The 71,507-nt window shown below is 44.9% G+C and overlaps 1 protein-coding gene across 1 annotated transcript; it reads left to right on the top strand.

Annotated features, from left to right (window-relative positions):
- Window positions 1–15,245: 15,245 nt before the first annotated feature.
- Window positions 15,246–45,826, top strand: LOC139163468 (BPI fold-containing family B member 3-like). The gene is made up of 19 exons (XM_070744266.1): window positions 15,246–15,249; window positions 16,780–16,896; window positions 17,437–17,593; window positions 20,597–20,718; window positions 21,049–21,157; window positions 23,778–23,885; window positions 24,946–25,104; window positions 25,445–25,508; window positions 26,136–26,199; window positions 32,457–32,548; window positions 32,669–32,848; window positions 37,969–38,019; window positions 38,221–38,241; window positions 38,351–38,497; window positions 40,997–41,064; window positions 41,719–41,761; window positions 42,037–42,100; window positions 43,438–43,514; window positions 45,642–45,826. Exons 1-19 carry the CDS (start codon window positions 15,246–15,248, stop codon window positions 45,663–45,665), a joined length of 1,671 nt encoding a protein of 556 aa, XP_070600367.1. The 3' UTR covers window positions 45,666–45,826.
- Window positions 45,827–71,507: the final 25,681 nt, after the last annotated feature.

Here is a 71,507-nt window from a genome sequence, read left to right as displayed (position 1 = left end):
GTACTAATAAGTGATGGGCAAACCAAACCTGCACAATTCGGGTCCATACCAAATTTTGCGGTGTTCGGTATGCCGAACACGAACCCAATTTTTTTTGAAACTTCAGGCAAAGTTCGGAGCTTTGATGTCACCGGCAGGTTGCTAAGGACGCCAAGGTGATCACTTCTTGGATTCCATGGAATCCAGGAAGTGATCACCTTGGCGTCCTTAGCAACCTGCCGGTATACGTGATGTCAAAGCTCCCCCCCCCCCCGGAATCTCTTGGTGGGATTCCCCGTTCGGGTTCAGGTTCGGGTTCGGTTCGGGTTCGGCCAAATTTTGCGTAAAGTTCATCTGAAGTTGCCGAACCCAAACACCGTTGGGTTCGCCCATCACTAGTATTAATTAAACTAGTCATGCCCAGTTCCTGCAATTGTTCTTTGTATGTTTCAGCCTTTCTATGTTTTTTTATTTTTTTAAATTTTATTTATTAGATTTGTATGCCGCCTCTCTCCGAAAACTCGGGGTGGCTCACAGCAAGTCTACGGAGAGGGGCGGAATACAAATCTAATTAATAATAATAATAATAATAATAATAATAATAATAATAATAATAATAATAATAACAACAACAACAGAAACAATAAACAATGTACAAATCCAATATTTAAAAACACAATTTAAAAAACCCTGATAATAAAATAATCACACAACCCAATCAGACCATACATGAACTAAAATAGTTAGGGGAGATGTCAATTTCTCCATGCCTGCCGGCAAAGGTGAGTTTTCAACAACTTGCGAAAGGCAAGGAGGGTGGGGGCAGTTCTGATCTCCCGGGGGGAGTTGGTCCCAGAGGGTCGGGGCTCTTCCCCTGGGCCCCATCAGACGACATTGCTTAGTCGACGGGACCCAGAGAAGGCCCACACTGTGGCACTTAATTGGCTGCTGGGATTTGTGTGGCAGAAGATGGTCCTGGAGGTATTCTGGGTTTTTACATCGTGGCGACCAAAACTGGGCCCTCTATTGCCTCACCAGTGCAATATAGAGCAGTCCTATCCCATCATGTGATGCCTTCTTAAATTTAACCCAAATGTTCTTCAAAGAGCCTTAGTGCAAAAGATCCACAGACCTTTGCCTTTATGGATGGCCACCTACTTGCCGATCTTGACCAATCCCGCTAGAAGTGGAATTTCTGCAAGGATCATCTGCGGCAGGAGGTCCTGGAGAATCCTATCCACTTTCAGTTGACGGTCCACAGCTAGAAGATAATCAGTCCACCCATGAGAACACGTTTCTGATTCTCCATCCTTAAAGCAGGGCCTTCTCCTCACTTTCCACACGTAGTAAATCCCCAGGGCAAAGGTGAACTATCTTTGGGGTTGAAGGTCATATCTGGCATAGCTTTACAAGACAGGGTAGTCCCCTGGGGAAGATAGCTAGAAGATAGGAACGATTGAGCCACCACTTTGGAGGGGATAAAGTGCAGTACTGTAGGCTACTTAGGCTGACAGCTAGCTGTAGTTCAGCAGATCAAATCTCACCATCAGCTCAAAGTTGATTCAGCCTCTCGTCCTTCCCAGGTGGGTCAAATGAAGACTCAGATTGTTGGGGGCAAGAGGCGGATTCTCTAAGAGAGGGCTGTAAAAGCACTAGGAAGTGGTATATAAGTCTAAATGTTATTGCTAATTCTTTCTTTCTTTCTTTCTTTCTTTCTTTCTTTCTTTCTTTCTTTCTTTCTTTCTTAAGAGCTCATTATTTTGCTCAGTCACTTCCTTTTCACTTTTGTCTGAGAGAGGGGGAGTTGTGTATAAGCTTCCTGCTTATTATCTTCTTGTATAAGCTTCATGCTTATTATCTATATTGTATTTTAGCTTCGGGCTTATTATCTATATTGTGTTTTGCTTTGTGCTAATCTTGTAATTGCTCAGTGCGTATTATTCTGTATTTGCTTTGTGCTTATTCTGGATTGTTTATATTTTGTTTATATGTAAATAATATTTATTTAACTAAGTCTGTGTCTTGGCTTTATCGCACATCCACGCTCTGTTAAAATTCTCTGCTCGGTGTTATCGAATGTTTCATAGCCTAGCTATACCGAGACAAGCCAACAGTAGCACTTGATAATGATATAACACAAAAAAATCTTTAAAAAAAATTAATTTAAACATATTTTAGATCTGTATTTCTGGTTCCTGTGGGAGGTGGAATATAGCTCCACCGGACTATGGCTTAACATCAAAGAAAAATATAGGAACCCCCCGTTGAGTCAGCAAACCTGCTTTAGAGTTCTAGAGAGGCGAAGTGTCCCCGTTTCTAGAAATCCTCGATTCGGCGGTGTTCGTGGTGGTGGTGAGCTGTTTGGCCACGAAAAAGCCTGGAGTCGGGTTGGCGGAGACACGGAGGAATGGCGGCTGCCATTTGCAACTGAGCCGCACTGCCGGGAGTGAGTCGGGTGAGTCAGAGAAGGGAAGAGCGGAGGACCATGACAGCCAGGGAGAGGGAGAGGGAGCCAACCAAGAAACAACTGGCTTGGACGATCCAGACTTCGGGGGAAGTCTTTTTTGGAGGAGGTCTCCTGAAGCTGATAGTCCCCTGGAGGGGTCTCGAGTGTACAAGGAAGGACAGCTGACAGGAGGAGAGAGCGTGCACCGAGAGGAGAGGAGAGAGGGGAGAGAGAGGGGCAACATCTGAAATTGTCCTGTCCCCACTGCATGGACCCGAGACGCCAAGGAGCTGTATGGTGGGAGCACCCGGCGCCGGAGGGACTATGGAGGAATGAACTAGTGGGAGGAAGGAGAGGAAAGAAAGAGGAAGGAGGAAAGAGGAACTGAGACTGAGACAGTGCCTGAAGTTCGCCCTACTTAGACCACATGGAATTTCTACTAAGATCTCATAAGACTGCAGAGGGCCTTGAGACCTGGAAGCATTGTAAGAGCAGAGGAGTGGAAGTGACTGAGAACCCAGAGAAAGACCTGAGAGTGCCAGCCAGTGGCAGTGGCTGGCACCAAAAACTTGAAAAAACAAACAAAAAACCTGAAGAACAATATGCTAGGACTTCTCCCTGAACATCTTTCCCCTGAACAATCCCCCCCCCCAAAACTCACCTTTAAGAACTGGTGTCAGTATTGCTGACTTGATGGATAATTGATTTTTAATTATTTCCTATATTTTTTAGCACTTTAGAACTTTGCACTTTACCAACTTTAATTAATAACTAAGGTCTGATTTTATATTATTAATTATTAATCTATGAACTTTTTCTATTCTCTATTTTATACCTATTTATTGTGATATATCTTATTAGTGTTTTAATTATTACTAATTTAATTCATTTTTAATATTACTGGGGGGTCTCGTAATTAATAGATGATTGGGGTAGATATAATATTGTGCATGGGATGAATGATTGGTATGAGTGCGATGGTTGGGGTGGGTGGGATTATGGTATGAATGAGATAAATGGAAACAGTATGAATGATAGATTTGGCCCACCTGACGCCGAAGAGGCGGGAGGGGAAGGGGCACTAATCTCTGGGGTGACAGAGGGTCAGAATATCCCGGTGTTGCTGGGGAGAGGCAGATATGGCGGGGGCCACGGAGTTAGCCGTTCCAGGGGAACGAGGGATCATTCCTTAATAACAATCCCTTGTTCTGGCTCCGTGAGCCCAACCTTGGGTATTGGTGATGAGTGTAATTCTGGCCCTGGGCTCAGGTTGCTGCTGCTCCATGCCAGGTCAGTGGTAAATAAAGCTCTCCTCATCCAGGATTTAATCCTGGATGAGGAGGCCGACCTGGCATGTATTACTGAAACCTGGCTGGGCCCAGAGGGAGGAGTTCCTCTCTCTGAAGTTTGCCCAGCCGGGTTTCAGATATGGCATCAAACTCGACCCCAGGGAAGGGGGGGAGGAGTGGCTATTATAGCCAGGGAGAGACTTTGCCTACGTAGACTCATTGCTCCAGAGATTGCGGGTTGCGAGTATCTCTTGATGAAGTTGGACTTAGGGGTTCAGATGGGCTTGTTTCTCACGTACCTGCCTCCCAGCTGCATGTCAAAAGCCCTGCCTGTGCTACTCGCGGAGGAAGCCGGGTTGGCGGTGGAGTTCCCCGGACTTATTGTCTTGGGGGACTTCAACCTGCCATCACTCGGCAAAGCCTCTGGACTAGCACAGGAGTTTATGGCCACCATGACAGCCATGGACCTGACTCAAGTAATACAGGGTCCGACTCACGAGGGAGGACACGCGCCCGACATGGTATTCCTCTCTGAGCAATTGAGTAATGGTCTGAGACTAAGGAGCTTAGAAGTATTGCCTTTGTCATGGTCAGACCATTTTCTACTACGGCTTGACTTCCTGGCTCCAATCCTTCCCCGCAGGGAGGCGGAACCAATTAAGATGTTCCGCCCCAGACGCCTGATGGACCCAGAGGGCTTTCAGACGGCACTTGGGGTTATTCCAGATACACTCGTCCACAGTTCGGCGGAGTCTCTTGCGGAGGCCTGGAACAAGGCTGCAGCGGAGGCTCTTCATTGGATTGCGCCTTTGCAACCTCTCCGTGGTGCTAGACCCTGTAGAGCTCCATGGTTCAACGAGGAGCTCCGGGAGTTGAAACGCCAGAAGAGATGTCTAGAGAAGCGATGGAGGAAGAGTAAGTCTGAATCCGATCGAACACTTGTAAGAGCTTTTATTAAGACTTACAAAGTGGTGCTCAAGGCGGCAAGATGTGCGTATCATGCCGCCTTGATTGCATCAGCGGAATCCCGGCCGGCCGCTCTGTTAAGGGTGACCCGCTCCCTTCTCAACCAGAGGGGAGCTAGGGAGCCCTTACAGAGTAGTGCCGAGGATTTTAACACATTTTTCGCTGATAAAATTGCTCAGATCCGGGCGGACCTCAACTCCAATTGGAAAACAGAATCGACTGACAACGAGTCAGTCGAGGTGACTGGGGCCCGTACTTGTCCACCTGTCTGGGAAGAGTTTGATCTGGTGACACCTGATGAAGTGGACAAGGCCATTGGAGCTGTGAGTTCCGCCACCTGTTTACTGGATCCGTGTCCCTCCTGGCTGGTTTCGGCCAGCAAGAAGGTGACAAGGATCTGGGTCCAGGAGATTGTTAACACTTCCTTGGGGAGGGGATCCTTTCCAACACCCTATAAAGAGGCGCTCGTGCGCCCCCTCCTCAAGAAGCCTTCCCTGGACCCAGCTGTACTTAATAACTATCGTCCAGTCTCCAACCTTCCCTTTATGGGGAAGGTTGTTGAGAAGGTGGTGGCACTCCAGCTCCAACGGTCCTTGGAAGAAATTGATTATCTAGATCCCCAGCAGTCGGGTTTCAGGCCCGGTTACAGCACGGAAACTACTTTGGTCGCGTTGATGGATGATCTCTGGCGGGCCCGGGACAGGGGTTTATCCTCTGTCCTGGTGCTTCTTGACCTCTCAGCGGCTTTCGATACCATCGACCATGGTATCCTTCTGCACCGGCTGGAGGGGTTGGGAGTGGGAGGCACAGCTATCCAGTGGTTCTCCTCCTACCTCTCCGGTCGGTCGCAGTCGGTGTTAGTGGGGGGTCAGAGGTCGACTCCGAGGTCTCTCCCTTGTGGGGTGCCTCAGGGGTTGGTCCTCTGCCCCCTGCTATTTAATATCTACATGAAACCGCTGGGTGAGATCATCCAAGGGCATGGGGTGAGGTATCATCCAAGGGCATGGGGTGAGGTATCATCCAAGGGCATGGGGTGAGGTATCATCCAAGGGCATGGGGTGAGGTATCATCCAAGGGCATGGGGTGAGGTATCATACAAGGGCATGGGGTGAGGTATCAAAATAATACTATAGAGGGATATAGCATTGCTTCCAGCTGTACGGATTCAGTTCCAGTGATCTTAGAAGCCGATGTCTTAGAAGAACTTGAACGATTAAAGATAAATAAGGCAATGGGTCCAGATAGCATCCATCCCAGAGTTCTTAAAGAACTCAGATCTGTCATTACTACCCCCTTGACTGATTTGTTTAACCAATCCTTGTTAACAGGAGAAGTTCCTGAGGATTGGAGAATGGCCAGTGTTGTGCCTATTCACAAGAAGGGCAGTAGAGAAGAAGCTGGTAACTACAGGCCAGTTAGCTTGACATCAGTTGTAGTTAAAATGATGGAGACTCTACTCAAAAAGAGGATAAATCAGCACCTAAAAAACAATAACTTATTAGACCCAAATCAGCATGGCTTTACTGAAGGCAAATCATGTCAGAATAATCTCATTGATTTCTTTGACTATGTCACAAAGGTGTTGGATGAAGGTGGTGCTGTGGATATTGCCTACCTGGACTTCAGCAAAGCCTTTGATACGGTTCCACATAAAGAGCTGATAGATAAATTAGTGAAGATTGGACTTAATCCCTGGATAGTTCAATGGATTTGCAGCTGGCTGAAGCGTAGACATCAGAGAGTTATTGTTAATGGCGAGTATTCTGAGCAGAGTCAGGTTACAAGCGGTGTGCCACAAGGGTCTGTTCTGGGTCCTATTCTTTTTAATATATTTGTGAGTGACATAGGGGAAGGTTTGGTAGGGAAGGTTTGCCTATTTGCCGATGACTCTAAAGTGTGCAATAGGGTTGATATTCCTGGAGGCGTCTGTAATATGGTAAATGATTTAGCTTTACTAGATAAATGGTCTAAGCAATGGAAACTGCAGTTTAATGTTTCCAAATGTAAAATAATGCACTTGGGGAAAAGGAATCCTCAATCTGAGTATTGTATTGGCAGTTCTGTGTTGGCAAATACTTCAAAAGAAAAGGATTTAGGGGTAGTGATTTCTGACAGTCTCAAAATGGGTGAACAGTGCAGTCAGGCGGTAGGGAAAGCAAGTAGGATGCTTGGCTGCATAGCTAGAGGTATAACAAGCAGGAAGAAGGAGATTATGATCCCACTATATAGAATGCTGGTGAGACCACATTTGGAATACTGTGTTCAGTTCTGGAGACCTCACCTACAAAAAGATATTGACAAAATTGAACGGGTCCAAAGACGGGCTACAAGAATGGTGGAAGGTCTTAAGCATAAAACGTATCAGGAAAGACTTAATGAACTCAATCTGTATAGTCTGGAGGACAGAAGGAAAAGGGGGGACATGATCGAAACATTTAAATATATTAAAGGGTTAAATAAGGTCCAGGAGGGAAGTGTTTTTAATAGGAAAGTGAACACAAGAACAAGGAGACACAATCTGAAGTTAGTTGGGGGAAAGATCAAAAGCAACATGAGAAAATATTATTTTACTGAAAGAGTAGTAGATCCTTGGAACAAACTTCCAGCAGACGTGGTAGATAAATCCACAGTAACTGAATTTAAACATGCCTGGGATAAACATATATCCATCCTAAGATAAAATACAGAAAATAGTATAAGGGCAGACTAGATGGACCATGAGGTCTTTTTCTGCCGTCAGACTTCTATGTTTCTATGTTTCTATGTTTCTATCATCAGTACGCTGATGATACCCAACTTTACATCTCCACCCCATGTCCAGTCAACAAAGCAGTGGAAGTGATGTGCCGGTGTCTGGAGGCTGTTGGGCCCTGGATGGGTGTCAACAGACTCAAGCTCAACCTGGATAAGACGGAGTGGCTGTGGGTTTTGCCTCCCAAGGACAATTCCATCTGTCCTTCCATTACCCTGGGGGGGGAATTATTGACCCCCTCGGAGAGGGTCCGCAACTTGGGCGTCCTCCTCGATCCACAGCTCACATTAGAGAACCATCTTTCAGCTGTGGCGAGGGGGGCGTTTGCCCAGGTTTGCCTGGTGCACCAGTTACGGCCCTATCTGGACCGGGACTCACTGCTCACAGTCAGTCATACCCTCATCACCTCGAGGTTCGACTACTGTAACGCTCTCTACATGGGGCTACCTTTGAAAAGTGTTTGGAAACTCCAGATCGTGCAGAATGCAGCTGCGAGAGCAGTCATGGGCTTACCTAGGTATGCCCATGTTTCACCAACACTCCGCAGTCTGCATTGGTTGCCAATCAATTTCCGGTCACAATTCAAAGTGTTGGTTATGACCTTTAAAGCCCTTCATGGCATTGGACCAGAATATCTCCGAGACCGCCTTCTGCCGCACGAATCCCAGTGACAGATTAGGTCCCACAGAGTGGGCCTTCTCCGGGTCCCGTCAACTAAACAATGTCGGTTGGCAGGCCCCAGGGGAAGAGCCTTCTCTGTGGCGGCCCCGGCCCTCTGGAACCAACTCCCCCCAGAGATTAGAACTGCCCCTACTCTCCTTGCCTTTCGTAAGCTCCTTAAAACCCACCTTTGTCGTCAGGCATGGGGGAACTGAGACATCTCCCCCGGGCACATACAATTTATGAATGGTATGTTTGTATGTATGTTTGTTTAGTAAATGGGGTTTTTAAATATTTTAAACTACAATTTATATTTGTGATGAATTGTTTTATTCTGTTGTGAGCCGCCCCGAGTCTGCGGAGAGGGGTGGCATACAAATCTAAATAATAAATAAATAAATAAAATAAATATTTTATAACATACTGTATGTAGCTTTTTTCTAGTCTTTTAGCTGTAACTCATTTTATTTAAAATCTATTCAGTTATTATGCATTATAAGATAATTAGTTATTGGAACAATCAGTTTAACAGATATATAAGATTAAATTAAGATGTGTTTTCAATGAGCAGTGACTAAGGTATAGGTTAATGTAATGTTTTAATATTGGATGGAGAAAAGGCATATAAAAGGTTTAAGAATGATTTGTTTAACCAATCCCTGTTAACAGGAGATGTTCCTGAGGATTGGAGAATGGCCAGTGTTGTGCCTATCCACAAGAAGGGCCGTAGAGAAGAAGCTGGTAACTACAGGCCAGTTAGCTTGACATCAGTTGTAGTTAAAATGATGGAGACTCTACTCAAAAAGAGGATAAATCAGCACCTAAAAAACAATAACTTATTGGACCCAAATCAGCATGGCTTTACTGAAGGTAAATCATGTCAGACTAATCTCATTGATTTCTTTGACTATGTCACAAAGGTGTTGGATGAAGGTGGTGCCGTGGATATTGCCTATCTGGACTTCAGCAAAGCCTTTGATACGGTTCCACATAAAGAGCTGATAGATAAATTAGTGAAGATTGGACTTAATCCCTGGATAGTTCAGTGGATTTCAAGCTGGCTGAAGCATAGACATCAGAGAGTTATTGTTAATGGCGAGTATTCTGAGCAGAGACAGGTTACAAGCGGTGTGCCACAAGGGTCTGTTCTGGGTCCTATTTTTTTTAATATGTTTGTGAGTGACATAGGGGAAGGTTTGGTAGGGAAGGTTTGCCTATTTGCCGATGACTCTAAAGTGTGCAATAGGGTTGATATTCCTGGAGGGGTCTGTAATATGGTAAATGATTTAGCTTTACGAGATAAATGGTCAAATCAATGGAAACTGCAGTTTAATGTTTCCAAATGTAAAATAATGCACTTGGGAAAAAGGAATCCTCAATCTGAGTATTGCATTGGCAGTTCTGTGTTAGCAAAAACTTCAGAAGAGAAGGATTTAGGGATAGTGATTTCTGATTTCTATCTCAAAATGGGTGAGCAGTGTGGTCGGGCGGTAGGAAAAGCAAGTAGGATGCTTGGCTGCATACCTAGAGGTATAACAAGCAGGAAGAGGGAGATTGTGATCCCCTTATATAGAGCGCTGGTGAGACCACATTTGGAATACTGTGTTCAGTTCTGGAGACCTCACCTACAAAAGATATTGACAAAATTGAACGGGTCCAAAGACGGGCTACAAGAATGGTGGAAGGTCTTAAGCATAAAACGTATCAGGAAAGACTTAATGAACTCAATCTGTATAGTCTGGATGACAGAAGGAAAAGGGGGGACATGATCGAAACATTTAAATATGTTAAAGGGTTCAATAAGATCCAGGAGGGAAGTGTTTTTAATAGGAAAGTGAACACAAGAACAAGGGGACACAATCTGAGGTTAGTTGGGGGAAAGATCAAAAGCAACATGAGAAAATATTATTTCACTGAAAGAGTAGTAGATCTTTGGAACCAACTTCCAGCAGACCCAGTTGGTCAATCCACAGTAACTGAATTGAAACATGCCTTGGATAAACATATATGCATTGTAAGATAAAATACAGGAAATAGTATAAGGGCAGACTAGATGGACCATGAGGTCTTTTTCTGCCGTCAGACTTCTATGTTTCTATGTTTCTATGAATATATAAGATATTATAAGTTTGAAGAGTCCTCTAGAGGAAAAAAATGTCAGGAGAGCCTCCACTGAATGACTACAAAAAAGTTTTAAAAAAGAAAAAAAATCTGTATATGTTTGATAATAAGCATTGAAGTTGTGTTGAAATAACATATCATTTTTATTCTATGTTGGAGAAAATAAAAATTTTATCCAGGATAATATGAACCTTGTTACCATCCAAGCAAAGATTATTGTATATAGTGGGGTATAATACCCCTAATTATGTGCTTCATGTTGTCATTTTTGTGTGTTGTTATTTTTATGCTTGTCTAATAATTAAAAAAAACCCCACAATATGTCCATTTGGGAAAAAATGGCTGGGAATCCAATTCCTTACCTCTTTCATATTCAGCAAAACTAAACATGGAGATGATGCCCGGTTTCTTTCCTTCTGAAATGTTGACCAGGGTCCCGAAAAGGACAAGGCCCAGAATCTTCCACATGGTCCCGTGTCCACGCCTGTCGTGGAAAAGAAGAATCATTCCTCCAAACACTATTTTTCTACAGTTCATATACAGCGGTGAGGATCTGATTCAGCAGTGAGTTGGTCCCGGTTTGGCCCAGTTCGGTGAACCTGTAGCGGCAGTGATTGGAGGCTCTGCACATACGAACTGGTAGCGACTGGATTTACACCCCACGACTGATGCTATTTGTTAGGAAGTGGAAGGGTTGGTTGCCAGACCCCTACAAGGCGACCTGGATTGAAAGAACGAGCTTGTGGGGGGAATATTTGGAGCCCAGGGTTGAACTGTGGGTTTCGGGGTCTCTTCTGAGCTTGGTGGCTTTCTGGAAATGTTTTTATGATCCAACTAGTGTCACTGATAGGAAGAACCACTTGTGTACAAACAGGGAGGAAACGTCACACTCCCTTCTAGCATTGATGATGTCCCCAGTTGGGTAATGAAACATCATCAAGAAAACAAGCTCAGAGAGCACTAAAGCCCTACATGGCCTCAGACCAGAATATCTACAGGACAAACTTCTGCCGCACGAATCCCAGCGACCAGTTAGGTCCCACAAAATCGGCCTTCTCCAGGTCCCATCAACTAGACAATGCCGGTTGGTGGGACCTAGGGGAAGAGCCTTCTCTGTGGGACCCCCGGCCCTCTGGAATCAGCTCCGCTCGGGGATCAGTATTGCCCCCACCCTCCTTGCCTTTCGCAAGAACCTTAAGACTCACTTATGTCTCCAGGCTTGGGGCCACTAGATTTTTGCCCCCTGGCCGAAGAATACACTGAGAGAAAATGATTGAATGATAATGACTGGGTTTTTTAGGGTTTTTAGTTTTAGATTATCTATTCAACTAATTCTACCCAAAATGTTATGCATTGTTTTATTGTATGTTGTGAGCCACCCTGAGTCCTCAGAGAGGGATGGCATAAAAGTCCAATAAATAAAATAAATAATAAAAATAAAGACTCAACAAGTCCTCCTCCTCCTTCTCCTTCCTTCCTTCCTTCCTTCCCTGACATTTCCCTGTAACTTGCAATCTAGTTAAGGCAGCAGTCATAGATGGCATCATACCAAACGGCTCAGCCATGGAGAAATATCAGTAGCTGAGGAAGCAAGTTGTTGCTACAGTTATGCTCATTTTTACTTGACTCTACCAGGCAGTGCGATCCTTTTTTTAAACATGATTTTCCCCTGACTTTTAAATATTTTAATACAGTTTCAGGTTTTTCCTCCTCCTCCTGCTCCATCTCCACCTCTCCCTCCTCTCCAGGAATCCCACACCCTCATAGCACCAATGATATTCCATAGTTGGGTCATGAAATGTCTGCAAGAAATCCACCAAGCTCAGAGCACCAAGGAACCCACAGGTCTCCTCCTCCTCTCTGCAAACCACACTCCCTCATAGCACTTACCCATTTTGAGACTGTCAGAAATCACTACCCCTAAATCCTTCTCTTCTGAAGTTTTTGCTAACACAGAACTGCCAATACAATACTCAGATTGAGGATTCCTTTTCCCCAAGTGCATTATTTTACATTTGGAAACATTAAACTGCAGTTTCCATTGCTTTGACCATTTATCTAGTAAAGCTAAATCATTTACCATATTACAGACGCCTCCAGGAATATCACACTTTATTGCACACTTTAGAGTCATTGGCAAATAGGCAAACCTTCCCTACCAAACCTTCCCCTATGTCACTCACAAACATATTAAAAAGAACATGGACCCAAGTTGGCTGATGAAACATCTGCAAGAAATCAACCAAGTCCAGAAAGCACCAAGCACACACAAACATACATGCACATACACAATTAAAACCTCAAAACAGCCCTGCATACTCACACATTGAGGATTTGGATGGCAATATTTGCAAACAAAATACAAAATAGGAGGAGGAGGAGGAGGAGCAAGAGCAGGAGCAGGAGCAGGAGCAGGAGCAGGAGATGAATGGGAAATGGAAGATGGAGACAAGAGAAGGAGGAGGAGGAGGAGGAGAGGGGAAAACATTAAGGGGAAAAGAGAAGGAAAAAGAAAAGGCAAGGAGGGAAGGAGGTGAAAAAAGGATAGGTGAAAGAGGAAAAGGAGAAAGAGGAGAGAAAGGCAATGGATGAAGGAGGAAGGGATTTTATTTCCTTGACTTCCTAAGAATTTAATTCTCACACAGCTGCATGCTGGCTTAGCTTTCCTGAAGTTAAGGAACGTCCTAATTTGGGGAAACGTATTGCGGACCTTCAGTCCAGCCCATCAGGATTTTAAAACCTCCCAGACGTGGACAATTGTCCTGAGAAATACCTGGAGCCCCTGTCGTCTAATGAACTTGATGGACCTTCCAAAGTTGAGAGCTGCCTCCTTGTCTGTCTCAGCTGCCTGGAGTTGGCCTTCTTTATACCCTCAACCTCTCTTCAAGAATGAGGAAAACCTACGCATATCTCTGGTCTCCCCTGGAGTTTATGAACTATGGAGGGAGGGAGGCAGGGGGTGAAATCACTGCAGAAGATAACCGAGGAATGAACCTTTTCTTGACTAACCATTTCTTCCCTCAACTCTTCAAGTCAATCCTAAAGAGGGTTATCCAAGGTTTATCAAACATTGTGAACTTGGGTTATCTAGACAATCCCATCCTGCCCGCATTACCTGTGCTTCAACATCTTAAGTCTCAGAATAACAGAGCTGGAAGTGACCTTGGAAGTCTTGTAGTCCATCTCTCCTGATAATGCCTGACTTACGTACAACTTGCTTGGATCCAGCAACATATATGGAGTATTGCATCCAGTTCTGGTCACCCCACTTCAAAAGAGACATTGAAACTCTGGAGAAGGTGCAGAAAAGAGCAACCAAAATGATTAGGGGACTTGAAACCAAGACTTACAAAGAGAGATTGCTGGAACTGGGCATGGATAGCCTAGAGAAAAGAAGGGCTAGGGGGGACATGATAGCTGTATACAGGTATATGAGGGGTTGCCACAGAGAGGAGGGGGACACACTGTTTTCCAGGGCACCAGAGGGCTGGACGAGGAATAACGGTTGGAAACTGACCAAGGAAAGATTCAACCTGGAGATAAGAAAGAATTTCCTGACAGTGAGAGCGATCAACCAGTGGAACAGCCTGCCAGCGGAGGTTGTGGACTCCCCAACTTTGGACATTTTCAAGAGGAGATTGGACTGCCATTTGGCTGGGGTGCTTTAGGATTTCTGCTCAGGCATGGGGGTTGGACTTGATGACCTGCACGGTCCCTTTCAACTCTAACAATAAATAAAAATAAATAAAAATAAATATGCCGTCCTTGGTGCTTTCTGAGCTTGGTTGTCTTCTTGCAGACCATTCAGGACCCAACTAGATTCTTCCCATCCTTCTAGAACTGATGATGTTCCTCATTTGAACCTCTGCAAAAAAACTAGGTGCAGAGAATACCAAGGACCTCACACTCCTCCTCCTCCCTCTTCCCCACAACCCCCATTCCTTTCTAGCAATAATATTGCTCCATAGTTGGTCATGGAAAGTCAGCAAGAAGATAACCAGTCTCAGAGAGTACTAGGACAAGAAGTAATGGGTGGAAACTAAAGAAGAAGAGAAGCAACTTGGAACTAGAATAGAATAGAATAGGGAATGGAATGGAATGGAATAGAATAGGATACAGAATATAATAAATTTATTTTCACTTTGAATGTAGACTAATTGGCATAAATTAAAAATGAAATTTCAATGCATGCACCACCTCCAATTTTACACTCCATAAATGTGACAAGTGAAATAAATCAATAAATCAATGCAAAATTATGCATATGTACCCACATAGGTTATACAACACAGAGAAACAGTCTATTTATACAGTCATTTGTGGTGAGAAAAACAAATCTTGTTAGTTTACCAGACGGAGGGCCGAGGGAACAAAGCTAAAATCTGGTAGTGCTGCTAATTATGGGATCGAATCAAGGTCATATGACAAGTTTTGTATATATATAAAAAGAACCAAGCTCAGAGAGCACCAAGGACCCCTAAATCAACTTTGCCTGTCTATTTACAACATTTCCAAGCGAAGACACGTCCTTTATTTATGCTTCTGTCAATTACACCTTTGGTGGAGTTGCTCCATCTAGTTATGGAACCAGTTTAAGAAAACAAAAAAACCAGAAAGCTCTTTTATGAGTACTGAGAAGTGAACCAATTTATGCAAGGATTTTAACATGCATGCTTGCATTTTTAGCGTTCCACAAAATCCACAACTGCCAGGCGAATACTGGCACTGAGCTTTTGTGAATGTCGTAAAGGAACCCAAACTCTGCATCCTGCACACTCCTGCCCCTGTTCTTGAGTAAGGCCTTTTCCAAAACAGACCGAACCAGATTCCTGCCCTGCTGGAGACTGAGATCTGTGTGTTAGAGAAGAAGGTTGAATGAGATAGTGACTCTGTTGGAGACTTGTTGGATGAAACTGACAATCCTGTTTAGTGAAGCTACAGCCTATAGGGGCTGAAAACACCAGAATGTAAGTCATTAGCAAAAACTTCAGCAGAGAAGGATTTAGGGGAAGTGATTTCTGACAGTCTCAAAATGGGTGAGCAGTGTGGTCGGGCGGTAGGAAAAGCAAGTAGGATGCTTGGCTGCATAGCTAGAGGTATAACAAGCAGGAAGAGGGAGATTGTGATCCCCTTATATAGAGTGCTGGTGAGACCTTTAATGGGGGTGGAAAGGAGCCTTGAATCAATGAAGCATTGGTTACTGCCTGGATCCAGTCTCGTGTCAACTCCCTGCTGGCTGACACCAGCCAGGAGGGACCTCTGTCCAATAAACAGGTTGTTCTGCCGGGCTCCCTGGTAGGAGCCTCCTGAAAATTCAAGGGTACAAATTTCAGACACACACATTTGAAAATTCAAAACAATGTTCTTTATCACAAAAGTCAAAATAAACTAAGCACTCTTTTTGTATTGCAAAGAACACTCTTCCCAAAACAACTGGGTAGTCTGTACAATTTCCCTTAAGCAGTCATTAAGTACTGAGCTAGCAGCTGTGAAGAAACTTCACACCCCTTCTTCTTCCAATGAAGTGAGACACACACACACACGTTGCTCTGCTTTGGTTTCAAAGGCGTGAAAAATCAACAAACAAAGTCCAGAAAACAGCAACACAGGATTCCTGAAGAACTGCGATCAGAGACTCTTTCACAACGGCCAAACCCACATACTGCTATTTATAGCAGCAGCCCTAATTACTGGAGCCCCAACCAACCACAGGTGGCCTCATTTTCTCTTGTAATAATCCTTCAGTTGTTGTCTCCTATGCATCACTCTCCGCATGCGTGGATGTGTCATTAATTCTTGTTCAGAATCCAAGAATGATACAGATGATTGATCTCCTCCTGGGCTGTCTGCCACACTCCCCTCTTCCCTGTCACTCATGCTTCCTTGGTCAGAGGAGGCTTCATCGGCAGATTCCATCAGGAGCAAAACAGGCCTGCGGCATGTGGATGTCTCCCCCACATCCACCTGCACATTCCTTGGGGAAGGAGCTGGGCCAGAGCTAACCACAACACAGGTGGTGGAGCTCACAGCTCCCATGGCCTTGTCCACTTCATCAGGTGTCGCCAGATCAAATTTGTCCCATACAGTCGGACTAAGATTGCCCTAGTCACCTCTGTCAATACTGCCCAGTTAGAGTCCAGGTCTGTCCAAATCTGAGCGACTTTATCTGCAAGAAACTGATTAAACTCCCCAGCTCCACCCTGTAGGGGCTCTCCCACTCCCTCCTGTATCTAGAAGGGAGCAAGTCACCCTAAACAGGGTGGCTCGGCGACATTCCATGGATGCAATCAAGGCGGAAAGATGCGAACATTTTGTCGCCACTAGATAAGTCTTAATAAAAGATCTTAACAGTGTCTGGTCAGATCTAGATTTACTGCCCTCCAGTGCTGCTCCAGACGTCTCTTCTGGCATTTCATCCCCTGGAGCTCCTGGGTGAACCAAGGAGCCTTCCTGGGTATACTGCCACAGAGAGGTCACAAAGGCGCAATCTAGTCCAGAGCCCCAGCTGAGGGCTTATTCCAGGCTGTTACCAGGAACTCTGCTGAATTGTGTTCATGACAATTCAGAAACAATATCAGTGCTAGAAGTGAATGGGGGTTGTGTGGAAGAGAAGGAGGAGGAGGAAAAGGAGGAGAAGGTGAAGGTGAAGGAGAAGGAGGAGAAGAAAGATTGTGAGATCCTTGGTACTTTCTGCACCTGGTTGTTTTCTTTTAGAGGTTCAAATAGCCTAGATGGATAGCCTAGAGAAAAGGAGGGCCAGAGCGGACATGATAGCAGTCTACAAGTATACGAGGGAATGTCACAGAGAGGAGGGGATCACTTTATTCTTCAGGACACCAGAGGGCCGGACGAGGAACGGTTGGAAGCTGACCAAGGAGAGATTCAACCTGGAAAAAAGGAAGAACTTCCTGACGGTCAGAGTGATCAACCAATGGAACAACCTACCAGCGGACGTTGTGAACTCCAACACTCTGGACATTTTTAAGAGAAGATTGAACTGCCACTTGACTGCTGTGCTATAGGGTTCCTGCTTGGGCAGGGGGTTGAACTTCATGGTCCCTTTCAACTCTAGCAATAAATAAATAAATAAACAAACAAACAAACAAACAAACAAACAAGGAATTCCATCAATGCTAGAAGGGAGGGAGGTTTGACAGGAGAAGGAGGAGGAGGAGGAAGATAACTTTCCTTGGTGCTCTCTGCGCCTGGTTGTTTTCTTGCAGAGGTTCAAATGAGGAGCATCATCAGTTCTAGAAGTATGGGTAGAATCTCATTGGGTTATGAAAGGTTTGCAAGAAGACAATCAAGCTCAGAAAGCACCAAGGACGCCATCTATGTTGCTCAATCCAAATATCTTGTAGGTAAGTCAGGCATTATCAGGTGAGATGGACTGGAAGTCCTCCAAGGTCACTTCCAACTCAACTATTCCAAGACTTAACATGTTGAAGCACAGGTAATGCGGGCAGGATGGGGTTGTCTAGAAAACCCAAGTTCACAATGTTTGATAAACCTTGGATAGCCCTCTTTAGGACTGACTTCAAGAGTTGAGGGAAGAAATGGTTAGTCAAGAAAAGGCTCATTCCTCGGTTATCTTCTGCAGTGATTTCACCCCCTGCCTCCCTCCATAGTTCATAAACTCCAGGGGAGAACAGAGATATGCGTAGGTTTTCCTCATTCTTGGAGAGAGGTTGAGCGTATATAGAAGACCAACTCCAGGAGGCTGAAGAGAGCAGGAGAGGGACAAGGAGGCGGCTCTCAACCTAGGAAGTTCCACCAAGACAGAATTAGACAGGGGCTCCAGGTATTTCTCAGGACAATTGTCCACCTCTGAGAGGTTTTAAACTCCAGATGGGCTGGACCAGGGGTGGGCTACCATTCCTGGCCTAGGGAGTGCGCCCCTGCTTCACCCCTGTGTGCGAGCGTGCACACGTGGGATTTAGCTTCTGCGCATGCGCAGAAGCGAAAAGAAGCCAGAAGTGGGCAAAAAGGTAAGTGCCCACCGCCATTTGCCCCATCACTACCCTATTGCTGCCGTTTGCCCCACACGGTGGCTTCCCCCCACCGCCCGCTTGCTCACCTCTTGCTCTCGGGGCAAAAGGCAGCAGTGCGGGTGGTAGAGGGGAGCTGGAGCGAGAGGTGAGCAAAGGGTTAATGGCGGTGAAGGGCAGCAGCATGGGAGGTGGGGGGGAGCCAGCATGAGCGCAGGCAGTGGGGGGGGGGGAGCTGGCACAAGAGGCAAGCGAGGGGCTCGTGGTGGGGGAAGGCAGGTGGTAGTTCTGGGGAAGCGCCGGTTCCATGTGCACGCGCATGCACGCTCAGCGGTGCCACCGGAGCTAGGCTATGCACTACATTACTGCCACCGTTTAGGGTTGGGCCCACCACTGGGCTGGACTTGAGTTCAGGAATGTATTTCCCCAAATTAAGAATTTCCTTAACTTCAGGAAAGCTAGGCCTGCATGATGTTGTGTGAGAATTACGTTTCTAGAAAGTCAAGGAAAGAAAGTCCCCTCCTCCTTCAGCTATCACCTTTCCTTCCCCTCCTTCTCCTCCTTCTCTTTCTACTTTTCCTCTTTCTCCTATCCTTTTTATCTCCTTCTCTTCTTCTGCTTTGCCTTTTCTTCCTCCTTTTCTTTCCCCCTTCTTTCTCCCCTCTCCCTCCTCCTCCTTCCTTCTTCCTCTTTCTCCTCCTTCTGTCTCCATCTTCCTTCCTTCTTCCTCCCCCTCCCTCTCCTTCTCCTCCTCTTGTCTCCATCTTCCTTTTTTCATCCTTCTCCTTCTGTCTCCATCTTCTTTCCTCCTCCTCCTCCTCCCTCCTCCCTATTCCTTCTTCTCATGCTATGAACATCATGATATGAGAGAGTGGGGTTCCTGGAGAGGAGGAAGAGGATGATGATGATGCCTGCTGAGTCCTTAGTGCTCTCTGAGCTTGTTTTCTTGCCGACGCTTAATTACCCAACTGAGGACAACATCAATGCTAGAAGGGAGTGTGAAGTTTCCTCTCTGTTGGTGCACAAGTGGTTCTTCCTACCAGTGACACTAGTTGGGTTATAAAAACATTTCCAGAAAGCCACCAAGCTCAGAAGAGACCCCGAACCCCACAGTTCAACCCTGGGTCAGTAAGGGGCGAATACAAGTGCAGTAGCGTGCCTTCCATCCCCTGTCCTATTGCTCTCCTGTATCTCCTATGCCTTTCTTCTATTTTTTCATTGATATGTTCTATTACTATATCTTATTTTCTATTCTTTCTTAGATATATTTTACTATGAGTATCTCCTCTATAACCTTCATCATGTATTTTACTATGTGTGTGTATATATATATATACCCACCAAAACCCTCTTTGTGTATTGGATTAACTAACTAACTAACTGACTGACTGACTGACTGACTGACTGACTGACTGACTAAATAAACAAACAAACAAACAAACAGTCTCAAAATGGGTGAGCAGTGTGGTCGGGCAGTAGGAAAAGCAAGTAGGATGCTTGGCTGCATAGCTAGAGGTATAACAAGCAGGAAGAGGGAGATTGTGATCCCCTTATATAGAGCGCTGGTGAGACCACATTTGGAATAATACTGTGTCCAGTTCTGGAGACCTCACCTACAAAAAGATATTGACAAAATTGAACGGGTCCAAAGACGGGCTACAAGAATGGTGGAAGGTCTTGAGCATAAAACGTATCAGGAAAGACTTCATGAACTCAATCTGTAGAGTCTGGAGGACAGAAGGAAAAGGGGGGACATGATCGAAACATTTAAATATGTTAAAGGGTTAAATAAGGTTCAGGGGGAAGTGTTTTTAATAGGAAACTGAACACAAGAACAAGGGGACACAATCTGAAGTTAGTTGGGGGAAAGATCAAAAGCAACGTGAGGAAATATTATTTCACTGAAAGAGTAGTAGATGCTTGGAACAAACTTCCAGCAGACGTGGTTGGAAAATCCACAGTAACCGAATTTAAACCTGTCTGGGATAAACATATATCCATCCTAAGATAAAACACAGGAAATAGTATAAGGGCAGACTAGATGGGACCATGAGGTCTTTTTCTGCCGTCAGTCTTCTATGTTTCTATGATAAATAAATAAATGATAAATAAATAAATAAATAAATATCCCCCCCACAGACTCATTCTTCCAATTGAGGTCGCCTTGTAGGGTTCTGGCAACCAACCCTTCAACTTCCTAACAAATAGGATCAGTTGTGGGTTGTAAATGCCGTTGCTACCAGTTCGTATGTGCAGAGCCTCCCATCACTGCCGCTACAGTTTCACTGAACTGGGCAGTACCGCTAGCAACCCACCGCTGAATAGGATCCTCATTCTTGCATATGAACTGTAGGAAAATGGTGTTTGGAGGAATGATTCTTCTTTTCCACGACAGGTGTGGACACGTTACCATGTGGAAGATTCTGGGCCTTGTCCTTTTTGGGACCCTGGTCAACATTTCAGAAGGAAAGAAACCGGGCATCATCTCCATGTTGAATTTTCCCAAATACCAAACAGGTAAGGAATTGGATTCTCAGCCATTTTCCTCCTTAAAAAAAAATTAGACAAGCATAACAATACAACACACAACAATGACAACACGAAGCACACAGGGGTATTCTATCCCCCTATTTACAAAAAGCTTTCGTTGGATGGTATCCAGGTTCATATTATTCATACTTAAGTATATTTACATTTCTAATGTCAACGCCCCAAATGACCCTCAACCCCAAAGATAGTTCACCTTTGCCCTGGGGATTTACTACGTGTGGAAAGTGAGGAGAAGGCCCTGCTTTAAGGATGGAGAATCAGAAACGTCTTCTCATGGATGGACTGATTGTCTTCTAGTTGTGGACCGTCAACTGAAAGTGGATGGGATTCTCCATAGACTCTTGAAGAAGACAGCCCTTGCAGATATTCCATTTCCAGGAGCACTGGGGTTGTTGAAGATCAACAAGTAGGTGGTTATCAAGAAGGGAAAAGACTGGAGATATTTTACATGAAGTCTCTTTGAGGAACGTTTGGGTTAAACGTAGGAAGGCATCCCAGGATGAGTTAGAAGAGCTGGGGTGGCGCAACAGGTAGAATGCTGTACTGTAGGCCACTGAAGCTGACTGTAGATTTGTAGGTCAGCGGTTCAAATCTCGCCACCAGCTCAAGGTTGACTCAGCCTTCCATACTTCTGAGGTGGGTCAAAGGAGGACCTGGATTGTGGGGGCAATATGCTGGCTCTGTTAAAAAGTGCTATTGCTAACACGTTGTAAGCCGCCCTGACTCTAAGGAGAAGGGCGGCATAAAAATCAGTCAATCAATCAATCAATCAATCAATCAATCAATCAATCAATCAATCAATCAATCAATCAATCAAACAAGACTGCTCTATATCGCACTAGTGAGACCACACCTGGGCCCAGTTTTGGTCACCATGACGTAAAAATGATGTTGAGACTCCAGAAAGAGTGCAGAGAAGAGCAACCAATGCACATGGACCTCACTGAAACCTACGACATTAAAAAACAGCACAATGGACAAACTGGAAGTTCAGAAAACACACTCCCTGCTTACCGTTGTGCTGTTTTTTGCACCGCAGGGCCTCCGGGTAGCTTCCCTGAAGCCTCCAGAGGGCAAAAGGGCCTCCCCCCAGGCTGGAAATCAGCTGGAGCTGACATAGGGCAAAGTCTCACATGCCCTTCAATATGGCTCCATGTGCCACCTGTGGCATACGTGCCATAGGGTTGCCATCATTGGATATAGGGGGGACCTCCAAGCTCCCTTCCAACTCTTGTTAGTCTGTTAAATAGGAAGAAGATCAGAGATGGTCTCTGAAAATGAGCAAGAGACTCTAGTTATGGGGAAGGTTGTTGAGAAGGTGGTGGCGCTCCAACTCCAGCGGTCCTTGGAAGAAGCCGATTATCTAGGCCCTCAGCAGTCTGGATTCAGGCCCGGCTACAGCACGGAAACTGCTTTGGTCGCGTTGATGGATGATCTCTGGCGGGGCCGGGACAGGGGTTTATCCTCTGTCCTGGTGCTTCTTGACCTCTCAGCGGCTTTCGATACCATCGACAATGGTATCCTTCTGCGCCGGCTGGAGGGGTTGGGAGTGGGAGGCACTGTTCTTCAGTGGTTCTACCTCTCCGGTCGGTCGCAGTCGGTGTTAGTGGGGGATCAGAGGTCAACCTCTAGGTTACTCCCTTGTGGGGTGCCTCAGGGGTCGGTCCTCTCCCCCCTGCTATTTAATATCTACATGAAACCACTGGGTGAGATCATCCAAGGGCATGGGGTGAGGTATCATCAATATGCAGATGATACCCAGCTTTACATCTCCACCCCTTGTCCAGTCAGCGAAGCAGTGGAAGTGATGTGCCGCTGCCTGGAGGCTCTTGGGGTCTGGATGGGTGTCAACAGACTCAAACTCAACCCTGATAAGATGGAGTGGCTATGGGTCTTGCCTCCCAAGGACAATTCCATCTGTCCATCCATTAACACCCTCAGAGAGGGTCCACAACTTGGGTGTCCTCCTCAATCCACAGCACACATTAGAGAAATGTCTTTCAGCTGTGGCGCGGGGGGCGTTTGCCCAGGTTCGCTTGGTGCACCAGTTGCAGCCCTATTTGGACCGGGAGTCACTGCTCACAGTCACTCATGCCCTCATCACCTCGAGGCTCGACTACTGTAACGCTCTCTACATGGGGCTACCTTTGAAAAGTGTTCGGAAACTTCAGATCGTGCAGAATGCAGCTGCGAGAGCAATCATGGGCTTTCCTAAATACGCCCATGTCACACCATCACTCCGCAGTCTGCATTGGTTGCCGATCAATTTCCGGTCACAATTCAAAGTGTTGGTTATGACCTATAAAGCCCTTCATGGCACCGGACCAGAATATCTCAGGGACCGCCTTCTGACGCACGAATCCCAGCGACCAGTTAGGTCCCACAGAGTTGGCCTTCTCCGGGTCCCGTCAACTAAACAATGTTGTCCTGTCAACTAAACAATGTTGTTTGGCGGGACCCAGGGGAAGAGCCTTCTCTGTGGCGGCCCCCGACCCTTTGGAACCAACTCTCCCCAGATATCAGAGTTACCCCCACCTTCCTAGCCTTTTGTAAGCTCCTTAAAACCCACCTCTGTTGTCAGGCATGGGGGAATTGATACTTTCCCTCCCCCTAGGCTTATAAAATTCATGCATGGTATGTCTGTATGTATGATTGGTTTCTAAATTGGGGTTTTAAATTAACTTAAATATTAGATTTGTTTACATTGTATTATTATTGCTGTGAGCGACCCCGAGTCTGTGGAGAGGGGCGGCATACAAATCTGATTAATAAATAAATAAATAAAATATGTGGAGAACATGAGGGACTGGATATGGACTCTCACAGCACCAGGGAATCTATGCTTCATTGAATGGGAGTGAGCCAGAGGTTATGGTCAATGTATCAGCCAAGCCCCAATGGGCTTGAGGCTCGGCCGTGTACAAACGGTGTCGGCTTAATCTCCTAGAGACGTAGATCTTCCTTCGTTTCATTCTCAGACCAACATTCACAGTTCAATCTCCCCGACTGTCATCTTCTCTCTTCAGGCTTAATGTTGCGGATGTGGAGATCACACCACACAAGTTGATCTATGTGCCAGGACTCCGAGGAGCGGAAGTGATTAGCGGGATCCGCGTGAGCATTGGTGGCTCTCTGTGAGTACAACGTCCACGTCAGAGGTGGGTTCTGACCGGTGTGCCCTGGTACGGTAGTGGCCTGCCAATTGTGCAAGTTGCACACGACAGCTCTGGTGCTGTCTTTCCTGCTCTGTGCATGGCACCATTTTGAAAAACTAATTTTCAGTACTTTTTTTTGTTTCTGCACATTCCTCCCCTCCCCTCCCCTCCCCTCCCCTCCCCTCCCCTCCCCTCCCCTCCCCTCCCCTCCCCTCCCCTCCCCTCCCCTCCCCTCCCCTCCCCTCCCCTCCCTCCCCTCCCCTCCCCTCCCCTCCCCTCCCCTCCCCTCCCCTCCCCTCCCCTCCCCTCCCCTCCCCTCCCCTCCCCTCCCCTCCCCTCCCCTCCCCTCCCCTCCCCTCCCCTCCCCTCTCCTCCGTTCCCCTCCCCTCCGTTCCCCTCCCCTCCGTTCCCCTCCCCTCCGTTCCCCTCCCCTCCGTTCCCCTCCCCTCCGTTCCCCTCCGTTCCCCTCCGTTCCCCTCCGTTCCCCTCCGTTCCCCTCCGTTCCCCTCCGTTCCCCTCCGTTCCCCTCCGTTCCCCTCCGTTCCCCTCCCCTCCCCTCCCCTCCCCTCCCCTCCCCTCCCTCCCCTCCCCCTCCCCTCCCCTCCCCTCCCCTCCCCTCCCCTCCCCTCCCCTCCCCTCCCCTCCCCTCTCCTCCGTTCCCCTCCCCTCCGTTCCCCTCCCCTCCCCTCCTTTCCCCTCCCCTCCGTTCCCCTCCCCTCCGTTCCCCTCCCCTCCGTTCCCCTCCCCTCCGTTCCCCTCCGTTCCCCTTCGTTCCCCTCCGTTCCCCTCCGTTCCCCTCCGTTCCCCTCCGTTCCCCTCCGTTCCCCTCCGTTCCCCTCCCCTCCCCTCCCCTCCCCTCCCCTCCCCTCCCCTCCGTTCCCATCCGTTCCCTCTCCCCTCCCCTCCGTTCCCTTCCCCTCCCCTCCCCTCCGTTCCCCTCCCCTCCGTTCCCTTCCCCTCCCCTCCATTCCCCTCCCCTCCGTTCCCCTCCCCTCCGTTCCCCTCCCCTCCCCTCCCTCCTTCTTTCTTTCTTTCTTAGGTTGGGAGGAATCACCTCTGGGATCAAAATCACCATAGAATTTCAATCCAGGATCAAATTTGAAATTGTAGATTATAATGCTAACACAGGACATGTCAGTCTGACCTTCCGGGAATGTAATATTTTGTTTGGAGATGTTAGCATCGAAATTCTCAGTCTGTGAGTATGCAGGACTCTTTTGAGGTTTTAATTGGAGTGGAGGTGCTGGAGGGGGTCCTTGGTGCTTTCTGGACTCATTTGTTATTTTTAAAGACATTTCATGACCCAGTTAGGGAACATCTTCAGTGTTAGAAGGGAGTGGGGTTTGCATAAAGGTGGAGGAGGAAGAAGAGGAATAGGAGGAGGAGTGGGGTTCTTGTGCTCTCTGAGCTTGGTTGTTGTCTTGCAGATGTTCATTACCCAATTAGGTAACATCACCAGTGATACGTCCGTTCAACAATAGCTCAACTCTGGGCAACAAATATTCTCTTCAATATGTACTTTTTCATTTATTTTGCAGGAACCTTACACCCACAGCCCTTACCTCCATCAAGAACTCAATAATGGGTAACATCAACCGACAGGTAAGGCCTTCCTCCTACAACCAAGAGTACAGGAAGCTCAACAAGATGAAAAAATCAATATGGTTTAGGAATGGTCATCATGGTTTGGCTTAATTGCCATCATGGGGTTGGACTAGGAGACCTCCAACTCTATTGTTCTGTTAAATGGGAAGAAGATCAGAGAGGGTGTCTGAAGATGGCCAAGAGGCAAGTTATTAGGAGAACACAAAGAGTTGGATATTTTCATGTGGGCTGCTGTGAATTTCATTTGAAATATCAGAGTCCGGCTTGTGTTGCTTTGGCCCAGTCTACCCAATGTGAAGAGGAAGCATGTCAGCAGTTTGGGGAGTGGTGTGAACCTGGCCACACCCACCCAGTTGGCCATGCCCACCCAGTTGGCCACACCCACCCAGTCAGTAATGCCCACCAGCCCCCATGATATCAACCACCCCTGATTTGGTCCTCAAAGAAATTCAGTTTGACACCCCTGATGTTGATCATTTAAGACCATTGATATAGGGAACACTGAGTGGACAATGATCCTTCTGGCTCTTGGCTTCCTCATTGATATGGTCACATTCAGGCTGAGTCAAGGATGAGACTATGTCCCTCAAACCGAATGATTCTTCAACTGTCTTTACCCTGCAGATTTGTAAGTTCCTGACTGATTCCATAAATGGGGTGAGTGATAGGTTCTTGGACACAATGAATGGTAAGCTTCCATGTCCTGTCACCTTGTTGATGTTCTCATTGAGATCCATCAAAGTATAATACAGTGGTACCTCAAGATACGAACTTAATTAGTTCCAGGAGAAGGTTCGTAAGGTGAAAAGTTCATAAGACGAAACAACGTTTCCCATAGGAATCAATGTAAAAGCAAATAATGCGTGCAAATCCTTCAGGAAAATCCCAAACTTTAGAAGGGAGGTGAACAGAGGGCAGGGAGGAGCAGCTAAAGGGGGCGGGTGGAAGAAGCAAGGCTAGGCTAAAGGGTGAGTGGGAAGGAAGGAAGGCAAGGGGGCGCCCTCCCTTTTCTTTCTTCAAAAGACACCCTTTCAGTGCCTGTGGCTGTTCTCTGCAAAGTCTTTCCTCCTCCAAGCCGCCCCTCCATTTTCTTTCTTCAAAAGACACTCTTTGCTGTTCTCTGCAAAGTCTTTCCTCCTCCAAGCCGCCCATTCCCTTTTCTTTCTTCAAAAGACACCCTTTCAGTGCCTGTGGCTGTTCTCTGCAAAGTCTTTCCTCCTCCAAGCCGCCCCTCCATTTTCTTTCTTCAAAAGACACCCTTTCAGTGCCTGTGGCTGTTCTCTGCAAAGTCTTTCCTCCTCCAAGCCGCCCCTCCCTTTTCTTTCTTCAAAAGACACCCTTTCAGTGCCTGTGGCTGTTCTCTGCAAAGTCTTTCCTCCTCCAAGCCGCCCGTCCATTTTCTTTCTTCAAAAGACACCCTTTCAGTGCCTGTGGCTGTTCTCTGCAAAGTCTTTCCTCCTCCAAGCCGCCCCTCCATTTTCTTTCTTCAAAAGACACCCTTTCAGTGCCTGTGGCTGTTCTCTGCAAAGTCTTTCCTCCTCCAAGCCGCCCCTCCATTTTCTTTCTTCAAAAGACACCCTTTCAGTGCCTGTGGCTGTTCTTTGCAAAGTCTTTCCTCCTCCAAGCCGCCCCTCCCTTTTCTTTCTTCAAAAGACACCCTTTCAGTGCCTGTGGCTGTTCTCTGCAAAGTCTTTCCTCCTCCAAGCCGCCCCTCCATTTTCTTTCTTCAAAAGACACCCTTTCAGTGCCTGTGGCTGTTCTCTGCAAAGTCTTTCCTCCTCCAAGCCGCCCCTCCATTTTCTTTCTTCAAAAGACACCCTTTGCTGTTGTCTGCAAAGTCTTTCCTCCTCCAAGCCGCCCGTCCATTTTATTTCTTCAAAAGACACTCTTTGCTGTTCTCTGCAAAGTCTTTCCTCCTCCAAGCCGCCCCTCCATTTTCTTTCTTCAAAAGACACTCTTTGCTGTTCTCTGCAAAGTCTTTCCTCCTCCAAGCCGCCCCTCCATTTTCTTTCTTCAAAAGACACTCTTTGCTGTTCTCTGCAAAGTCTTTCCTCCTCCAAGCCGCCCGTCCATTTTCTTTCTTCAAAAGACACCCTTTCAGTGCCTGTGGCTGTTCTCTGCAAAGTCTTTCCTCCTCCAAGCCGCCCCTCCATTTTCTTTCTTCAAAAGACACCCTTTCAGTGCCTGTGGCTGTTCTCTGCAAAGTCTTTCCTCCTCCAAGCCGCCCCTCCATTTTCTTTCTTCAAAAGACACCCTTTCAGTGCCTGTGGCTGTTCTTTGCAAAGTCTTTCCTCCTCCAAGCCGCCCCTCCCTTTTCTTTCTTCAAAAGACACCCTTTCAGTGCCTGTGGCTGTTCTCTGCAAAGTCTTTCCTCCTCCAAGCCGCCCCTCCATTTTCTTTCTTCAAAAGACACCCTTTCAGTGCCTGTGGCTGTTCTCTGCAAAGTCTTTCCTCCTCCAAGCCGCCCCTCCATTTTCTTTCTTCAAAAGACACCCTTTGCTGTTGTCTGCAAAGTCTTTCCTCCTCCAAGCCGCCCCTCCCTTTTCTTTCTTCAAAAGACACTCTTTGCTGTTCTCTGCAAAGTCTTTCCTCCTCCAAGCCGCCCCTCCATTTTCTTTCTTCAAAAGACACCCTTTGCTGTTCTCTGCAAAGTCTTTCCTCCTCCAAGCCGCCCCTGCATTTTCTTTCTTCAAAAGACACTCTTTGCTGTTCTCTGCAAAGTCTTTCCTCCTCCAAGCCGCCCCTCCCTTTTCTTTCTTCAAAAGACACCCTTTCAGTGCCTGTGGCTGTTCTCTGCAAAGTCTTTCCTCCTCCAAGCCGCCCCTCCATTTTCTTTCTTCAAAAGACACTCTTTGCTGTTCTCTGCAAAGTCTTTCCTCCTCCAAGCCGCCCCTCCCTTTTCTTTCTTCAAAAGACACCCTTTCAGTGCCTGTGGCTGTTCTCTGCAAAGTCTTTCCTCCTCTAAGCCGCCCCTCCATTTTCTTTCTTCAAAAGACACCCTTTCAGTGCCTGTGGCTGTTCTCTGCAAAGTCTTTCCTCCTCCAAGCCGCCCCTCCCTTTTCTTTCTTCAAAAGACACCCTTTCAGTGCCTGTGGCTGTTCTCTGCAAAGTCTTTCCTCCTCCAAGCCGCCCCTCCATTTTCTTTCTTCAAAAGACACCCTTTCAGTGCCTGTGGCTGTTCTCTGCAAAGTCTTTCCTCCTCCAAGCCGCCCCTCCATTTTCTTTCTTCAAAAGACACCCTTTCAGTGCCTGTGGCTGTTCTCTGCAAAGTCTTTCCTCCTCCAAGCCGCCCCTCCCTTTTCTTTCTTCAAAAGACACCCTTTCAGTGCCTGTGGCTGTTCTCTGCAAAGTCTTTCCTCCTCCAAGCCGCCCCTCCCTTTTCTTTCTTCAAAAGACACCCTTTCAGTGCCTGTGGCTGTTCTCTGCAAAGTCTTTCCTCCTCCAAGCCGCCCCTCCATTTTCTTTCTTCAAAAGACACCCTTTCAGTGCCTGTGGCTGTTCTCTGCAAAGTCTTTCCTCCTCCAAGCCGCCCCTCCATTTTCTTTCTTCAAAAGACACCCTTTGCTGTTCTCTGCAAAGTCTTTCCTCCTCCAAGCCGCCCCTCCCTTTTCTTTCTTCAAAAGACACTCTTTGCTGTTCTCTGCAAAGTCTTTCCTCCTCCAAGCCGCCCCTCCATTTTCTTTCTTCAAAAGACACCCTTTGCTGTTCTCTGCAAAGTCTTTCCTCCTCCAAGCCGCCCCTCCATTTTCTTTCTTCAAAAGACACTCTTTGCTGTTCTCTGCAAAGTCTTTCCTCCTCCAAGCTGCCCCTCCATTTTCTTTCTTCAAAAGACACCCTTTCAGTGCCTGTGGCTGTTCTCTGCAAAGTCTTTCCTCCTCCAAGCCGCCCCTCCATTTTCTTTCTTCAAAAGACACTCTTTGCTGTTCTCTGCAAAGTCTTTCCTCCTCCAAGCTGCCCCTCCATTTTCTTTCTTCAAAAGATACCCTTTCAGTGCCTGTGGCTGTTCTCTGCAAAGTCTTTCCTCCTCCAAGCTGCCCCTCCTTTTTCTTTCTTCAAAAGACACCCTTTCAGTGCCTGTGGCTGTTCTCTGCAAAGTCTTTCCTCCTCCAAGCCGCCCCTCCCTTTTCTTTCTTCAAAAGACACCCTTTCAGTGCCTGTGACTGTTCTCTGCAAAGTCTTTCCTCCTCCAAGCCGCCCCTCCATTTTCTTTCTTCAAAAGACACTCTTTGCTGTTCTCTGCAAAGTCTTTCCTCCTCCAAGCTGCCCCTCCCTTTTCTTTCTTCAAAAGACACCTTTTCAGTGCCTGTGGCTGTTCTCTGCAAAGTCTTTCCTCCTCCAAGCCGCCCCTCCCTTTTCTTTCTTCAAAAGACACCCTTTCAGTGCCTGTGGCTGTTCTCTGCAAAGTCTTTCCTCCTCCAAGCCGCCCCTCCATTTTCTTTCTTCAAAAGACACCCTTTGCTGTTCTCTGCAAAGTCTTTCCTCCTCCAAGCCGCCCCTCCCTTTTCTTTCTTCAAAAGACACTCTTTGCTGTTCTCTGCAAAGTCTTTCCTCCTCCAAGCCGCCCCTCCATTTTCTTTCTTCAAAAGACACCCTTTGCTGTTCTCTGCAAAGTCTTTCCTCCTCCAAGCCGCCCCTGCATTTTCTTTCTTCAAAAGACACTCTTTGCTGTTCTCTGCAAAGTCTTTCCTCCTCCAAGCCGCCCCTCCCTTTTCTTTCTTCAAAAGACACCCTTTCAGTGCCTGTGGCTGTTCTCTGCAAAGTCTTTCCTCCTCCAAGCCGCCCCTCCATTTTCTTTCTTCAAAAGACACCCTTTCAGTGCCTGTGGCTCTTCTCTGCAAAGTCTTTCCTCCTCCAAGCCGCCCGTCCATTTTCTTTCTTCAAAAGACACCCTTTCAGTGCCTGTGGCTGTTCTCTGCAAAGTCTTTCCTCCTCCAAGCCGCCCCTCCATTTTCTTTCTTCAAAAGACACCCTTTCAGTGCCTGTGGCTGTTCTCTGCAAAGTCTTTCCTCCTCCAAGCCGCCCCTCCATTTTCTTTCTTCAAAAGACACCCTTTGCTGTTCTCTGCAAAGTCTTTCCTCCTCCAAGCCGCCCCTCCCTTTTCTTTCTTCAAAAGACACTCTTTGCTGTTCTCTGCAAAGTCTTTCCTCCTCCAAGCCGCCCCTCCATTTTCTTTCTTCAAAAGACACCCTTTGCTGTTCTCTGCAAAGTCTTTCCTCCTCCAAGCCGCCCCTGCATTTTCTTTCTTCAAAAGACACTCTTTGCTGTTCTCTGCAAAGTCTTTCCTCCTCCAAGCCGCCCCTCCCTTTTCTTTCTTCAAAAGACACCCTTTCAGTGCCTGTGGCTGTTCTCTGCAAAGTCTTTCCTCCTCCAAGCCGCCCCTCCATTTTCTTTCTTCAAAAGACACTCTTTGCTGTTCTCTGCAAAGTCTTTCCTCCTCCAAGCTGCCCCTCCATTTTCTTTCTTCAAAAGACACCCTTTCAGTGCCTGTGGCTGTTCTCTGCAAAGTCTTTCCTCCTCCAAGCCGCCCCTCCATTTTCTTTCTTCAAAAGACACCCTTTGCTGTTCTCTGCAAAGTCTTTCCTCCTCCAAGCCGCCCCTCCCTTTTCTTTCTTCAAAAAAGGGGAAAAAAAGAAACCCCTTCATCCCAGCAGCAGCGGCTTGGGTTCGTAAGGTAAAAATAGTTCGGAAGAAGAGGCAAAAAAATCTTAAACACTGGGTTTGTATCTTGAAAAGTTCATTAGAAGAGGCATTCGTAAGATGAGGTATCACTGTATCTTCTGCTTTCCTTAAGTTAAAGGGGGCTGAGATGTTGGCTGTGGATAGTGGTTGGTGGATTGTGTTGGGTTGGATAGACAAGAGATGGTACAAAATGTCAGAGGTTCCAAAAAGGAAGTGTTGGGCTGGATAGAAAAAGGATGGTATAAGATTTCAAATGTTCTGAAGAGGATGGGTTGGGTTGGATAGACAAGGGATTTTATAAGACTTCAGAGGTTCTGAAGAGGATGGGTTGAGTTGGATAGACAAGGGATTTTATGACTTCAGAGGTTCTGAAGAGGATGGGTTGGGTTGGATAAACAAGGGATGTTGTAAGACCAGAGGTTCTGAAAAGGGAGACATGGGTTGGATAGAAAAAGGATGGTATAAGATTTCAAATGTTCTGAAGAGGATGGGTTGGCTTGGATAGACAAGGGATTTTATAAGACTTCAGAGGTTCTGAAGAGGATGGGTTGAGTTGGATAGACAAGGGATTTTATAAGCCTTCAGAGGTTCTGAAGAGGATGGGTTGGGTTGGATAAACAAGGGATGTTGTAAGACCAGAGGTTCTGAAAAGGGAGACATGGGTTGGATAGATAAGGGATGGTTAAAGTTTTCAGAGGTTCTGAAGAGGATGGGTTCAGCTGGATAAACAATGAATTGTTTCATTTCAGAGGTTATGGATGGGTTGGGTTGAATAGACAAGGGTTGGTATTAGATTTCAGAGGTTCTGAAGACAATTGGTTGGGTTGGATAGATAAGGGATGATATAAAACATCAGAGGTTCCAAAAAGGAAGAGTTGGATTGGATAGGCAAGGGATGATATAAGACTTGATCCTGTCTTGAGACAAGGGTTGGGTTAGAAGGTTTCAGAGGTTCCTTTCAGCCCAATTATTCTACAAACTCTAGCAACCTCCCTTTAAACAACTAGGTAACACCATGAGTACTGCAAGAGAGTGGGGTTTGCAGAAAGGAGGAGGAGGAGGAGAAGTGTGGGGTCCTAGATGCTCTTTGAGCTTGGTGGTTTCCTCACAGGGATTTCATGACCCAGCTAGGTAACATCCTCAGTGATAGGAGGGAGTGGGATTTGCACTCATTTTATGTTCTGGTGGTTGAGCTAGACAGATTCCTGGGGGAATAACCCCAAGCAACCAACATTCTCTTCTATGGGCCTCTGGTTTCCCCCACAGTGGTCCTCCCCTTTGAGCCCTTTGGGAGCCTGAGGTGTTTGATGGCGAGCTTGCCTGAGATAAGCAATAACACCATCTGGTTACGAGTCTTTGTAAGTATCCTAAGCAGTCCCCTCCCCCTCCAAAGAAACCTTGGCTTTGTTGTGTGTGGGGGATCTCTCTCCATGCTCTGTTCCTGATGCTGGGAAGGGTCTCCTCTGGATTCTTCCTAGGTTGACTTTGACATCAAGGGCCAAGGTCTCCTCTCCGTCCCTGATTCAGCCCCCGATATAATCCTGCCCCCGCTGGACAAATATGGTCATTGCCAGTGTCTCCATGCTGCCGTACTCAACCTCTACCTCTCAGTGGTCCTCAGGATAGAACCTCGGGAGTACAGCTGCACGCCCAACGTGGTAAGAAAACGCAGAACTTGTTGTGACCCGCCAGCTTCCAGAAGACTTGGATGATGATGATGAGGTTGGGGAACTTGGGCCAGTGCTGGTGTTGCAGCTGAAAAAGTTTACCAATTCAGGGAATGGAGACCATGAGGAGATTGAGTAACTCAGGCTTTATTTGACGCATGCACATAGATTCAGAAGATAAAAGTCAATGTCTGAACATGTGGCCGAGCAAGTAATGCAGGATGATCCAGGTGTGTCCTCCTGTCTACCAATTCCATGTCGTTATACAGAGGATGGAGAAGTTCATAAGTTGGAGTAATGCTCTCTACATGGGGTGACCTTTGAAAAGTGTTCGGAAACTCCAGATCGTGCAAAATGCAGCTGCGAGAGCAATCATGGGCTTCCATGTCACACCAACACTCCGCAGTCTGCACTGGTTGCCAATCAGTTTCCGGTCACAATTCAAAGTGTTGGTTATGACCTATAAAGCCCTTCATGGCACCGGACCAGATTATCTCAGGGACCGCCTTCTGCCACACAAATCCCAGCGACCAGTTAGGTCCCACAGAGTTGGCCTTCTCCGGGTCCTGTTGACGAAACAATGTCGTTTGGCGGGACCCAGGGGAAGAGCCTTCTCTGTAGCGGCCCCGACCCTCTGGAACCAGCTCCCCTCAGAGATCAGAACTGCCCCCACCCTCCTTGCCTTTCGTACGCTCCTTAAAACCCACCTCTGCCATCAGGCATGGGGGAACTGAGATATTCTTTCCCCCTAAGCCTTTACAATTTATGCATGGTATGCTTGTTTGTATGTATGTTTGGTTTTACAAATAAGGGTTTTTTTAAATATTTTTAGGATTGGATTCACATGCTGTTTTTGTTGCTGTTGTTAGCCGCCCCGAGTCTGTGGAGAGGGGCGGCATACAAATCCAATAAATAAATAAATAGATAGATAGATAGATAGATAGATAGATAGATAGATAAACAAACAAACAAACAAACAAACAAACAAACAAACAAACAAATAAATAAAAGTGCAGATCGTAGCAGGTACAAGTCACGTAAATTGGAACCTGTAGGTTCAAACAGGCAGGCTTACATCATCCTACACAACCAAGAACTCTCTGTCTTGCGATCTGGGTCTTTGCATGTGACAATAAGCGAAGGGGTTTATTCAGAGGTTAGTGAGGTGTAGAAAAGAGGAAGTGACAATGGAAGCTTTAAGTGGAGAAAGGGGAAGTATGGTCCACGGTTTGTGTTAGAGGAACTGTTAACGCTTATTGTTTATTTATTATTTATTAATTGGATTTTTGATGCCGCCACTCTCCGAGGACTTGGGGCAGCTTACAACATATAAAAAGAAACAATAGAATACAGTAGCCTAAATCCAATTAATTTAAACTAAGTAGACTGGTCTAAAATCCCCAATTATATTAGAAATCAATCATATCCACTCACACAACAATCATTTATTTATTTGATTTTTATTTATTTATTTGATTTTTATGCCACCCTTCTCCTTAGACTCAGGGCGGTTTACAACATGTTAGCAATAGCACTTTTTTAACAGAGCCAGCCTATTGCCCCCACAATCCGGGTCCTCATTTTACCCACCTCGGAAGGATGGAAGGCTGAGTCAACCTTGAGCCGGTGATGAGATTTGAACCGCTGACCTACAGATCTACAGTCAGCTTCAGTGGCCTGCAGTACAGCACTCTACCTGCTGCGCCACCCCGGCTCATTTCATGCATAACATTTGTCGGCCAGGGGGCTGGAGCGTAATGGTCCTAAGCCTGGTGGCATAGGTGAGTCCTAAGACTCCTGCGGAAGGTGAGGAGGGTGGGGGCAGTTCGAATCTCTGGGGGGAGCTGATTCAAGAGAGCCGGGCCCCCCACAGAGAAGGCTCTTCCCCTGGGTCCCGCCAGACGACATTGTCTAGTTGATGGGACCTGGAGAAGGCCAACTCTGTGGGACCTAACCGGTCACTGGGACTCATATGGCAGAATATGACTTATACATTTTATGAATACCTAGAGATATAATGATGAATATATTTGTTACAAGGGATATAAAAGATAATGTGCATAGTATGTCTTCCTCACGGGAGTCTGGAGAAGCTCTGATGGATGCTGTGCTTCAGTCGCAGAGATAGAGGCAGGACCATCCAACATTCATTCATTCATTCATTCATTCATTCATTCATTCATTCATTAGATTTGTATGCCACCCCTCTCCGAACACTCGGGGCGGCTAACAACAATAAAAAAGACAATGTAAACAAATCTAATATTAAAAATAATCTAAAAAAACCCAATTTAAAGAATCAATCATACATACAAGCATACCATGTATAAATTCTATAAGTCTTGGGGGGAGGGGAAAATTTCAATTCCCCCATGCCTGATGACAGAGGTGGGTCTTAAGGAGTTTACAAAAGGCAAGGAGGGTGGGGGCAGTTCTAATCTCTGGAGGGAGCTGGTTCTAGAGGGTAAGGGCCGCCACAGAGAAGGCTCTTCCCCTGAGTCCTGCCAGACGACATTGTTTAGTTGACGGGACCTGGAGAAGGCCAACTCTGTGGGACCTAACTGGTCGCTGGGATTCGTGCAGCAGAAGGCGGTCCTGGAGATAATCTGGTCCGGAGCCATGAAGGGCTTTATAGGTCATAACCAACACTTTGAATTGTGACCGGAAACTGATCGGCAACCAACGCAGACTGTGGAGTGTTGGTATAACATGGGGATACCTTGGGAAGCCCATGACTGCTCTTGCAGCTGCATTCTGCACGATCTGAAGTTTCTGAACACTTTTCAAAGGTAGCCCCATGTAGAGAGCAACCCACTGGTGATGTCATAATGATTTCCCCTCCACCAAAGAGTCAGCTGCCTTTGGAGGTGGAGATGAGTGAGGAGGAAGAACAGCTGGGACCTGTGCCGGATGCACATAGGCCCACAGCAGTTAGGAGAGGTGAACAAGGGAGGACGAGGAGTCGGCTCGGGAAGCAAAGCAAATGTGGACGCCAAATGGCCCCTCCCTGGCTGGAGAATCAATAGAAGGAAAGGGAACTGGTGGTCGTAGGAGACAACAGTTCGTATTTCTGAAGATTTCACTCATTGTGTTTCATGCCACAAAGACTGCTTGCCAGAACTTAATTTGCAGCCTTTCGGCTGAGAGCTCACGACTTTGCAATTATCACAAGGAACTGATAAGGTCTGTTGATGCATTTAATTCTTCGAAGGATTCTTGCCTGTGCTTTTCTGTGGATGAATACCTTTCATTCAAATAAAGGGGGGTGGGTTCGTGAAAAAGGAGTCTGTCTCTTGCCTCTGATAAGTCTGGGTCAGAACCGATCTGCATAGTTCCCTCTAAGCTGAGCAGTGAGCAATCGCTCACTTAAAAATCATCATCAACTCAGAGTTTTCCAAACCTGCCCAGAAGCCGAGAGGGAAAGAGTGAGAGGGAAGGAGAGAGAGAGGAAGAGAGGAAGAGAGAGAAACAGATAGAAAAAAGAGAGGAAGGAAAAGAGAAAGAAAAAGAATGGGAGTAAGGAAGAGAGAAAGAAAATCAAAATCTAGTTTGAAACTAGCTCAACTATTTAAGTGGCATTTTGATATTGATAGAGTTGCCCTATTATGAGCTCACTGTTATAGACACACAGTACAGTATTTTATTTTGAAATTCTCTGAGGCAAAACAGGGTGGGTTTTTTATTTGTTTGTTTGTTTGTTTGTTTGTTTGTTTGTTTATTTATTTATTTATTTATTTATTTATTTATTTATTTATTTATTTATTTATTTATTTATTATTTCTGTGCCTCCCGGTCCCAAAGGGACTGCCGCTCAGACACTGTACTTTTCTGCCCCCCCCCCCAAAAATTAGAGGGAACACTGCCGATCTGGACTTCCTCAGTTGGAGGCTATTTAATAGCGTGGGGTGTTATTGACGTATTTTCCCTGGCGATGTCTTCTTTCTAAAGACCCTTTCAATTGACAAATACAAATGGAAGTTTTGTTTTATTTTAAGTAAATTTAATGTTAAATTTAATGTTAAAAAATGAATATAAAACAAAGGTGTATTTTCACACCTCTGTATGGATCATTAATTTCTCAACAGAAAGGATTCGTGCTCCACGTAATGATAGTAAAGGATACTAGGCAGAGTAAGTTGGAGTGTTTTCATCAGAAGGGGGGGGGGCGTCCCTCCTGATTTCCACCAGTTTACCTGAACTGATAGCAACCCAATGGTGATGTCATAATGATGTCACAGATGCCATATTTTAAAAAGCAATTTTTATTTGGAATTTTTTCTCAGGTCTTTTTTCTTCTACGCATGCACAGAAGTCGAGTTTCCTTTTTCCTCCCTAAAAGTGGCTGATAATTTGGGTGCGTCTTATACTCTGAATGTAGCTTTTATTCGAAGCTTATTTTTCCAGCCAGAACCAGCTGCTAACAATGTTCCCAGCTCTTACCAAGCTTGCAAACTCTTTCATCGTCACTCTCTGCCAATAATGTTTTTCAAGCCCCAAGTCTTTGCAGGGTTTTTTCCATTGCTCTACTTGTTCCGACTGTTTCTTTCCAGGTGCTAATGATGTTCCCAGCTCTTACTGGCTTGCAAGCTCTTTCATTGTTACTTACTCAGAATAAGATTTTTTTAAAGCCCTAACCAAGGGATAAAATAATTTGCTAAAGGTGACCAGACTAAGGACACTAGCCAGATGAATACCTGGCAGGCAGATTATTTCCCCTATTTTCCTCCCCCAAAACTAAGGTTCATCTTATACTCCAGTGCGTCTTATACTCTGACAAATATGGTACTAAGGATGCAAGTATTCAAATCATTAATACATTCCTTCTCTCCTTTCTCCCTTCCATCCCTCTCCTCTCCTCCATTCTTCTTGCTTTCTCCTTCCCTCCCTTCTTTCTTTGTCCATTCCTTGCCTCCCTCCCTCCTTCCTCTTCCTATCTCTCTTCTTCCTTCCTTCCTTTCCCTTCCTTCCCTCCCTCTCTTCTCCTTCCTTCCACTTTCCCTCCCTCCTTTCTTTTCTTCCTTCCTTCTTTCCTTCCTTCCTTCCTTAATCCCCCCTTTCCTCCCTCCCTCCCTCCCTCCCTCTGTTCTTTCCTTATTTCCTTCCTTCCTCAGTTTTCTGGAGCTGACGAGTTGCGAGCTGCAATCTTAGCTCTGATTCCAAGTGTAAGTATGACTCAAAAATATTTTCTTACCAAACATTTCTAATAACTAGGCTTAAGAAAGGGACAACAGAATTTCAGCATGAAGAGAGACCATTACAGAAAATGCAATATACCGCAATTGCAATATAGAGCACTAATAAGACACACTTGGAATACTGCAGTCAGTTGTGGTTACTAAGGTTTCCCTTCTCTTTCTCTACAGCCACCTCCCTCCCTCTCCTCGGTAGGTATCGTCCCTGCAGGACTCTGCCCAGAACATGGTTTGTTGGGGATGATATGTGGGCTTCCCTCCCTCCATATGTTTCCCTTCTCACCACCCCTTTTTCCTCCAGGGCATACTATACTTCCGGATCAGCCTCTTAGCAAGTCCTGTGATTCAGTTTGGAAAAGACATTGCTAGCGTCGAGATTTCGGTCCAAATCGAGTTCTTTGTCAAGAACCAGGATGGCTCAACAACTTCCGTTGTCATTCTGAAAGAGGTCAGTCAACCCCACCATCTCCAAGGGTTGGGCAACCCTGGTTTAGCTGCTCTTCAATTCTGTGAGTTGAAGTCCACATGTCTTCAAGTTGCCAAGGTTGGACATCCCTGGTTTAGAGCCTATTAAATTCTGGGAGTTGCAATCTACAGATTTTAAAGTTTTTAAGTTTAAGGAATAGAATAGAATAGAAGAGAAGAGAATTCTTTATTGGGCAAGTGTGATTTGGTGCATATGTTCTTAGTGTACATAAAATATACATTTGTCAAGAATCATGAAGTATAACACTTAATGATTGTCATAGGGGTCAAATAAGCAATCAGGAAACAATCAATATAAATAAAAATCTTAAGGATACAAGTAACAAGTTACAGTCATACAGTCATAAGTGGGAGGAGATGGGTGATAGGAATGATGAGAAAAAATTAGTAATAATAGTAGTGCAGACTTAATAAATAGTTTGACAGTGTTGAGGGAATTACAGTGGTACCTCAAGATACGAACCCCTCGTCTTACGAACAACTCGTGATACGAACCCGGGGTTTAGAAAAATTTTGCCTCTTCTTACGAACTTTTTTCGAGTTATGAACCGGCGTTCGGAGACTGCTGGGAAGCCGGGCGGCTGTTTTAAAAGGTGACAGCCGGGCGGCGGGGCTTCCCAGAAGCCTCCCGAACGCCGGTTCGTAACTCGAACAAAGTTCGTAAGAAGAGGCAAAATTTTTCTGAACCCTGGGTTCGGTTCGGGAGGTTGCTGGGAAGCCTCCCAGCCCGGCTGTCACCTTTTAAAACAGCCGCGCGGCTTCCCAGCTGTCTCCCGAAGCCGAACGCGGAAGTTCGGCTTTGGCGTTCGGCTTCAGGAGACAGCTGGGAAGCGGCACGGCTGTTTTAAAAGGTCGCAGCCGGCCTGGGGGGCTTCCCAGCACCCCCCAGAACCCGGGTTCGGGGTTCGGGGGGGGGGTGCTGGGAAGCCCCCCGGGCCGGCTGCGACCTTTTAAAACAGCCGCGCCGCTTCCCAGCTGTCTCCCGAAGCCGAATGCGGAAATTCGGCTTTGGCGTTTGGCTTCAGGAGACAGCTGGGAAGCGGCGCAGCTGTTTTAAAAGGTCGCAGCCAGCCTGGGGGGCTTCCCAGCACCCCCCTGAACCCGGGTTCGGGGTTCGGGGGGTGCTGGGAAGCCCCCCAGGCCGGCTGCGACCTTTTAAAACAGCCGCGCCGCTTCCCAGCTGTCTCCCGAAGCCGAACGCAGAAGTTCGGCTTTGGCGTTCGACTTCAGGAGACAGCTGGGAAGCCGCGCGGCTGTTTTAAAAGGTGGCAGCCGGTCTGGGGGGCTTCCCAGCACCCCCCGAACCCCGAACCCGGGTTCGGGGGGTGCTGGGAAGCCCCCCAGGCCGGCTGTCACCTTTTAAAACAGCCGCGCGGCTTCCCAGCAGTCGCCGAAAGCCGTTTTTTTGTGGGGGTTTTTTTGGTTGCACGGATTAATTGACTTTACATTGTTTCCTATGGGAAACAATGTTTCGTCTTACAAACCTTTCGTCATACGAACCTCCTCCTTGCACCAATTAAGTTCGTATCATGAGGTATTACTGTATTTGTTTAGCAGAGTGATGGCATTTGGGAAAAAAACTGTTCTTATATCTGTTCTGCTGGGCTCCACGGCACAAGCCCCCAATTAAGTGCAAAAGTATAAATTCAGACACACACACTTGAAAAGTCAAGAACACAGTTTTTATCTAAAATAATGTAGAAGCAAAACACCCTTTTTGCAGTCAAAGGGCACACTTTCAAAGCAACAGACTTGAATGGAGTGAAAAGCAATAAACAAACACAAAGTAATTAGCAAGCAGCTGTGAAAATGTCACAACTACCCTTCTTCAAACGTTGGCAACTCACACACTTGACTATGGTCTATTTTCAAAGTCCTGGGATCGATGCAAAGAGAGTCCTTGAGACGAAAGCCACTTCCCCTTTCTCTGAATAGAGGATCTAACACACTCGGAAGCCGGCACGCTGCCCATTTAACAGCAGCCCTAATTAGTTGAACCACACCCAACCACAGGTGAACTCTCTTATCTCTTGTAATACCTCCGTAGCTGCTCTTTCCTAGTCATTGCCCTGCGCCTACGTACGTCAATGAATATCTCTTCATCCGAACCCAGTGAGGATAATGATGACGAACCACTCCATAATGTGTTGCTTGCCAGGACCCCCTCTGAGGATTCCAGTTCACATTCACTCCCTGTTTCCGATGCTGCACTGTCAGCAGCAGATGGCAGTAACACTGGCCTCTGACACTGCGAAGATTCACCCACATCCACCCCCACAGTCCTTGGGGCAGGAGCTGGCCCAGAGCCAACCACAACAATATCTAATTGTTTTGGGGTGTGGCGCTCTGTAGCGACATTTTGAGGGTAGGAGTTGAAACAGTTTATGTCCAGGATGCGAGGGGTCAACAAACATTTTCAGAGCCCTAATGGACCTCTCCTTTCTCCATTCTCTCTCTGCAGAGCCTTATCTTAAGCGCAACCTTCTCAGTGACCAAAGGCTATCTATATGCTTCCTTGTCCATCTCAAGGTGAGAGACCTGGTTCTCTTCTTACCAGACCTCTGATGCTCTGTGGGACCTTCATTATGAAGACAATCTGTTGCCCACCTGCCTTGGGAAGCCACCAGTTGGGTTTGCATACTACAGAACGTCCCTTTGTCCCCAAGTAAACACAACGATGACTATGAGGGGTTTCCACTTGACAAGGTCCAAAGGTTCAATATGGCAGTGGTGCAGTTGACGGTCTGCTCGTTTTTCATGGTCTTGCATCATCTCCATCTTGACTTGTTGGACCATATCCTGTGAGCCACCCTTGATGGCCTCATGGTTTCCCAGTTTGTAGCCTGATGCTTTCACCACTAGACCAAAGTGGCTCTCCCTAATAATGCTTGAGTAGATCTCAGGTTATTCCTTCAATTTTGGAACAGCCCTGCTATTTCTACCCAGAACCCTGCTCTTAATTAGAAGAAACATTTGCCTCTTGAGGGATTGCCTTGGAAACCTTCTAATAAAAATACTGTGGGCTGTGTGAATTGGAAGGCCATTTTTCTTATGTCTCTATTGGTCTATTCAGCGGTTTCATTCCTCTAAAAGTGGATTTTCTATCCAATGTGGCCACAAAGTTTAGAAGGAAATTTGGTGACTTTCACTGAAGTTGAACAAATTCTCTTTTCTGTTTTTCAGCCATAAAACGGCGTTGATTTCTTCGGCTTTGGGCATTACGGATGTAAGTGGATTTCTCTCGCAATATTAATCCCTTCTCTTTTGTCCCTCTGCAGACTTCCATAGAATTCTACTGCAATATCTTTAATTTTCCTCTTCATTATTTTGCAACCTCTCTCTTTTATCCTTTAGTTGATGTATCACCTTACTTCCCCTCTCTTTTTAAATTTCATATGCGAAAGGAATACCCTAGAAATCTTAAATACGCAAAATAATAGTATTTTGAAAACGCAATTAAACCAGATCTTCTGCTGACTTCCTTTCCTCTTCTATTTTCAGGTCAGCAGCCTTGAACCTCTCTGTGGCAAACTGCTGGGTGAAATCTTTTTGGTCTCTCTCAACGGTAAGATATTCCATAGTATTAGGGTTGGGGGGTTGAGATAAGTCTCCCTGGGTGAGTCCCGTTTGCACTTTGGGCTTTGTAGGATGGTGCTGTCAAGATCTGGTGGCCAAAAAGTGAAATCTGGAGGACACAGTTTTCTATGGGGTCTCTGAGATGGTGGTTTTCTGGTAAATGTCTTGTGACCCAGCTAGGGAACACCATCAATTCTAGAAGGAAGGTCAATTGGCAGAGGGTAGGAGGAAAAGGAGAAGGAAAACTGCGGTACTCTCTGAGCTTGAATGTTTTCTTGATCAAGCTAGGGAACATCTTCAGTGTGAGAAGGGAGGACAGTTGGTAGGAAGGAAGGGGAGGACAATGCCCACGCCGACTGTGGAGTCCTTGGTGAGCAGTGTTAGAAGGGAAGGCGATTAACACAGTGTAGGAGTCGCAATAGGAGTAGGAGGAAGAATAGGAGGAGGTTAGTACTATGTACATAACTAGTTGGGTTTGGCAATATATAAAATAAACCAATAATGTATGTTTACATGTAATAGAACACTATTGCTTTAAGAGCTAGTGTTACAGATATCCACAAGAGGGAGCCAGAAGCGTGATTCTCTCTCTCTCTCTCCAATATTCTCTGCTACAGTAGTTATCTTTGTGACTACGCTGTAGAACTGTGTTCAAATGATGGATTAATGTATTTGTAAGCTGAACAAGTAAGGCGTATAGGATTGTATATGTATAGAGAGTTAGTGACTGATATAATTGTGTATGACTAGGATTGTTCTTGACTAAGATATTTGCCAAAAGTAAATAATATTTTATACACTAAATGTAACCGGATTGCATTACTGAATTATTACTAGTATCTCTGAGATTTCAACTGGATATCTACAAAATCTCCACGTTTCCTCTGTTTATGGGTATCTTTGACTACTAAGAGATTACTCTGCACACTCCTTAACAAGAGGAAGAGGAGGAGGAAGAGAAGGGAAAGGCAAAAAAAGAGGAAGAGGAGGAGGAGAACTGTGGAGTCCTTGGTGCTCTCTGAGTTTGGATGTTTTCTTGCAGACATTTCATGACCCAGCTAGGGAACATTATCAGTGCTAGAAGGGAGTGGGGTTCACTCTATGTTTATGCATTAGTGACTTGCCCCTGCAGTCTTGGCAAATGACATTAGGAATGACTTTCAAGGGTTGGATCTCAATCCACTTCAGTGCACCCTATTTTTGGTCAACGCCCAGCTTTGCCACTTGGGGATTCTGGGAGTTGAAGTCCACCTAGCTCTGCTATGGCTGTTGTGTTCATCCGCTGCCTCTCTTCCTATCAGTCTGGCTAATCCTTTTCCCCCTCAGCATACCTCAAAGTTGGATTACCTCTTCCTCCCATCCTGACTGCTGTACTGGACAATCCTTCAGTCCTATTTATTGAGGTAAGTTCTACGCCGGTCATAGGAGGAAGGGATACTTGCTTTCCTTGGGAGTGAATTTAGTTCTAGCTCTAGACAGTCACTCAAACCATCTGGATGTGGGCTGGTTATTGAAGCCCCAAATGCATTTGCACGACTGGGAGAGTCAAGGAGTGGCCACGCTACCTCCAGAACTGGATCCACAACTGCTGTTGTGAAAGTCCCATTCATAAGTTGAAGACCACCTCCATATGAAGAATCTGTAGAAAAACATACCAAATGAACTCTCCAAGATGCATTAAAATGTAGCATTTAAAATTTTTTTTAAAGAAGGATGTATATTAGGTAAAATAATATTCACAAATGCTTCTTTGAAATTTTTTTTTTGCATGTGGCTAAAAGTGAACTCCGCCAAGGAGCAGAAGTGAACATATACAATATTTGCAAAAAAAAAAAAAAAAAAGGGGGGGGAGCGAAGTTGATAGGACACAACATGGCTAACCTAATCCACCTTGGAAGTGTTTTAAGGCTGGGGTGTGCAACCTTACCCATTTTAAGATCTGTGGACTTCACCTCCCAGAATTCTTAGTTGGCTGGGGAATTCTGGGAGCTGAAGTAAGCCCACAGGTTTTAAAGTGACCAAAGTTGGACACTTCCGGCTTAAGGGGAGAATTAGATGTTCTGTTTGATTGTGATTAGGAAACACTCAAGAAAGAAAAATGGTTTCAGGTGGGTCTCCAAGTTGTGGTCCAAAACCTCCAGACCACCATGAGAAGATAACCATGGCTGTGAGAAGGGATCAAAGGAGAACTGGGTTTTTTTGGTAGGAGCTGGTCACAAACTCCCAGCTGAGTTTCTATCACAGTGTCCAAGCTGCCATAGAGGGTTTTTTATAACAGATACTTCAGTTCAGTGATGGGTTGCTACCCGTTCGCCCTGGTTCAGCGAACTGGTAGTAGCGGCAGTGTGTGGCTTCGCCAATCACCTGGATGCTGTTGTGGGCTGTCCACATTCTGTGCAGCTGATCATGGATTCTGAGGATTGAGAGACAGGGGTGGGTTGGTATCCTAGGCCAGTGTACTTAGCACCCGAGTCAGATAGCGAGGGGATCAGAGAGAATATGGGGTCAGAGGCTGAAAGCCAGCCAGGGCCAGTTGCAATGCCAGAGGTGCCCATGAGTGACTCCGGAGAAGAGGAAGAACCTCTTGACGCCAGAGTGCACAGAAGTGTCAGAAGGCAGAAGTGGCTGAGCAGGAGGAGGTCTCTGTGTGAATAGATCTCTAGAACACTTGGCCATGCCTTTTGGCTATTTAAGGGTGAGTTTTGTGATGAGCGAGTGCAGAAATCAACTTTCTAATGTGAGAGATGGCTGGTCGGATCTGGATTTTATTACTTACTTACTTACTTACTTACTTACTTACTTACTTACTTACTTACTTACTTACTTACTTACCTATTTATTTATTTATTTATTTAATTGATTTCTATGCAGCCCTTCTCAAAACGACTCAGGGTGGTGTACAACACTGTAAATACAAACAGTATATATGAGAAATTTAATTATTTATTAAAAAACATATAGAAAATTAATAATTTGGGACTATTTAGTTCATTATGATGATTTACCAATTGCGAAAAAGGAAAATTCTTCTCTCAGGGCTTTTGCTAACTCGAAGTGAATCAGTGAAAATGAGAATTGTGTGATCAAAGGGAGAAAATGTTATGAGCTTGATATCTGTTCTCGGACTATAATTAGCTGGCAAAGAGAAGACATTCCTTGCTTGGTTGCTGCATTTTAAAACCTCTCTGCTTTTATAAATAATAATAATAATAAATAGTAGTAGTAGTAATAATAATAATAATAATAATAATAATAATAATAATAATAATAATAATAATAATAATAATAATAATAATTTATTAGATTTGTATGCCGCCCCAAGATTTATATGCTCAAATCTTGTAAAATACGTTTGTGCGGATCTATTTCTTGGGGGGCTCATCACTGGGACAGAACAGATGCCATCATAGATGATCTGTGAATGCGCAAAAGCACCATGCGCTAATGCTCACAGTTCTGGACTGGTGCCGAAGATAAGCGAAACACACTACTTGCTTCAGTGGGTTTCTCTTTTCTCTTTCCTTGCTCAGAATGGTCTTCTCCTGTGTATCTGAACCAGAGGACCAATCCTGCGCAGAGGTCTCCTTCGGAGCCAAAGGGAGAAAGTGGGACCAGCTGAAACATCGGATGCCTTTTCCTTGTTTCATGTTTCTGACTTGAGTCCAAACTGTTTCTGATTCATGCAATTCCTCTAATAAAGTAGTTGGGTTTTTTCCTTATTGTTTTTTGCTTTCTAAAAAAAAAAAGGAGTATAGACCTGGGCACTAGGGGTGGCGGAGGTGGGATTCAAATTTTTTTTACTCTCGGTTCTGTGGGTGTGGCTTGGTGGACGTGGCTTGGATTGGTGGGTATGACGGGGGGAAGGATACTGCAAAATTGTTTCAACTCCTACCCTCAAAACACAGCTATAGAGTACTGCACACCAAGACAAGAATATTATTTTACTGAAAGAGTCGTAGATGCTTAGAACAAACTGCTAGCAGACGTGGTTGGTAAATACATAGTAACCGAATTTAAGTATGCCTGGGATAAACATATATCCATCCTAAGATAAAATACAGGGCAGACTAGATGGACCATGAGGTCTTTTTCTGCCGTCAATCTTCTATGTTTCTATGTTACGACTAGACACAAGAAGACTTGTTCCCCAAATGCCATCACTCTGATAAACAAATAATTCCCTCAACACTGTCAAACTATTTACTAAGTCTGCACTACTATTACTACTAGTTTTTTTCTCATCATTCCTATCACCCATCTCCTCCCACTTAGGACTGTATGATTGTAATGTATTGCTTGTATCCTTGAGATTTTTATTAATATTGAGGTTTCCTCATTGCTTATTTGACCCCTATAATCGTTAAGTGTTGTGCCTCACGATTCTTGACAAATGTATATTTTCTTTTATGTCCACTGAGAGCATCTGCACCAAAGACAAATTCCTTGTGTGTCCACTCACACCTGGCCAATAAAATCCTCTTCTCTTCTCTTCTTATATTCTATATTCTATTCTATTCCTTAAGTGTTGTACTGGACAAATGTCTCTTTTTCTTTTATGTCCACTGAGAGCATCTGCACCAAAGACAAATTCCTGGTGTGTCCAATCACCCTTGGCCAACAAAGAATTCTATTCTTTTCTAAAAGAAATCCCCATTTCCTCTCCATCAGATGGGGGCAGGGCCAGTCAGAGGTGGTATTTTCCGGTTTTCCAAACTCAAAATTTCTTCTATCAGTTCCCCAGTGTCAAGGTTCCAGGTAAAATACAAAATAGAGTCCGAGTCAAAGTGGCCCTCAAAGTTCCAATTTATTGCCAAAGCCATCCTAGCACCCACACTGAAGAACCCGAATCTGAGTTTCCCACCCAGTTGAAAGTTCATCTCTCTTGTCTGTTGCAGTGTAGCACGCATGTTAGAATAGGATCATATTATATTATATATATCTGGACTTCTAGCATAACATGCTCTGCTTCCATTACAGCCAGGATAGGATGGAATTAACTTGCTTAAGTCTGCATTTCTGGTGGAATTTGCAACAGGAAGACAACTGACCATAAAAGGGTTCAATAAATATCTCACTGATAAACAAGTATACATCACTCCAAACAGGAGGTTATATGATCAAAGGGGGAAATTTATATTGCCTGAAGCAAAACAGGATGAGACTGTGATAAAAGCCCTTGACCACGGTAAACAGGAGATTGGTTGTGATAAGGCAGGAGGCTTCAAAGAAATTAGGTGTGAGAAACATTTGTTCAAAGGAAATTATTCAAGGAAATTGGTTTGTGATATCTGGGGAAAGGAAGGACTCAAAGATATGTCATGTTTGAAGTTATGTTATTGGATGTTTGTATATCACTTGACATGTACGTGTAATTATCCCCATTTGCATATGCTCCCAAATGAAAAGAGGTACACAGCTCAATACTGTGTCACTTCACCCAGAGAGAAAATGTGTCCAAGTCTTCTTCTTTCTAGGATTGGCGTTCGTGAGTGACCCCCCTTGCCTGGGTTGCTCTAAGTCCCTCTGAAGACATTGTTCCCCTCAGGGACATTACAGCACCTCAGGTGGTGGAGAATGCGGGCAGTTTCATCATGTTACCTCGGTGTGCCCAAACTTGACACATTGCCCATTCAGATTGTGCCAGCGTGGCCAGTCCTCCTTCCGCTTCCTCCCAGGTGGGTGGGCATAGGATGGTCTTGAACCCCTCGAAAGAATGCTTTCTGGCTGCACCTGCTCCCTCCTGAAAATCCCCCCCCCCAAGTTCCCATCAACATCACACCTTCTACAGAATCTGCTGAGACCCACCTCTGAGGGGTGGGTATTTAAAGCCTCACCTCTGGGGGGGGGTTTGATTTAATTAAAAAGTAACAGGAGGGGTGAGTTCAACAGCCCCCCCCTTGAAATGTCTCAAAGTCTTCTAATAGCAACCTAGAACTAAGGAGAAATTTCCTGACAGTCAGAACAATTGACCAGTGGAACAGAAGTTGCCTCCAGAAGTTGTGAATGATGCAACACTGGAAGTTTTTAAAATGATGTTGGATAACCATCTGTCTGAATAGCGTAGGGTTTCCTGCCTAAGCAGGGGGTTGGACTAGAAGACCACCAAGGTCCCTTCCAGTTCTGGAATTCTATTCTAATATGTATTTTTTCCTGTTAAATCCTTTCATTTCTCATCCAAGAAACTTCTTCAGTAGTTCTTCTTCTTCTTCTTCTTCTTCTTCTTCTTCTTCTTCTTCTTCTTCTTCTTCTTCTTCTCCTCCTCCTCCTCCTCCTCCTCCTCCTCCTCCTCCTCCTCCAGACTGGAGAACCTTCTTGGATGAGAAGCAAATAGATTTCAGAAGAAAAAAAATACAGACCTTAAGACCTTCATCTGTTCAATGTCAACATGGTGAGAAAATGCACTCAATACATTCAAGTACAGTGATCCCCCGCTCGTTGCGAGGGTTCCGTTCCAGGACACCCCGCAACGAGCGGGTTTTCGCGAAGTAGCGCTGCGGAAGTAAAAACCCCATCTGCGCATGTGCAGATGGTGTTTTTACTTCCGCAGCGCTAGCGAGGAGCCGAAGATTGGGGGCGGCGCGGCTGTTTTAAAACATCGCCGCCGGCATGGGGGGCTTGCCAGCACCCCCCGGATCCCCAACCCGGGTTTGGGGGGCTGCTAGGAAGCCCCCCATGCCGGCGGCGACATTTTAAAACAGCCGCGCCGCCCCCAATCTTTGGCTCCTCGCTAGCGGGCAGGCAGGCGGCGGACAAGCCGTTCGCTAGCGCTCGCTCTCGCCGCTTTCCAGCTGAGTCCTGAAGCGAATTTGCTTCAGGACTCAGGTGGGAAGCGGCGAGAATGAACGGCGTGGGTGCGGGATGCCCGAGCGGGCGGCGGACAAGCCATTCGCTAGCGCTCGCTCTCGCCGCTTTCTACCTGAGTCCTGAAGCGAATTCGCTTCAGGACTCAGGTGGGAAGCGGCGAGAATGAACGGCGTGGGCGGGCAAAGGGCGGGCGGCAGCGAGGAGTTTGCGTGGGCGGTGGGGAAACTCCTTGCTGATGCCCGCCGCTCGCCCTCCCGCCAGCAAGAGGGGGAAGACCCAGGGAAGCCGCCCAGCAGCTGATCTGCCGGGCGCCATCTACGCATGCGTGCCCATAGGAAAAAAAGGGCACGCATGCGCAGATGGTGTTTTGACTTCCGGGTTCAAAAATCGCAAATTACCCTGTTCGCAATGGTCGGGGACGCAATAACCGGGGGATCACTGTATTCATATGTCTAAATAAATATTGATAACTTCTATTGAAGTTTCCTCCACTTTCTACATAAATATCCATTGTCCTGCAATTCGCCACAGCTGAACAAAGACCGAGTAACACAATGAAGTGACTCAATGTAGCTATGAAGAGATTCCAAGTTGTCATAAAAGTTTGGTTGCTGAGGGAATATTTCCTGAGAACTTAATAAACCAAGCTAATGAGTTGTCTTAATGACGCGTCAAGCAAGGTTGGTCAAAGGACAGGGAAGAAAGGAGAAGGCGTCACTTAAAATGGAGATAAACACTCTTTGTTGGTTTAGCAAGAAGCTTTGGTTGTCTTCTATGTTCACAACGTTTTAGTATGGACTTGTGGTTTGGAAGGGAACGAATGTCCAAGAAGGCATGAAATGACCAAATCTCCTTCCTTCCTTCCTTCCTTCCTTCCTTCCTTCCTTCCTTCCTTCCTTCCTTCCTTCCTTCCTCCCTCCCTCCCTTCCTCCCTTCCTCCCTCACTCCCCCTCTACCCTCCCTTATTTGAAAATATTAAATCATTTTATTCGTAATACAATTGGTGTACATCTGATTTTGGGGGGCTCGGCACTGAGAGGCTGTCGCTCAGGTCAGATCTCCAAGGTGTTTCTTTTGTGAGCTTCTGTTTTCCTGGCTCTCTGGTAGACTCCTCCCAAAAATTCACAGGTACAAATTTCAGACACACACACGTTTGAAAATTCAAAACAATGTTCTTTATAATGAAAATTCACTTAAACCAAGCCCTCTTTTGGTATAGCAAAGAGCATTGTCTCCAAACAAACTGGTAATTTGTACAAGTCCCTTATCAGTTCTGAGATACTTAGCTTGCAGCTGTGAGGTAATTCACAGTCCTTTTTCTTTCACAAAGTGAAACACACTTTGCTCTGGGTTAGTTTCAAAGCGGGGAAAAACCAGCACACAAAAGGTCCAAGTCAATAAAGCAGTCACGAAACACAATGATCAGATAATCCTCCACAATGGCCAAACCCACAGGCTGCTCTTTATAGCAGCCTCACTAATGACCACAGCCCCACCCAACCACAGGTGGCCTCATTTCCTTCGATAATAATCTCTCAGTTGTTGCTGCCTATGCATCGCTCTCCGCATTCGTGGCTGTATCATTAACTCTTGTTCTGAATCCAAGGAGGAGAGAGATAATTGATCTCCTTCTGAGCTGACTGCCCCACTCTCCTCCTCCCTGTCACTCATGTCTTCTTGGTCAGAGGAGCCTTCATCTGCAGATTCCACCAGGGGCAAAACAGGCCTGCAGCATGTGGATGTCTCCCCCACATTCACAGTCTTTGGGGCAGGTGCTGGGCCAGAGCTAACCACAACACGCAGCAGCCTGATGATCGCAGGATCAAAACTTGGCTGACGTTTCATATTTATGACCGTTGCTGTGTGTCCTGAGGTTACGTGACCCCCTTTTGTTTCTAACCGATCCATGCCCAGGCATGAAAATGTGCTGCTCAGACATTATACATTTCCACCCACGCCACAAAAAAATTAGAGAGAACATTGCCCCCATATCTAGAAGGGAGCAAGTCACTCTAAACAAAGTGGCTGGGCAACATTCCGTGGGGGCAATCAAGGCAGAAACATGCGAACATTTTGTTGCCTTGATCGCCACAAGATTAGTCTTAATAAAAGCTCTTAAGAGTGTCCAGTCAGATCTAGATTTACTGGCCCTCCAATGCTGTTCCAGATGTCTCTTCTGGTGTTTCATCTCCCAGAGCTCCTCAGTGAACCAAGGAGCCTTCCTGGGTCTACTGCCACAGAGAGGTCGCAAAGGCGCAATCTGGTCCAGAGCCCCCACTCAAGCCCTATTCCAGGACATCACCAGGAACTCTGCTGAATTGCGTTCATGACAATTCAGAAGCAATATCAGTGCTAGAAGTGAATGGGGGTTGTGTGGAAGAGAAGGAGGAGGAGAAGGTGAAGGTGAAGGAGAAGGAGGAGAAGAAAGATTGTGAGATCCTTGGTACTTTCTGCACCTGGTTGTTTTCTTGCAGAGGTTCAAATGAGGAACATCATCAGTTCTAGAAGTATGGGTAGAATCTCATTGGGTTATGACAGGTTTGCAAGAAGACAATCAAGCTCAGAAAGCACCAAGGACACCATCTATGTTGCTAGATCCAAATATCTTGTAGGTAAGTCAGGCATTATCAGATGAGATGGACTGGAAGTCCTCCAAGGTCACTTCCAACTCAACTATTCCAAGACTTAACATGTTGAAGCACAGGTAATGCAGGCAGGATGGGGTTGTCTAGAAAACCCAAATTCACAGTGTTTGATACACTTCGGGTAGCCCTCTTTAGGATTGACTTCAAGAGTTGAGGGAAGAAATGGTTAGTCAAGAAAAGGCTCATTCCTCGGTTATCTTCTGCAGTGATTTCACCCCCTGCCTCCCTCCATAGCTCATAAACTCCAGGGGAGACCAGAGATTTATGTAGGTTTTCCTCATTCTTGGGGAGAGGTTGAGCGTATATAGAAGACCAAGTCCAGGTGGCCAAAGAGAGCAGGAGAAGGTCAAGGAGGCAGCTCTCAACCTAGGAAGTTCCACCAAGACAGCATTAGACAGGGGCTACAGGTATTCTCAGGACAATTGTCCACCTCTGAGACACCACCAGGACATCACCAGGAACTCTGCTGAATTGTGTTCATGACAATTCAGAAACAATATCAGTGCTAGAAGTGAATGGGGATTGTGTGGAAGAGGAGGAGGAGGAGGTGAAAGTGAATGTGAAGGAGAAAGTGAAGAAAGATTATGAGATCATTGGTACTTTCTGCACCTGGTTGTTTTCTTTTAGAGGTTCAAATGTGGAATACCATCAATGCTAGAAGGGAGGGAGGTTTGACAAGAGGAGGAGGAGAAGGAGGAGGAGGAGGAGGAGGAAGATGACTTTCCCCACTGCTGTCTGTACCTGGTTGTTTTCTTGCAAAGATCCAACCAGTAATGGGCAGCCAAAAATTTTACTGCCACACTGTGGGTGTGGCTTATTTTGCGGGTGTGGCTTGATGGTCATGTGACTGTGTAGGAGTGGCTTGCCAGCCATGTGGCCAGGTGGGAGTGGCTTGAATGATCATCATCGTTCAAGTGAACTGTTAAGTCCTCGACTTACAACCTAACCAGTGTTGCTCTCTGGGATGACAATTTGCTCCGTGTTTCCCCTGCTCTCCTTCCTGGTTCCCCCCCCCTGTCTCAGGATGGGTAGTTAGGCGAACGGGTGCCGATCAGCTGTTGAGAAAAGAGGGGGGAGGAAATGGGCCCTCTGCAACTCCTGCTTTCCAAGGAGGAGGAAGAGGATAGGAAGGGAGATAGTCAGCTGGAGCTGGGCACACAGCTTAATTTCCACCAGTGGAACTGTGTTCCACTCCGTCCTGCCTGTCGTCCACCCCTGGGTTCAACTGAGGAACATCATCAGTTCTAGAAATATAGGTAGAATCTATTTGGGTCCTGAAAGGTCTGCAAGAAGACAACCAAGCTCATGATACACCAAGGACACCATATATGTTGCTGGATCCAAATATGCTGTACGTAAATCAGGCATTATCAGGTGAGATGGACTGGGAGACCTCCAAGGTCACTTCCAACTTGTTTTTCTGAGACTTAACATGTTGAAGCACAAGGAATGCGGGCAGGATGGGATTGTCTAGATAACCCAAGTTCACAATGTTTGATAAACCTTGGATAGCCCTCTTTAGGGTTGGCTTCAAGAGTTGAGGGAAGAAATGGTTAGTCAAGAAAAGGCTCATTCCTCGGTTATCTTCTGCAGTGATTTCACCCCCTGCCTCCCTCCATAGTTCATAAACTCCAGGGGAGACCAGAGATATGCGTAGGTTTTCCTCATTCTTGAAGAGAGGTTGAGGGTATAAAGGAAGCCAACTCCTGGAGGCTGAAGACAGCAGCCAACGGACAAGGAGGCAGCCCTCGGCTCAGAAGGTCCATCAAGGCAGTTCATTAGGCAGGGGCTCCAGGTATTTCTCAGGACAATTTCCCGCCTCTGGGAGGTTTTAAAATCCTGATGGACTAGACTGAAGGTCCGGAATGCGTTTCCCAAAATTAGGACATTTCTTAACTTCAGGAAAGCTAAGCCAGCATGCGGTTGTGTGAGGATTAAATTCCTAGGAAGTCAAGTAAAAAAAGTCCTTCAGCTATTGCCTTTTCCTCCTCCTCCTTTTCTCCTCTTTGCATTCTCCTCCTCCTCCTTTTCTCCTCTTTCTCCTTTTCCCCTTTCACCTATCCTTTTTTCACCTCCTTCCCTTCTTCTGCTTTGCCTTTTCTTTCTCCTTCTCTTTCCCCTTAATGTTCTCCCCTCTCGTCCTCCTTCTTCTCCTTCTCTTGTCTCCATCTTCCATTTTCCATCCGTCTCCTTCTCTTTCTCCTATCTCCATCTCCCTTCTCCTTTTCCTTTCCTTCTACTCCTTCTCTTTCTCCTCCTCCTCCTCCTCCTCATCCTATTTTGTATTTTGTTTGCAAAAATTGCCATCCAAATTCTCAAGGGGTGAATGTGCAGGGTTGTTTTGACATTTTAATTTTGAGTTTGTGTGTGTGTGTGTATATATGTATGTGCTTGGTGCTTTCTGGACTTGGTTGATTTCTTGCAAATGTTTCATTAGCCAATTTGGGTCCATTATTGTTGTGCTTAGCTCTGGCCCAGCTCCTGCCCCAAGGTCTGTGGATGTGGGGGAGGCATCTACATGCTGCAGGCCTGTTTTGCCCCCGGTGGAATCTGCTGATGAAGGCTCCTCTGACCAAGAAGACATGAGTGACAGGGAGGAGGAGAGTGGGGCAGACAGCTCAGAAGGAGATCAATTATCTCGCTCCTCCTTGGATTCAGAACAAGAGTTAATGATACAGCCACGCATGCGGAGAGCGATGCATAGGCAGCAACAACTGAGAGATTGTTATAAAAGAAAATGAGGCCACCTGTGGTTGGGTGGGGCTGGGGTCTAACAACTTGAAATTTGTTTGCAAATTTTAAAATTTCATTTTAAATTGAAATTAGGTAACAGCATTTAAAATAGCAGCCTGTGGGTTTGGCCATTGTGGAGGATTATCTGATCCTTGTGTTTCGTGCCTGCTTTACTGACTTTGACCTTTTGTGTGCTGATTTTCCCCCGCTTTGAAACTAAACCAGAGCCAAGTGTGTTTCACTTTGTGAAAGAAGAAGGACTGTGAATTGCCTCACAGCTGCAAGCTAAGTATCACAGAACTGATAAGGGACTTGTACAAATTACCAGTTTGTTTGGAGACGAGGGCTCTTTGCTATACCAAAAGAGGGCTTGGTTTAAGTGAATTTTCATTATAAAGAACATTGCTTTGAATTTTCAAATGTGTGTGTGTCTGAAATTTGTACCTGTGAATTTTGGGGAGGAGTCTACCAGAGAGCCCGACAGAACAATTATCAGTGCCAGTGAAGTTGGCAGAGAAAAGAAACAGGAATAGGAGGAGGACTGTGGAGTGCTTGGCATTCTCGGGCTTTGGTTGCCTTCTTGCAGATGTTTCATGACCCAACTAGGAAACATCATTGGTGCTATGAGGGAGTGTGGTTTGCAGAGAGGAAGAGGAGGAGGAGGAGGGGGAGACCTGTGGGTTCCTTGGAGCTCTTTGAGCTTGGTAGTTTTCTTGCAGACATTCCATGACCCAACTAGTGAACATCATGCTATGAGGGAGTGGGGTTCCCGGAGAGGAGGAAGAGGTGGAGATAGAGCAGGAGGAAGAGGAGGAGGAGGAGGAGGACTGTTGAGTCCTTAGTGCTCTCTGAGCTTGTTTTCTTGATGATGTTTCATTACCCAACTGGAGGACGTCATCAGTGCAAGAAGGGAGTGTGACGTTTCCTCCCTGTTTGTACACAAGTGGTTCTTCCTACCAGTGACACTAGTTGCATCATAAAATCATTTCCAGAAAGCCACCAAGCTCAGAAGAGACCCCGAACCCCACAGTTCAACCCTGGGCTCCAAATATCCCCCCCACAGACTCATTCTTCCAATTGAGGTCGCCTTGTAGGGTTCTGGCAACCAACCCTTCAACTTCCTAACAAATAGGATCAGTTGTGGGTTGTAAATCCCGTTGCTACCAGTTCGTATGTGCAGAGCCTCCCATCACTGCCGCTACAGGTTCACCGAACTGGGCCGTACCACTAGCAACCCACTGCTGAATCGGATCCTCATTCCTGCATATGAACTGTAGGAAAATGGTGTTTGGAGGAATGATTCTTCTTTTCCACAACAGGTGTGGACACGGGACCATGTGGAAGATTCTGGCCCTTGTCCTTTTCGGGGCCCTGGTCAACTTTTCAGAAGGAAAGAAACCAGGCATCATCTCCATATTGAATTTTTCCCAATACCAAACAGGTAAGGAATTGGATTCTCAGTCATTTTCCTCCTTTTAAAAAAAAAACTAGACAAGCATAACAATACAAGAGTCCCACAGAGTTGGCCTTCTCTGGGTCTCGTCGACTAAACAATGTCGTTTGGCGGGACCCAGGGGAAGAGCCTTCTCTGTGGTGGCCCCGACCCTCTGGAACCAACTCCTCCAGAGATCAGAATTGCCCCCACCCTTCTCGCCTTTCGTAAGCTCCTTAAAACCCACCTTTGTCGTCAGGCATGGGGTAACTGAGATATTCCCTTCCCCCTAGGCCTTACAATTTATGCATGGTATGCTTGTGTGTATGTTTGGTTTTTTTAAATAAGGGTTTTTAAAATTATTTTAAATATTAGATTTGTTACATGTTGTTTCATTATTGTTAGCCGCCCTGAGTCTATGGAGAGGGGCGGCATTCAAATCAAATCAAATCAAATCAAATCAAATCAAATCAAATCAAATCAAATCAAATCAAATCAAGTCAAGTCAAGTCAAGTCAAGTCAAGTCAAGTCAAGTCAAATCAAATCAAATCAAATCAAATCAAATCAAATCAAATCAAATCAAATCAAATCAAATCAAATCAAATCAAGTCAAGTCAAGTCAAGTCAAATCAAATCAAATCAAGTCAAGTCAAGTCAAGTCAAGTCAAGTCAAGTCAAGTCAAATCAAATCAAATCAAATCAAATCAAATCACAAACAAATAAATAAACTTCCTCTTTTCTTGGGTTGATGCTGAACAAAACATGACCTTGGCTCGAAGAAAGGAATTTGTTGTGGCTAGTAACTTTCCCCCTCACTTACTACCCCTCCCAATTCCTCTTATGCTGTATGACCATTGCAGGCCAAAGTTTCTAACTCCACATGATGCCTTCAGCCTGACACCTAATTGTTTACATGGTCTTTGAATATACACATTATTCATGTAATTTGAACTCTTAACAAAAAAAATTTGTTTTTGCCCCCTCTATTGCTATTGATATAGTTATATTTAAGGCATGAAATAGCTGATGTGAATTGATATTCTTTGTTGTTTTGAAGAGAGATAGATTTGTAATTTTCCTCTAAAGAGCAGTTATATTAAAATGAGGGTTAAAAAACATGAATGAGATGAGTAAGTATATAAGAAATGGATTGAAGCAATATGGCATGGATTTATTAGAAAAAAAGCAAATAACCAATGTTCTGTCTGGGTTTTCCCAGACCTCCACACCCACTGAAAAAACAGCCAGACACTCTGGTTAAAATCCAAAAATAATTTATAGCAGGAAAAAATAAGCATAAAGGAAGACCTGTCTTCACAGCAGACAGGTTACAATACTTTACAACAGGGTCCTGATGTCCTGTCAATTCCAAAAGCTTCTTGCTGGCACCCCCCCCCCAAGGTTTCAAGAGTCCAAGGCACAAACCAGGATTGTAGCCACCAAAGTTCACAGACAGGTCTCACGAATCTCCAAGATAAAACTCCACAAGCCAGGAAGGGTGGGGCCACCTTTTATCCTTTCCCAAGAGCACCACACCCAAACCCAGCTGCAACCACTAATGCTGGTAATACCTAGCCAACTGCGTTCTTCTCTCGTTAGCTCTCCTCTGTCGCATATCTATGAAGTCACTAGCATCCTCCCCCAGGGAATCCAGGCTGCTTGCTGGGGAGAGCTCCCCCTGGTGGAACTCTGGCTGTCCTTCATCTTCAGCCTGGGATTCAGCTTCTTCGTCAGTCTGCCCCTCCTGGTCCTCAGCCTCTGAGCTGGACACCGACAGCAAATCAGCCATTCCCGGAGGGGTCCCAGGCTGAACCACAACAACCAATAGAAAATTTTGATAGCTAGTAGTGTTTGGAATTTGAATGAGAACCAAAAACAATCTTTGGAATCCAGATGACAAAATTTAAAAAGGAGGTAGCACAAGATAAATAATGTATACTGAAACAAAATAGATATAAATTAAGAATTTTTATGAAGAATTTGGTGTATTGAAATTTGAACGTTTGTGATTTTATATGTTTGTAAAGGTGGAGAAAAATAAAATAAAAAATATACCCCCCCAAAAAGAATATACACATTATTCTAACTATTTTTACATATATTTACTTGAGACAATACAATTATTTTCTTATTTAATTTTATAACTAACAGTTACACATCATAACCTATTTATTCTTTCTCTCTCTCAACAGTTCATACATTTTGTTCCAAACAATACAATATTCAGTTTCCTTTTTTCCTTTTATTTCCTTAGATAATTTATCCATTTCAGCACCATCCAATATCTTTCTCATTATGTCTTTGTCCATAGGAATTTCCCCACTCTTCCAAAATTGTGCATAAATGACTCTTGCTGCTGTGAGAATATGTCTAATAAGATCCTGCATTTCTTCTTTATATTTTTTAATCAATCGATCAATTTAATCAGTAAAAATAACTGGTTTTCTATCAATGTCTTCCTTTATTATTTCTTTCAGCCAGTTTCCTGGTTCAAATATTTCAGGTAGTCGATGGTATTTCTTTTTTCCAGTGTTGGGCAAATAACATTCTTGCTGCGGTTAGAATATGAAGAATTAAGTATCTATCTTCTTTTTTTAATTTCCTGTCTACAAATTTCTAATAAAAATAATTCAGGTTTCAAATTGATAGTTTGTTTTATCACTTGTTCAATTTTAATTCTTTTCCAGTATTTTTTTTTGCTACTGCACATGTCTGCCAGACATGGTAGTAAGTTTAAAGAGGGAGTTAATTTATGATTCATTTTATTGATTGATGGATTACATTTTTATCCACGACAAGGTGGTGGCTCAATCGTCCCTATCTTCTAGCTATCTTCCCCAGGGGACTACCCTGCCTTGTAAAGCTACACCAGACATGACCCTCAACCCCAAAGATAGTTCACCTTTGCCCTGGGGATTTACTATGTTTGGAAAGTGAGGAGAAGGTCCTGCTTTAAGGATGGAGAATCAGAAACGTCTTCTCATGGGCGGACTGATTGTCTTCTAGTTGTGGACCGTCAACTGAAAGTGGATGGGATTCTCCATAGACTCTTGAAGAAGACAGCCCTTGAAGATATTCCACTTCCAGGAGTACTGGGGTTGTTGAAGCTCAACAAGTAGGTGGCTATCAAGAAGGCAAAGCACTGTAGATATTTTGCATGAAGTCTCTTTGAGGAACGTTTGGGTTAAACGTAGGAAGGCATCACAGGATGAATTAGGACTGCTCTATATCGCACTAGTGAGACCACACGTGGGCCCAGTTTTGGTCGCCACGATGTAAAAATGATGTTAAGACTCCGGAAAGAGTGCAGAGAAGAGCAACCAATGCGCACGGACCTCACTGAAACCTAGGCCATTAAAAAACAGCACAATGGGCAAACCGGAAGTTCAGAAAACACTTAGTTATACACATACTAACAGCTGCCAGGATAGCATATGCCCAACAATGGAAAATGGATAAAGCAGAGGAAGAAAATATAGTAATTAAAAAAATATTGGACTGTGCGGAGATGGACAGGTTATCCAAACAATTAGAGGGAAAGGAAAATTCAGATTATTATAAAATATGGGCAAAATTTTATGACTAGTTAAAGGAAAGAGCAGCAAAGAAATAAATAAAAATTCAAGCAAAGCATCACGTCAAATAAAAGAATTAAAGAATTAATACTATGTGAAAGAAGTAAAATTCTCTCCTCGAACATTAAAAAAAAGTGGGGAAACTTTTGTTTCACAAATGTTGTATGTATATGTTTTGTGTATGTCTTTTTTGTTATATTTGAAAAATAACAAATAAATGTTATTAAAAAAAAATAAAACGGCCAAATGGGCAAACCGGAAGTTCAGAAAACACACTCCCTGTTTGCCGTGGTGCTGTTCTTTGCACTCTGGATGGTTCACGGAAGTTTACTGAAGCCTTGGAGTGCAAAAAACAGCCAAATGGGCAAACCAGAAGTTCAAACTCCCTGTTTGCCATAGGAAGAAGATCAGAGAAGGTCTCTGAAAATGACCAAGAGACTCTAGTTATGAGGAGAACATGAGGGGCTGGATATGGACTCTCACAGCACCAGGGATTCTATGGTACACTGAAAGGGAGTGAGCCAGAGGTTATGGTCAAGGTATCAGCCAAGCCACAGTGGGCTTGAGGCTCGGCCGTGTACAAACGGTGTCGGCTATTCGTTTTTAATCTCCTAGAGATGTAGATCTTCCTTCGTTTCATTCTCAGACCAACATTCACAGTTCAATCTCCCTGACTGTCATCTTCTCTCTTCAGGCTTAATATTGCAGATGTGGAGATCACACCACACAAGTTGATCTATGTGCCAGGACTCCGAGGGGCGGAAGTGGTTAGCGGGATCCGCGTGAGCATTGGTGGCTCTCTGTAAGTACAATGTCCACGTCAGAGGTGGGTTCTGACCGGTGTGCCCTGGTACGGTAGTGGCCCACCAATTGTGCAAGTTGCACACGACAGCTCTGGTGCGGTCTTTCCTGCTCTGTGCATGGCACCATTTTTAAAAACTAATTTTCAGTACTTTTTTTTTGTTTCTGCACATTCCTTCCCTTCCCTTCCCTTCCCTTCTCCTCCCCTCTCCTCCCCTCTCCTCTCCTCTCTGTACCTTTGGTACAATCATGACCTGGAGAATGGAGAATCTCCATGGATATCCAGCAATCAAATGCTGGTAGGGGAATTCTGGGGCCAAGATTGAGGAAACACTGTGTTAGCCTACATTGCAAGCAAAACAATGACTTAGCATGTATGCCTACTATATGTGTGTCACTTCCTAGGTTGGGAGGAATCTCCTCTGGGATCAAAATCACCATAGAATTTCAATCCAGGATCAAATTTGAAATTGTAGAATATAATGCTAACACAGGATATGTCGGACTGACCTTCCGGGAATGTAATATTTTGTTTGGAGATGTTAGCATCGAAATTCTCAGTCTGTGAGTATGCAGGACTCTTTTGAAGTTTTAATTGGGAATGGGGGCACAGGAGGGGGTGATTGGTGCTTTCTGGACTAGGTTGTTACTTTTGCAGACAATTCATGACCCAGCTAGGGAGCATCTTCAGAAGGGAGTGGGGTTTGCAGAGGGGGGGATAGGAGGAGGAGGAGGAGGAAGAGGAGGTAGGTAACATCACCAGTGCTATGTCCGTTCAACAATCAGCTTTACATCTCCACCCCATGTCCAGTCAATGAAGCGGTGGAAGTGATGTGCCGGTGTCTGGAGGCTGTTGGGGCCTAGATGGGTGTCAACAGACTCAAGCTCAATCCGGATAAGACGGAGTGGCTGTGGGTTCTGCCTCCCAAGGACAATTCCATCTGTCCGTCCATTACCCTGGGGGGGAAATTATTGACCCCCTCGGAGAGGGTCCGCAACTTGGGCGTCCTCCTCGATCCACAGCTTACATTAGAAAACCATCTCTCAGCTGTGGCGAGGGGGGCGTTTGCCCAGGTTCACCTGGTGCACCAGTTGCGGCCCTATCTGGACCGGGACTCATTGCTCACAGTCACTCACGCCCTCATCACCTCAAGGTTCGACTACTGTAACGCTCTCTACATGGGGCTACCTTTGAAAAGTGTTCGGAAACTTCAGATCGTGCAGAATGCAGCTGCGAGAGCAGTCATGGGCCTACCTAGGTATGCCCATGTTTCGCCATCACTCCGCAGTCTGCATTGGTTGCCGATCAAATTCCGGTCACAATTCAAAGTGTTGGTTATGACCTTTAAAGCCCTTCATGGCATTGGACCAGAATACCTCCGAGACCGCCTCCTGCCGCACGAATCCCAGCGACCGATTAGGTCCCACAGAGTGGGCCTTCTCCGGGTCCCGTCAACTAAACAATGTCAGTTGGCAGGCCCCAGGGGAAGAGCCTTCTCTGTGGCGGCCCTGACCCTCTGGAACCAACTCCCCCCGGAGATTAGAACTGCCCCTACTCTCCTTGCCTTTCGCAAGCTTCTTAAGACCCACCTGTGTCGCCAGGCATGGGGGAACTGAGACATCTCCCCCGGGCATATACAATTTATGCATGGTATGTATGTATGTATGTGTGTTTAGAAATGGGGTTTTTTAAATGTTTTTAGTAGAAATTTAGATTTGTTGTAAATTGTCTTTTGCACTTTGTTGTGAGCCGCCCCGAGTCTGCGGAGAGGGGCAGCATACAAATCTAAATAAACATAAACATAAACAAGCACATAAACAATCATTCAACTCTGGGCAACAAATATTCTCTCTCTTTTTTTAAAAAATAATGTTTATTAAACATTCACATTTAAAAGAAAAGAAAAGTAACAAAAATACAAATATTCTAGCTGTACTTTTTCATTTATTTTGCAGGAACCTTACACCCACAGCCCTTACCTCCATCAAGAACTCAATAACGGGCAACATCAACCGACAGGTAAGGCCTTCCTCCAACAACCAAGAGTACAGGAAAGTCAACAAGACGAAATCATCAATATGGTTTAGGAATGGTCATTATGATTTGGATTAATCGCCATCATGGGGTTAGACTAAGAGACCTCCAAGGTCCCTTCCAACTCTATTGTTCTGTTAAATGGGAAGAAGATCAGAAAGGGTGTCTGAAGATGGTCAAGAGGCTAGTTATTAGGAGAACACAAAGAGTTGGATATTTTCGTGTGGGCTGCTGTGAATTTCATTTGAAATATCAGAGACCGGCCTGTGTTGCGTTGACTCAGTCTACCCAATGTGAAGAGGAAGCATGCCAGCAGTTTGGGGAGTGGTGTGAACCTGGCCACGCCCACCAAGTTGGCCACACCCACCCAGTCAGTAATGCCCACCAGCTCCCATGAAATCAACCACAACACTGATGCGGCCCACAATGAAATTTACACCCCTGATGTTGATCATTGAAGACCATTGATATAGGGAACTTTGAGTGGACAATGAACCTTCAGGCCCTTGGCTTTCTCATTGATATGGTCACATTCAGGCTGAGTCAAGAATGAGACTAGGGCCCTCAAACCCACTGATTCTTCAACTGTCTTCACCTTACAGATTTGTAAGTTCCTGACTGATTCCGTACTTGGGGTGAGAGATAGGTTCTTGGACACGATGAACGGTAAGCTTCCATGTCCTGTCACCTTATTGATGTTCTTCTTGAGATCCATCAAAGTATATCTTCTGGTTCCCTTAAGTTAGAGGGGCTGAGATGTTGGCTGTGGATGCTGGTTGGTGGGTTATGTTGGGCTGTGTTGGATAGACAAGGGATGGTATGAGACTCTTGTCTTGAGAAGAAGGTTGGATTAGAAGACTAGAGGTTCTCAAGAGGATGCGTTGGGTTGGATAGACAAGGGATGGTATAAGACCAGAGGTTCTGAAGAGGATGGGTTGGGTTGGATAGGTAAGGGATGGTTAAAGTTTTCAGAGGTTCTGAAGCGGATGGGTTCAGCTGGATAAACAATGAATTGTTTAATTTCAGAGGTTATGGATGGGTTGGGTTGGATAGCCAAGGGATTGTTTAAGATTTCAGAGGTTCTTAAAAGGAAGGGTTGGGTTGGATAGACAGGGGATGGTATAAGACCAGAGGTTCTGAAAAGGAAGAGTTGGGTTGGATAGGTAAGAGATGGTTAAAGTTTTCAGAGGTTCTGAAGAGGATGGGTTGAGTTGGATAGACAAGGGATTGTATAAAACTTCAGAGGTTCTTAAAATGAAGGGTTGGGTTGGATAGAGAAGGGATGGTATAAGACCAAAGGTTCTGCAGAGGATGGGTTGGGATGGATAGACAAGAGATGGTATAAGGCTCCTGTCTTGAGAAGAGGGTTGGATTAGAAGATCTCAGAGGTTCCTTTCAGCCCAATCATTCTACAAATTCTAGCAACAACAACTGCCCTGGGGTTTGCAGAAAGGAAGAGGAGGTGGAGAAGGAGGAGGAGAAGGAGGAGGAGGAGAAGAAGAAGGAAGAGGAGGAGGAGGAGGAGGAGGAGGAGGAGAATTGTGGGGTCCTAGATGCTCTTTGAGCTTGGTGGTTTCCTCACAGGGATTTCATGACCCAGCTAGGTAACATCCTCAGTGGTAGGAGGGAGTGGGATTTGCACTCACTTTATGTTCTGGTGGCTGAGCTAGACAGATTCCTGGGGGAATAACCCGAAGCAACCAACATTCTCTTCTATGGGCCTCTGGTTTTCCCCACAGTGGTCCTCCCCTTTGAGCCCTTTGGGAGCCTGAAGTGTCTGATGGCGAGCATGCCTGATATAAACAATAGCATCCTCTTGTTAGAAATCTCTGTAAGTATCCTAAGCAGTCCCCTCCCCCTCCAAAGAAACCTTGGCTTTGTTGTGTATGGGGGGAGGTCTCTCCGGTGACACCGGCCAACCCATGCTCTGTTCCTGATGCTGGGAAGGGTCTCCTCTGGCTTCTTCCTAGGTTGACTTTGAAATCAAGGGCCAAGGTGTCCTCTCCGTCCCCGATTCGGTCCCCGATATAATTCTGCCCCCACTGGACAAATATGGTAATTGCCAGTGTCTCCATGCTGCCATACTCAATATCTACCTCTCAGTGGTCCTCAAGATAGAACCTCGGGAGTACAGCTGCACGCCCAACGTGGTAAGAAAATGCAGATCTTGTTGTGGCCTTGTAAATGTTGCTTTTTTTGGGAAGCTTTTTTCCTCCAGCCAGAACCAGGTGCTAACAATGTTCCCAGCTCTTGCCAGCTTGCAAGTGTTTTCATTGTTACTCTCTGCGAAGAATCTTTTCCAAGCCCTAAGTCTTTGCAGGTTTTTTAAATTGCTCTACTTGCTCCGAATGTTTCTTTCCCGGTGATAATGATGTTCCCAGTTCTTAGTAGCTTGCAAGCTCTTTCATTGTTACTCTCTTGGAATAAGTTTTTTTTTACAACCCTAACCAAGAGATAAAATAATGTGCTGAAACTAACCAGACTAAGGACGCTAACCAGATGAATATCTGGTAAGCAGATTCTTTCTCCTATTTTCCTCCCCAAAAATTAAGGTGCGTCTTATACTCCAGTGTGTCTTATATTCCGACAAATATGGTGTTAAGGATGCCAGTATTCAAATCATTAATACATTCCTTCTCTCCTTTCTCCCTCTCTCCCTTCCCTCTCCTCCTTTCTTCTTGCTTTCTCCCTCCCTCTCTTCTTTCTTTCCCCATCCCTCCTTCCTCTTTCTATCTCTCTTCCTTCTTTCCTTCATTCCCTCTCTCCCTTCTCCTTCCTTCCTCTCTCCCTCCCTCCCTCCTTCCCTCCCTCCCTCTCTTCTTTCTTTCCTTATTTTCTTAGTTTTCTGGAGCTGACGAACTGCGAGCCGCTATCTTAGCTCTGATTCCAAGTGTAAGTATGACTCAAAAATATTTTCTTACCAAACATTTCTAATAACCAGGCGTAAGAAAAGGAACAACAGAATTTCAGTGTGAAGGGAGAACATTACAGAGAAATGCAGATCACAGGAAGTATTGCATTATATTGCACTAATAAGACACACTTGGAATACTGCAGTCAGTTCTGATCACTACAGCACAAGAAACAATGTTGAAACTCTAGAAAGAGTTCAGAGAAGAGGAACGAAACTGATCAGGATGTTGGAGGTTAAAACATAGGAAGAATGGTTGTAGGAACTGGGTATGTCTAGTTGAACTGAAAAGAAGATTAATATGAAACTAGAAACCTTTTTACTAGGAATATTTGATGGTGACTTAGGGAAAAAAATATAGGTACATTACTCAACACATTCTTACAGCAACAAGAATAGTAATGGCACAATATTGGAAACAGAACGAAATACCGAGCGATAGGACTATTATTAAAAAAAATTTAGAGTGTGCAGAACTGGACAAATTAACATATACATTGAACAATAAAGAAGACACCGAATTTTATGAAAGCTGGAATATGTTCTATAGCTGGATAGAGAAAAGAAAGGAAACAAGGAGAGTAGAGGAAACAGGAGAAATATGTAGAGTATAAAAATATTGATAGAGATAGAGAATTAGGGAACGGATAATAATAATATCTTAATGTTTGTATGTTGATTGTATTATATAAAATGTAGATATTGAAATACTGATATTAATAGGGAAATACATTGAAAGTAAAAACTGTAAAAGAAATACAGTTTAACCATATGAAATATGACCACAGAAGAGTTTACTGTAAAAAGAAGAGATTTAGAAGTTGATTTTTTTCTTTTCTTTTTTTCTTTTTCCAATTTTTTTCATTCTTTTTTTCTTTTTTTGCTTTGTCTGCATGTCTGTTTATATGTATTTATGTTAAGTTATGTGTGTATAAGCCTAATGAATGTTCTAAATGTATTTTTAATATTTATATCCGATAAAAGTTATTTTTTAAAAAATGAAATGAAAAGAAGGGCCAGGGAGACATGATAGCAGCCTTCCACAAAGAAGAAGGAGTCATACACATAATGTCAGAATAACAATCAAAATACTAGCAAGTTTCTCCTTGTCATAATCAGCAAAGAAAGATATCAAGCCTAAACACATTTTAACTGTAATACATGACTACAATACAGAGAGATTGCAGAGAAAATGCAGAGCATACATACAGTGAGTGGCCATTAACAGTGAGTAGCCAGACAAGGAGAAACAGAGAGGGTGACTCAGAGAAATAAACTATGAACTCTAGCTCCCTCTTGTGGCAGTATGCAACACGTGCAGCCAATATATTGCCCACCCAATAGTTGTGGACAGAGTCCTAACAAGGTTGGAGATACAAGAGTTCTCCTGCTTAAGCAGGGGGTTGGATAGAAGAACTCCAAGATTCCTTCCAACTCTGTTATTGTATGTTTCCTTCCTCTAAATGTGGTACTAAGCTTTCCCTTCTCTTTCTCTACAGCCACCTCCCTCCCTCTCCTCGGTAGGTATCATCCCTGCAGGACTCTGCTCCGAACACGGTTTGTTGGGGTTTTATTTTATTTTATTTTATTTTATTTTATTTTATTTTATTTTATTTTATTTTATTTTATTTTATTTTATTTTATTTTATTTTATTTTATTTTATTTTATTTTATTTTATTTTATTTTATTTTATTTTATTTTATTTTATTTTATTTTATTTTATTTTATTTTATTTTATTTTATTTTATTTTATTTTATTTTATTTTATTTTATTTTATTTTATTTTATTTTATTTTATTCATTCTCATTCATTCATTCATTCATTCATTCATTTATTTATTTATTTATTTATTTATTTATTTATTTATTCATTTGTCCAATACACAATACATATGGAAGAGAATAGACATGAAGTAATATATATAAAGATAATATGTAAAAATAGAGGAGAAGATATATGAAAGGAAGAAAATACAGTATATACGATATATGAGATAAAGGAAAGACAATTGGACAGGGGACGAAAGGCACGCTAGTGCACTTATGGACGCCCCTTACTGACCTCTTAGGAACCTGGAGAGGTCAATCGTGGATAGTCTAAGAGAGAAATGTTGGGGGTTAGGGGTTGACACTATTGAGTCCGGTAATGAGTTCCACGCTTCGACAACTCGATTGTTAAAGTCATATTTTTTACAGTCAAGTTTGGAGCAGTTAATATTAAGTTTGAATCTGTTGCGTGATGGATGGGATGATATTTGGGCTTCCCTCCCTCCATATGTCTTCCTTCTCACCACCCCTTTTTCCTCCAGGGCATACTATACTTCCGGATCAGCCTCTTAGCAAGTCCTGTGATTCAGTTTGGAAAAGACATTGCTAGCGTTGAGATTTCGGTCCAAATCGAGTTCTTTGTCAAGAACCAGGATGGCTCAACAATTTCCGTTGTCATTCTGAAAGAGGTCAGTCAACCCCACCATCCCTGGTTTAGCTGCTCTTCAATTCTGTGGGTTGAAGTCCACATGTCTTCAAGTTGCCAAGGTTGGACATCCCTGGTTTAGAGCCTATTCAATTCTGGGAGTTTCAATCTACAGATTTTAAAGTTTTTAAGTTTTTAAGATTGAACAATCCTGGAATAGAATAGAGTAGAGTAGAGTAGAATAGAGTAGAAGAGAAGATAATTCTTTATTGGCCAAGTGTGATTGGACACACAAGGAATTTGGTGCATATGCTCTCAGTGTACATAAAATATACATTTGTGAAGAATCATGAAGTATAACACTTAATGATTGTCATAGGGGTCAAATAAGCAATCAGGAAATAATCAATATAAATAAAAATCTTAAGGATACAGTACAAGCAACAAGTTACAGTCATATAGTCATAAGTGGGAGGAGATGGGTGATAGGAATGATGAGAAAAAATAATAGTAATAATAGTAGTGCAGACTTAGTAAATAGTTTGACAGTGTTGAGGGAATCATTTGTTTAGCAGAGTGATGGCATTTGGAGAAAAAACTGTTCTAATATCTAATTGTCTTGGTGTACAGTGCTCTGTTGTGATATTTTAAGGGTAGGAGTTGGAACAGTTTACATCCAGAATGCGAGGTGTCAACAAATATTTTCAGAGCCCTAATGGATCTCTCCTTTCTCCATTGTCTATCTGCAGAGTGTCATCTTGAGTGCGACCTTCTCGGTGACCAAAGGCTATGTATACGCTTCCTTGTCCATCTTAAGGTGAGAGACCTGGTTCTCTTCTTACCAGACCTCCGATACTCTGTGGGACCTTCATTGTGAAGAAGATCTGTTGCCCACATGTCTTGGGAAGCCATCAGCTGGGTTTGCATAATATAGGATTCCCTTTTGGCCTCATATAGACATCCTTCAATTTTGGAACAGCCCTGCTATTTATACCCAGAACCTTGCTCTTAATTAGAAGAAACATTTGCCTCTTGAGATCGAGGGATTGCCATGGAAAATACTGTGGGCTGTGTGAATTGGAAGGCCATTTTTCTTACGTCTCTATTGGTCTATTCAGCAGTGTCATTCCTCTAAAAGTGGATTTTCTATCCAATGTGGCCACAAAGTTTAGAAGGAAATTTGGTGACTTTCACTGAAGCTGAACAAAATCTCTTTTCTGTTTTTCAGCCATAAAACAGCATTGATTTCTTCGGCTTTGGGCATTACGGATGTAAGTGGATTTCTCTCGCAATATTAATCCCTTCTCTTTTGTCCCTCTGCAGACTTCCATAGAATTCTACTGCAATAGCTTTAATTTTCCTCTTCATTATTTTACAACCTCTCTCTTTTATCCTTTAGTTGATGTATCACCTTACTTCCCCTCTCTTTTTAAATTTCATATGCGAAAGGAATACCCTAGAAATCTTAAATACGCAAAACAACAGTATTTGGGGCCGCCTTCTGCAGCACGAATCCCAGCGACCAGTTAGGTCCCACAGAGTTGTCCTTCTCTGGGTCCCGTCGACTAAACAATGTCATTTGGCGGGACCCAAGGGAAGAGCCTTCTCTGTAGCGGCCCCGACCCTCTGGAACCAGCTCCCTCCGGAGATCAGAATTGGCCCTACCCTCCTTCCCTTTCGTAAGCTCCTTAAAACCCACCTCTGTCGTCAGGCATGGGGGAATTGAGATATTCCTTTCCCCCTGGCCTATACAATTTATGCATGGTATGTTTGTATGTATGCTTGGTTTCTTTTTTAATAAGGGTTTTTTAACTTAATTTAATATTAGATTTGTTATATGCTGTTTTTATTATTGTTGTTAGCCGCCCCGAGTCTACGGAAAGGGGCGGCATACAAATCTAAATAAATAGATAGATAGATAGATAGATAGATAGAAAGATAGATAAATAAATAAATAAATAAGCAAGCAAGCAAGCAAGCAAGCAAGCAAGCAAGCAAGCAAGCAAGCAAGCAAGCAAGCAAGCAAGCAAGCAAGCAAGCAAGCAAGCAAGCAAGCAAGCAAGCAAGCAAGCAAGCAAGCAAGCAAATAAATAAACAAATAAATAAATAAATTTTGAAAACGCAAATAAACCAGGGAGATGGCCTTCTGCTGACTTCCTTTCCTCTTCTATTTTCAGGTCAGCAGCCTTGAATCTCACTGTGGCAAACTGCTGGGCGAAATCTTTTTGGTCTCTCTCAACGGTAAGATATTCCATAGTATTAGGGTTGGGGGGCTGAGATGAGTCCCCCTGGGTGAGTCCCGTTTGCATTGTAGGATGGTGCTGTCAAGATCTGGTGGCCAAACAGTGAAATCTGGAGGACACAGTTTTCTATGGGGTCTCTGAGCTTGGTGGTTTTCTGGTAAACGTCTCGTGACCCAGCTAGGGAACACCATCAATTCTAGAAGGAAGGGAAATTGGCTGGGGCTAAGAGGAGGAGGAGGAGGAGGAGGAAAACTGTGGTGCTCTCTGAGCTTGAATCTTTTCTTGTGGATGTCTCATGACCCAGCTAGGGAACATCATCACTGTTAGAAGGGAGGGTGGTTGGTAGGGGGGAGGAGGAGGAGGAGGTGGAGGACGATACCGACATGACTGAGGAGTCCTTGGTGCTCAGTGTTAAGAAGGGAAGGCGATTGGCACAGTGTGGGAGTCACATTAGGAGTAGGAATTGGAGGAGGGATGTTATGTACATACTAATTGGGTTTAGCAATACTGTATATAAAATAAACTGACAATGTATGTTTACATGTAATAGAACACTATTTCTTTAAGAGCTAGTGTTACGGATTGCCACAAGAAGGAGCCAGAAGCATTATTCTCTCTCTTGGCTATTCTGTGCTAGTTTGTCTTTGTGTCTATGATGTAGAACTGTGCGTTCGAATGATGGTTTAATGTATTTGTAAGCTGAACAAGTAAGGCGTATAGTGCTGTATATGTAGAGAGAGTTGTTGACTGATCTGAGGTTAGTTGGGGGAAAGATTAGAAGTAACGTGAGAAAATATTATTTTACTGAAAGATTAGTAGATGCTTGGAACAAACTTCCTGAAGACATGGTTGGTAAATCCATCGTAACTGAATTTAAATATGCCTGGGATAAACATATATCTATCCTAAGATACAATACAGGAAATAGTATAAGGGCAGACTAGATGGACCAGGAGGTCCTTTTCTGCCGTCAGACTTCTATGTTTCTATGATGTAATTATGTATGATTAGGCCATCACTCTACTAAACAAATAATTCCCTCAACACTGTCAGACTTTCTACTAAATCTGCACTTCTATTCTACTAGTTTTTCTCATCATTCCTATCACCCATTTCCTCCCATGTTGACTGTATGACTGTAACTTGCTTATATCCTAAGATTTTTATTAATATTGCTTCTTCATTGCTTATTTGACTCCTATGACAATCATTAAGTGTCGTACCACATGATTCTTGACAAATGTATATTTTATTTTATATACGCTGAGAGCATATGCACCAAGACAAATTCCTTGTGTGTCCAATCACACTTGGCCAATAAAAATTCTATTCTATTCTATTCTGTCTTGTATGGCAGCCGGCCGGTAATTAGCGTCAAATTAAAACTCAAAGACAAAGGTTTCAAAAAGGACAAAAGTCTTTTTATGAGACGTTCATTGAACTGCACAAACGAAATCCAAAACAATGTCTTTTCCCCTGCCAAAATCCAGGTGTGAGGCCAAGTTGATAAGATCAAGTCCCACACAGTTGCTTCTCGAGCCAAAGTCTACTTACAATATTATTAACCCTATGAATGTCCAGTACTGTAGTAAGGTTTATCAAGCCAAAACACTCTTCACAGGGTCTTCTCCTCTGAAGGCACGAATGGTGGCTTCTTGCAAAGAGCACCGTTCAACTCTTCCCCCTTATATACTCTCTGGGAGTGCAGACTATGCACAGCTGTGCTCACTTCCTCTTTCTGAGCTTCCTTAACTGCTCCTGCCTCCCCTGCATCCTTCTTACCCATACAGGATCGGGTCCCT

This window comes from Erythrolamprus reginae, chromosome 3 (assembly GCF_031021105.1).
Source record: "Erythrolamprus reginae isolate rEryReg1 chromosome 3, rEryReg1.hap1, whole genome shotgun sequence".
NCBI classification, from domain to species: domain Eukaryota; kingdom Metazoa; phylum Chordata; class Lepidosauria; order Squamata; family Dipsadidae; genus Erythrolamprus; species Erythrolamprus reginae.
The sequence above is the reverse complement of the archived record's forward strand: the minus strand, read 5'-3'. Positions and strand labels throughout refer to the sequence as shown.

Bases quoted from the DNA above. Each gene is read 5' to 3' on its own strand.
- LOC139163468 (XM_070744266.1), top strand. The intron at 16,897-17,436 runs GTACTTTCTGCA...GTTTTCTTGCAG, and splicing joins GAAAGATTGTGAGATCCTTG to AGGTTCAAATGAGGAGCATC. The intron at 26,200-32,456 runs GTAAGCTTCCAT...TTTCCCCCACAG, and splicing joins GTTCTTGGACACAATGAATG to TGGTCCTCCCCTTTGAGCCC.